The sequence below is a fragment of the Cervus elaphus genome, chromosome 7 (genome assembly GCF_910594005.1).
Source record: "Cervus elaphus chromosome 7, mCerEla1.1, whole genome shotgun sequence".
NCBI lineage: Eukaryota > Metazoa > Chordata > Mammalia > Artiodactyla > Cervidae > Cervus > Cervus elaphus.
The window spans coordinates 30,214,054-30,286,142 of record NC_057821.1 but is presented as its reverse complement, the minus strand read 5'-3'; the positions used below and the strand labels follow the sequence as shown (position 1 = coordinate 30,286,142).

The window sequence follows — 72,089 nt, the reverse complement described above, 5'->3', positions numbered from 1 at the left end:
ATGGCATGAAAATGCTGAAAAGAAAAAACTAAAGCTATTTGTTGAAAAAGATTATTGTTCCACAAGAATCTTCTTTTGTAGCTAAGTAAGGAATTTTTCAAGTTACTATTTACTGAGATGTCACCCTGGGGTGAGAGAGAATTCAACTGTTAAGAAGTTATTTTTCTGCAACAGGGAAAATATCTGGATGAAATATAAAAGTAAAAATACTTTGTATTTACTTTATAAATTTTTCATTTGATAAAATATCAAACAAAGAAATTCTGCAAAAGTGGTACAAATAACTACCATTAACCTTTTAACCAGATTGAGCAGTAGTTTACATTCTGCCTGGAATATTTGTCCCATCTATTATCTATCGATCATCTATGTGTCTCTGTATTTATCTAGCTATTTATCATTTATATATATGTATCAATCTGTCATCCATCTATCATCATCTATCATCTGTGTATATGATCTCTTTTTCTCGACCATTTGAGACTAATTTGAAAACATTCTGTCTTTTTAATGCTAAATACTTAAGTGCTTTCCCCTAAGAATAGAGACATTATTTTACATACCCACCATATAGTTAGCAAAAAAAGAAAATTTAATATGGATACAATATTATTATCAAACCCATAGTCCATATTCATATTTCTCCAATTGTCTCAATAATGTGGTTAATAGTTTCTTTCCCAGTTCAGAATCACACATTTAGGTATCATGTCTCTTTGACCTCCTTTTATCTGGACTATTTCATTAGCCTTTTCTTGTCTTCATTTAATTAGATATTTGAAGAATGCAGGCCAACTGTTTTGTCCAACTTGTCCTAGTGTGAGTTTGTCTCATATTTCTTCATTATTAAAGTCAGGCTGTGCATTTCTGGCAGGAATATGACTGAAGTGATACTATGTCCTGTTCAGAGCATCATAACAGTAGTCACATGATATTGGTTTGTCTCAACATTGGTGATGTTAACATTGATTGCTTGACTGTGGTGATGTCTACCAGGCTTTCCTGTTGTGAAGTCTACTTTTCACTTTGTAATTAAGAAGTAATTTGTGGGGAGATATTTTTAACTATGTAAATATCCTATTTCTCACTATATTTTCATTCACTAGTTTTTAGTACCCATTTGAGTTTTCCTAACTTCACTATTCCTTCTGTATTTTTTAGTTAGGATACTGATGTCAGGAGTAGCTTTTATTTATTTATTCTTTTAAATTTATCAGTATGAGTGTGGACTCTTATTTTCTCTGGTTCACTAGTATTATAGTTTTTCTTAATACCCAATTGTCTTAGAATTGGCCCTATAAGAGTCATAGGCCCTTAAAATTTGCTTCCATTTCTTTCTCATGTGTCCCTTTATTTCTTGGAGACTTTCCATTTTCTTTATTTAAGTATAGTTGATTTACAATGTTATGTTAGTTTCAGGCATATAGCATAGTGATTTATTATTATTGCAGATTATACTTCATTATGCTATGGAGTATATCCTTGTTGCTTATCTATTTTATAATGGGAGTTTTTTACTCTCATGCCCTTAATTTGTTCCTCTTCCCTCCCTTTTCCCTTTGGTAGCCACAGTTTGTTTCCTATACTTGTGAGTCTTTCTCTTTTTTGCAGTACATTAATTTGCATTAATTTTTAAATTTGACATCAGTGATATCATACAGTACTTGTCTTTTACTGACTTACCTCACTAAGCATAACATAATTTAGGGCCATCCATATTGCTGCAAATGGCAGTATTTTGTCCTTTTTAAGGGCTGAGTAATATTTCATTGTATTGTATTGTTGTTGTTCAGTTGCTCAGTCATACCTGAATCTGCAATCCCATTGACTGCAGCGTGTCAGACTCCTCTGTCCTCCATTATCTCCTGGAGCTTTCTCAAATTCATGTCTACTGAGTCAGTGATGCTATATATATATGTATATACACCATATCTTCTTAATCCAATCATCTGTTTATGGGCATGGGGATTGCTTCCATGTTTTGGCTATTGTAAATAGTGTTTCTATGAACACTGAGATGCGTTTTTTTGAATGATTGTTTTCACTTTTCTAGGTATATAACCAGGAGTGGAGTTGCTGGGTTGTATGGTAGGTTTAGTTTAGTTTTTGAGAAACCTCCCTACTGTTCTCCAACTTACATTCTACACTAACTTACATTCCCACCAACAGGAGTATTCCCCTTCCCCCACATCCTCAACATTTGTTTTTTGTAGACTTTTTGGTAATAAACATTCTGACAGATGTAGTATGCTATCTCATTGTTTTTTAATTTGTATTTCTCTAATAACTAGTGATATTGAGCATATTTTTATGTGCTTTTTAGCTATTTTGTATGTCTTGGGAAAAATGTCTCTTTAAGTCTTGTACTCATTTTTTTTTTTTTTTTTTTGATTGAATTGTTTGTTTGATGTGGAGTTGTATGAGCCGTTTGTATATTTTGGACATTAACCCCTTGTGAGTTGCATTATTTTCGAAAATTTTCTCCCATTCCATAGCTTGTATTTTCATTTTGTCAATGCTTTCCTTTGCTATACAAAACGTTTTAAGTTTAGTTAGTTCTCATTTATTTTTGCTTTTATTTCTTTTACCTTAGGGAATTGATCCAGGAAAATATTGCTGCAATTTATGTCAAAGAGCATTTGGCCTGTGTTCTCTTCTAGGATTTTTATGGTTTCCATAGTTTGTTTAGGTTTTTTATCCATTTTGAATTCATTTTTGTGTATGGTGTGATTAAGTGTTCTAATTTTATTGCTTTACATGTAACTGTCTAATTTTCTCAGCACCACTTGCTGAAGAGACTATATTTTTCCATTGTATATCTTGCCTCCTTAATTTACCATAGGTGTGGGTTTATTTCTGGGCTCTGTATTCTGTTCCATTGACCTATATGTCTTTGTGCCAATACCATGATATTTTGATTATTGTAGCTTTATAGTATAGTCTAGGGCCTGGGATGGTTATACATACAGTTCTGTTCTTTTCCCTCAAGATTGCTTTGGCAATTTATTTTCCTTTTATTTTGAATCTATATGGCTCTTTCATCAGGTAACAAGAAATGAATGATAATGGAAAAAATAAATGCAAGCTCTGAAGACTACTTTTTTCTACTGGGTTTTTCTAATTGGCCTCATCTGGAAGTAGTTCTCTTTGTGATTGTCTTGATATTCTACTTCATGACTTTGACAGGCAACCTGTTCATCATTATTTTGTCATACTTGGATTCCCATCTCCACACTCCCATGTACTTCTTCCTCTCAAATCTCTCTTTTCTGGATCTCTGCTACTCTACCAGCTTCATTCCTCAGTTGCTGGTCAACCTCTGGGGTCCAGAAAAAACCATCTCTTACACTGGTTGCATGATTCAACTTTATTTTTCCCTTGCACTGGGAACCACTGAATGTGTGCTGTTGGTAGTCATGTCCTATGACCGTTATGTAGCTGTGTGTAGACCCTTGCATTACACTGTCCTCATGCACCCTCGTTTCTGCCATCTGTTGGCTGTGGCTTGTTGGGTAAGTGGCTTCACCAACTCAGCACTTCATTCCTTTTTTACCTTTTGGGTACCTCTGTGTGGACATCGCCAAGTGGACCATTTCCTTTGTGAAGTTCCAGCACTGCTTCAACTGTCATGTGTTGATACTCATGCTAATGAGCTGACCCTCATGGTCATGAGCTCCATTTTTGTTCTCATACCTCTCATCCTCATTCTCAGCTCCTATGGGGCCATTGCCCGGGCAGTGCTGAGGATGCAGTCAACAATTGGACTCCAGAAAGTCTTTGGGACGTGTGGAGCCCATCTTATGGTCGTATCCCTTTTTTTCATTCCAGCCATGTGCATATACCTCCAGCCACCATCAGGAAATTCTCAAGATCAGGGCAAGTTCATTGCCCTCTTCTATACTGTTGTCACACCTAGTCTCAACCCTCTAATCTACACTCTCAGAAACAAAGATGTAAGAGGGGCAATAAAGAGACTAGTGGGGTGAGAGTGAGCCTGTATCCTTGTGACATTAATGGTACAATGGAGCATCTCTTCATCAATTATTCATCCATCCATCCATCCATCCATTGGCCACTCTTTCATTTACTCACTCTCTCAGCACTTATTGAGCATGTACTATCACAATGTCACAGAGTTCATTGTAGCAGATATGAATTAAACACAGACTGCCTGAATACCAATCACTCTCTGGTGGGGAAAACAATTATATAAAATCAAGATTGAACTCAATATTAGATTTTTTCCAATGGCACAAACCTAATAAAACAAAAGTGTCTTTTTCTCAATTGAAAATGAGATATGGAATTGTTTTAAAAATTGATTAAAGAGCAGATGTAGTTCCTGTGGAAAGATGATATTTGTAATCTTAAAATACCTAGAATATATCTTTTAAAAAGCATTTTATTTACTTACTTATTGTGGCTGAGCCAGGTCTTAGTTGCATCACATGGCATCTTTAGTTGAGGCATGTGAACTCTTAGTTGTGGTATGTGGATTCTTAGTTGCAGCGTGTGGAATTTAGTTCTGACTAGGAACTGAACCTGGATCCCCTGCACTGAGAGCATAGAGTCTTAACCATGGGAACCCCAGGGAAGTTCCTAGAACATACCTTTTAATTTCTTGTTTTTTAGGCATCATTCATCAAAAATTTGTTTTCTTTGGTTTAATTAAGCACATAATGAGATACTTTAAATCATTTCTCCAAAACTGTTATTCTTTTTTGAAAGTAGTTAATATTGAGAGGAATTTTGGTCTATTTTCTTCATTATACCGTTATCAATAGTAAGAAAATAAGTTTTATGAATCAGTTAAGAAGGTCTCTGAAATAATGCAGCCATAGTAAGCATCTTATATTTCTCATTTTTCAAAACAGTGAGAAGTATAAAGGAGATGAAAATAGTTGTAAAAATGCTATATAGCTCATAAGGTAGTGGTCATCATAGGCAAGGTATTGGTAGGTAAGAACATGGAACACCTGCTTAACCTAAGAAGCAATGAAGAATATCTGAAGCAACCAAGCAGGCTTTGCAGTTACTATGCTATGCACATTTGAGGACACCTCCAGTGTGAAGCAAATCATAGTTAAGCCTTTTTGATTTCTCCCTTAAAGCCTTTCTCAAATACATGTCTGCATTTTTTTTTTTTATTTTTTATTAGTTGGAGGCTAATTACTTCACAACATTTCAGTGGGTTTTGTCATACATTGATATGAATCAGCCACATGTCTGCATTTTTATAACTAGGGGTTACAATACTTTGCTGTCTTCCTTTTGTTCTTCAGGAAAGACTTGCTTGGCTGAGAAAAGAAGAAAAGTTTTTTGATTAGCTTCCTTGAAAAGGCAATCTTGAGATTGCTCATGCTTTTACATGAAGTATAGAGTACACTAACCTTCATATATAATGTGTTTCCTTCAACAGAACTTCTCTGTGGCTAATGAGAATATTCTTCATGCTGGAATATACTGGACATGTACGACTACTGTGAAGTAGTCTAGAGCATATATCTGTGGCTTTCCCACCACCACTATGCTCAATGTTCTTTATCTTTAAAATCTTTATGCATTTTCTTTAGGAAGTCCTGATATTTCAGAGCCTCAAAAACACCCACAATTCTGAAATGAGTCATGTTTACAGGCCTAGGAGGTAGTAGATAATTTAAGGAAGCAATCTGAACAGCTCTAAAACAGTCTCTAGAGCTAAGCTTATGACACAAAGCTGGGTTGCTGGGTTTTGCCCTCCAAACTAAATATTCCCACATTCCTATGTATTTAAGACTAAGTTAGACAAAGGATATATTTAATAAAAATGATCAGAGATATCATTTAGCATCACAAAATTTTAAATTTCATTGCTCTGTGTGTGTGTGTGTGTGTATGTGTAAAATTTAAAAACTTTTTTTTGCATTTAGCCATCAGTCAAATTTTAAAGTTATTTAGAATTTTTCCAAACTAGACATACCAAAAAATCTGTTTAGTTTAAGACCTCGATCAAGCACCAGAAGATCTGTTCTTTGTAAAAAAAATTAGATATGAGTTCCAATTGATTCTTGTTCAGGATAACATGCAATTTTCTATCCAATAGTTTGCTTAGATTTTGATCATACCAGAACACATGCCAGAAAAGTTCATATCACTGTTATTTTTCTTGCTTGTTAATTTCTTCATTACAAAGCTGTATTTCTCATCATATTAATTCTATACTGAATAATTACAAAAGCATTTAATTTGCTTTAAAATATGTAACTAATTTTGTGACAAAGTGTTAAGTTGGGTGTTAGTCCTGAAACTAAGTTTAGCACTTTTAACTTTTAATGATACAGATTCAGAGCATCAAAGAGATACTTATATTGTTTGAAGTAATCAAGCTGCTTTCCACTCTAGAAATACAAATTGTTTCTTTCTCATAATGATTCTTGCACAGTTTCAAAAGGCATTTCAGGCTACCCTGTATGTTTCCACCTTGTGGTTCATTATTATCAGTATCTTTTCCTCTCATTGATTCAGAAAGCTCATGCTTATGGTATTTAAAAGGAATGTTAAGAAACTTACCAATGCCTTTCCCATATATTTTATTTATTTTAATATTTAATGATACATTTTTTTAGGCAAAATAAAAACACTGTTCACTTGTTTGTTAAACAAGTCACAATGTGTTTTTAAAGAAGCAGTAGCATCTACCTAAGTTGAAGCTGATAAACTTGAGACTCATGGTTGATTTAGGTGTAGAGTGTCTCACAGTGGTGCCATGCTCCCATTTAGACATGGCCAATCTTGTAGAGAGTGTTGGGATGTTTCTTAGGTGACTCAGTCAAGGAAGTTCACTGGTGAATGCTTGCTGTGATGATTAGCTTGAACAAATGAGTTTATAATTTATGTTATTGCCTTCTTTTCTTTTACTACTTAGCACAGTTATGATTTCAGTATCTACCCACGAGAATAGAACTATTTTTAATAGATTGCACAAATAAAAGGGTGCTGTTACTGGTGCATATTAGCCAAGTATCACCCTTGCCTAACACCATTTTAGAAGAATATGAGGAATGTGACATATTTTGCAAAAAGGACATCTAACATGAACTGAGAAAGTAGGAGACAAGAATGAGTTATTAAAAAAACCTCTATATACCTAACCTAATGGTTAAATAATTTCATTTGATGTCTGCCAACTCTCACTTGGAAGTGAAAATGCTCCTCATGAGGTTGTCCAGTGCCCCTTTTACATCTTTATTCCTCAGACTGTAGATGAAAGGGTTGAGTGTAGGAGTCACTACTCCATAGAAGAGAGCCATGAACTTGGGTTGGTCCCTTGAGATGGAGGAGGGGGGCTGAAGGTACATACTAATGGCTGGACCATAAAACAAGACGACTACAATGAGATGGGAGGAACACGTCCCAAAGGCTTTTTTCCTTCCCCCCAAAGATTTAATCTTAAATACAGCATGTCCAATGCAAGCATAGGAAACAAGAATTAAGCATAGTGGTACAGCTAACAAAAAAAAGCACACCACAGAGAGTGTGAGCTCATTAGCACCCTTTTCGCCACAGGCAGTCTTTATCAGAACAGGAATCTCACACAGCAAGTGGTCCAGGGTATTTCGACCACACAGTGGTAACTGTAATGTAAGAGTGGCCTCTGAGACAGAAAAGATCATTCCACTCAGCCACACGGTGGCCGCTAATAAGATACAGACGCGCTGATTCATGATGAGGGTGTAGTGTAGAGGCTTGCAGATGGCCACGTAGCGATCAAAAGACATAACAGCCAAAAGCAGACATTCTGCGCCCCCCATTATGTGGAAGAAATAAAGCTGAACTGCACACCCCATATAGCTGATTGTCTTAGACATTCCCAGGTTAAAGAGCATCTGAGGGACAGTGCTTGTCATGTAGCACATGTCCAAAAAGGAGAGGTTGGTGAGGAAGAAATACATGGGGCTGTGCAGACGGGGTTCTAACTTGGACACCAGAATGATGGCTATGTTTCCCATCATGGCCATGGGGTATGTTATAAGCAGAATAATGAATACAGGAAGCTCTAGCCAAGGACGGTCAGCAAAGCCTAGTAGAAAAAATTCTTCGGGATGGCTTTTGTTTATCAGATCCATTATTTTCAGTTTGTTTCACCTATAGCAGGGAAGTGGCAGGAAAGGTAGAAAGGTTTTGAGAAATGATAAAACACAGTTATGCAGTGTGCACAGTTAAGCATCTGGTCACAGAAGATTGGCTACAGTAAACTGGGTAGAGGTGATAACTTAAAATATGTGACACCAGGTGACTTAATTGCTTTTCATGACATTACAAAACAAAGCAAGTAACACAGCCTTTCTGAAACTGAATTTCCTGCTCTGTATAATAAAGATGACAGTAACTGTATCCTTAGGATATAGTTGTTGTTGTTTAGTCACTCAGTCATGTCTGACTCCTTGCGACCCTATGGACTGTAGCCCACCAGAAGTGGGTTGCCATGCCCTCCTCCAGGGGATCTTCCCAACCCAGAGATCAAACCAAGGTCTCCTGCATTGTAGGCAGATTCTTTATCGCTGAGCCACTGGTAGGATTAAATGCCAAGAAGTGACTGTTTCAGATACTCCAAAGTAATGATTTTCATACTTTTTTTGCATAAATATTAGCTGAAGAGGCAATTAAAGTTTATTGGTTTCTATATCCAGGTGTCTGATAGAGTAGATATGGCTTGGGGCCTAGGAATCAGATGGTTGTTTTATGAAAACACTATGCTATTAATACAAGCCAGTACTGAAATATTAAGAAAAATAAAAATATTGAGGTAACAATAGCAAAAGGAGTCAGACAAAACCTAGTACTGTAAGACTTATCAAGATAGCCTTTCCAGATTCAAGTATATTATTATAGCTGAATAATTGTATCATCCCCATGGGGACTATGAAGGCTAGTTTTATTAAAATCCATCTTCGTAATTTAGAATTGAGCAAGAAATGTAAACACTTTCATGTTAGTTTCCTGAAGTATAAACTGAGAGAATTTAGCTATGACATATGTTTTCTCATACTCAAAAATTTGTTTTGGGATGTAAATTTTCTTGCATAATTACTTCGTTCAAACTGGGCATTTGACTTTTTATTTTAAATTTTAATTATCTGTCTTATAAGAATTTTTCTTTATCAAGTGAGCTTATCATGTTTTTATGAGACTTTGGACAGTTATCAATGATTTACTTAATTGTATTTAGTTACAAATGCAACCTTTATGTCCAGGAAACTGGATCAGGAGAAAATTCTCTATTATAATTTAGCATCAGGGACTTATTCATAACTATACATTATTTTACATCCTGAGGCTGTATTCCTTTAAAATTATTTTTTAAGATAAGAGGCATAGTGTAACAACAAAAATTAGCTAGCTGAGTAAAGCAATACTTTGAGAAAGTTAATAATGTAATGAGATTTTTAAATACTTTTCCTTTAGTTTCATGAAGTGTGTTTCATGAAGTCTGTAATCTGTCAAGTGAGAGATATTCAGATAGGAAGTTAGAGTCATGTATCCTGGTGACAAAATTCTAAGTTACCCTGACAGTTAATTATTGGTTTAGGGACAACAGATTACATTGTTGCAGGTTGCAAAGCAGTTTTCACATTTTCTATTTCATTGAATCCTCAAAGCCTTCCTGTGAGGTGTCACATGAAGCTACTCAGGGTTAAAATGTCATTATGACTCTTCGATTCCACACTATCCCTAGGTCAGATGTGTGCAATACAAAAATAAAATAATAGTTTCAAGTAATACTTAATGAGCCCTGTGTGCCAAACTCTACAGGAAGCATTTTATACCTATTAAATCATCTAATAACTATTCCCAAGTCCTCTGACAAAGGAAACTTTAGCACCCATATTTCAAGATATTATTAATCATTCATCACTAATGTCTACTAGTGACTAGGGAGATTCTAAAGATCAGAAAGTGAGAATTCCTTCAATGAGGTAGACAGATTATAAGACTATAAATTCAGGATTTCGAGTTTCCAAGATGTACAATTAAGCTCTGGGATTGTATACTAGATCTCTAATCTTTTCCATGCCATTCTCATATTTCATTACTGTTAACTCTTGGATTCCATGACTTTTTAATCCTACTTTTTGATCTACTTGCAGTGAGTTTTCATCACTATTTAACTGTATAGGGATCTATTTATCCATGAATGTTTAAAGTCACTTTAATAAAGCATCGGACTATTTCTTTTGATTTTTCCTTTGTATCTCCACTAACATTTTCATCCTAGTGTATCTTTTTGTATGTAATTTTCATCACAGAATATTTTATTATATTTACAGTGATTATTATGTATAGGAAAATACTAGAGAAGAAAGAAAAGTTCTTAATCTAACTTTAAAACATGTGGATGAAACTTGTGGATAAGTCAGCTCATCAAATTTTGACTATGTATTAAAAATATTCGCTTGATTGAATGAAAACTTCACATTTCACTCAGGTATTTAGTATCTGTCAGCTTTACTGTTTATTAAAATTTACATGCATTTAAGTTTGGTTTAAGTGAGAGAATGAGAAAGACTGATTACAAAGAGAAATCTAGTTGCTCTCTATAGGCCCCAAACTAGTTATTTCCAAAGTTTCGAGACGTCTTTCAGAAATGAAATGCTGTCTGTTTTCCCTACGTATGTTAAGTACTGTGATGTACACAGATTACAGTCCTTAAGAATGCATAGTTTAACAAATAAGTGTCTTTTTACTTACCTTATTTAGATAAATACTACTTAATAAAAAAGGATTTAGGAAGGAACATACTTGAATTTTTCAAATTTTCAAAGAGAGAAAGTGTAGTATGCAGTTGATTATTTAAGAATTAGCTTCAGAAGTTGTGAGTTTACAATTTGATACAATGCTGCCAGAAAGAAAAAAGCCAAGATTAGGAAGACAATGAGGCTAATATCAAGAATGCTTTGTGAGTGTGTAATTTTATTATATTTCTAAGACTCTTGAGTGATGTTTTTAAACAGTCCATTTATGCTTATCCCAGATGAGTTAGCAGAGGAATTTCCTTGGGACAGGGTTCTCTATGGAAATGCTTCTTGTGTATAATTAGTTACCTACTGAATTGAGGTTGGTAGCAAATCTCTTCTATTGTTCAGTTCAGTTCAGTTCAGTCACTCAGTCGTGTCCGACTCTTTGCGACCCCATGAATCGCACCATGCTAGGCCTCCCTGTCCATCACCAGCTCCTAGAGTTTACTCAAACTCATGTCCATCGAGTCGGTGATGCCACCCAGCCATCTCATCCTCTGTCGTCCCCTTCTCCTCCTGCCCCCAATCCCTCCCAGCATCAGGGTCTTTTCTAATGAGTCAACTCTTTGCATGAGGTGGCCAAAGTACTGGAGTTTCAGCTTCAGCATCAGTCCTTCCAATGAACACCCAGGACTGATCTCCTTTAGGATGGACTGGTTTGATCTCCTTGCAGTCCAAGGGACTCTCAAGGGTCTTCTCCAACACCACAGTTCAAAAGCATCAATTTTTCTGCTGTCAGCTTTCTTCACAGTCCGACTCTCACATCCTATTGTTAGGTTTGTTCTATTTTATTTTTTGTCGTAGATTTTTTTAAGTGAATTTTTATTGGAGTATAGTTGATTTACAATGTTGTGTTAGTTTCTGCTGTACAGCAAAGTGAATCAGTTATAATATACATATATCTGTTCTTTTTAAGATTCTTTTCCAATATTGCAGAGTAGCATTCTGTATGTTATCCAGTAGGTCCTTATTGGAGAAGGCAATGGCAACCCACTCCAGTACTCTTGCCTGGAAAATCCCGTGGACAGAGGAGACTGGTAGGCTGCAGTCCCTGGGGTTGCTGTGAGTCGGACACGACTGAGCGGCTTCGCTTTCACTTTTCACTTTCATGCGTTGGAGAAGGACATGGCAACCCACTCCAGTATTCTTGCCTGGAGAATCCCAAGGACAGGGTAGCCTGGTGGGCTGCTGTCTATGGGGTCGCACAGAGTCGGACGCGACTGAAGTGACTTATCAGCAGCAGGATATTTCAATTGGATTGTTTTTTTGTTATTCAGTTGCTTTATATTGAGTGTTCTTTGTATATTTTGGATATTATTTGGATAAACCATTGGGTATATGATTTACAAATATCTTTTCCCATTCTGTAGTTGCCTTTTTATTTTGTTGTGGTTTCCTTCACTGTGCAGAAACTTTTAAATTTGATGTAATCTCATTGGTTTATTTTTGCTTTTGTTGCCATTGCCTTTGGAGTTGATCCAAAAATTATTGTCAAGAGAGATGTCAGGGACCTTACTGCCTATGTTCTCTTCTAGGAGTTTTATGGTTTCTGGTCTTACATTTAGAACTTTAATCCACTGTAAGTTTATTTCTGCATATGGTGTGATTAGATGTAATGGTCTGATTCTTTTACATGTAAGTTGTCAAGTTTTTGATCTTTTCAAACTTATAAAACTTAACAAAATGTTAATGCCATATAGATTGCTATTAACTTGCTTTATTTATTTATTTTTTCCATTCTTTGTCACTTTTATTCAGTAGTAGTATTTTTTTTTTTTTCTTATTTTCAGTGCCAGACACGGCAAGGAGTGATTACAGCCAACTGTTATTAAAACATTTGTTCGCAACATGTACCCCCTTTACCACTGACCCCAAACTGACTCGTTTGTGTGCTTTCATTCTTTCCTTTTTATACCACCACCAAGACTGGGTGGAGGGGCAAGGGGAAGAGAGATGAAGGGGAAGAGTCCAGGAGGCCAGAGAGGAGGAATGCTACAAGCCACAGTAAGAATGAGCTGTATTTAATTTAAAAAAGGGGAGGAGGGGTGTACCCCACAAATGATACAGTAATGAGAATACACAATTAAATCCCATAAGCATGACTGAAGGCTTTCACTGTGTTTGACGTCATCACAATGGAAGGCATAAAAAGTGGAGTAAATCAATGTTGACACAGTCCAATCTAGTCCATTAGGCAAGATGGTGCAAGAAGTCATTTAAATTAAAAGTGCCCTACCCTTACCTAAATGGCTAGCAGACATGGAGAACACCACAGGGAGGGATCCACAGAGCTTTCTCCATGTAGCTATGGAAAATGTGTTGTCGAATGGCACATTGTCAAACACTGGAAAAGGGGTGCCACAATGGACCTCTCTCTTTTTTAAGTACGAATGCTAGATTCAACTATCTCAACTAAGCAGGAAGTGGGTTCTTCTGCTAGGAAGGCCAACCCTAATTCACTTTGTTTTGAAATATATACAGATTGTTTGTAGTAGCTACAGCAATGATATTTTCCTTGGGGTGCCAGGCTGTGTGAAGTATTTTCTTGTTGAAGTCTAGGCTGTCAACACTGATTTCATCTTTCTTTCGCTTGCCACTTGCACACACTTTGCGTGGCTTGAGAACCGTGCGAGGTTTATTGTTTTCTCGTGATGCTTCCAGGGTTATGTCTCGCTTTGTGTTCCGGTCAAACATCCTGAAGAAATTATTGTAAGATCCAATCATGACAACACTGTCAGATCCATTCCAACAACATTCAAATTTGTCAAATATGCAGTCATTTTCATACAGTGAACAAAGTTTACTTCTGAGGTATTCATGCACCTGGTATGTTTCCACAGGCCTGTTTTCCATATTTAAGTCCCAAATTTTGACTGACGAATAGTCTCTAGTCATCATATATCGACCACTATGGCTGAATTTTACATCAGAAATTGAAGAGATGATTTCAGAAAAAAAAGACCTGTTACTGGGATCTTCAGGTTCTTCAAACAGTTTTGAATGCCTATCACAGAGGGCGGATGCCCTCATGTCACATAACCGAGTTGTTCCTTTACTGCTGCTGTATACAAATGTGTTACAGCTGTTTGGATGGAATTCTGCAGCTGTAATCACCTCTGTCAGCTCTTCCATATTGGCAGGCTTGATATCCACAATATTAAAACTCCTGTCTGTTATTTCCAGATGCCAAAGATTAATCCACAAATCATCTGCAGATAAATACGTTTCATAATCACTATTAATAGAAATTGAGTTGATGTGATATGTATGAGCATTGGCAAATATTCTTCGTGGACTGGCCTCAACCATTAGATCCATGGGCCGAAAGACTGGCACACGTAGTGTAGTGACTGTAGTAGGATCTCTATACCTTTCATCTTCCTCTTTCAAGTTATACACTTCCGGTCTTTTGTCCCTTTCACTGATTTTCCATAACTTTATTGTTTTATCGTTGGTAGACAATAAAAACTGAGCAGCATTTTTCTGGGGCAACCACCTAATTTTGTTGATCTTTTCTTCTATTTCTAAACTTTTCAAGTAGTCAAACTCTGGTTCATGGCTCTGAAAGGTGCTGTAAACATTATATTCTCCTCTGCTATGAGACTGGCTTTTGTTCTCCTGCTCCTGCTGAAAGATGACAACTCTACCACCTTTATCTCTGGTTGCTAGTAACTCTCCAGAATGATTAAATTCTACTGTAGAAATTATATCTGCTTCTGCTACATCATCATCTACTGCTGCTTTCACCTGAGAAAAACACCACTGAATATCATTCCCTCCTCCAGCTCCCACAGTGGAAAGAAATACACTATGTCCCCATTGTATTTTAACTTGTAAAGCACTCTTCCTTCTTGGTGCAAAATAGATTTATTTGTAGAAACACCGGAGAAGGCTTGCAGAAGGGAGAAAAATAGGAATTACCGGAAGGAAGAGCCGCAAAAAAGCCCCCCCTATTAACTTGCTTTAATGCTTAATAAATCATTAATTTTTCTAGATTAATAAGCATACATTAAAATTTATACAGATTGCTATTAGCTTGCTTTAATGCTTAATAAATCATTAATTTTTTCTAGATTAATAAGTACACTTTAAAATAATAGTCTCTATTGCCTGCATATAATTCCTGCCTATTTCTATAGCATAATTGTTAAGTGGTTATTTTTGCACGTTCAGATTATTTCCATTCTTAATTATTGTACACACACATAAATAATAACCACAATGTATTATGTTTTGGTCAACAATGAATTGGATAGGTTTTGGTAAAATGCATATATCTGGTAAAACACATCTTTGTCATTAGTGAACATCACTGCTATACCCTGACTGTAGAATTTTTACAGTCTTTCTCCCCCTCAGCTTTTAGAGGTAAAACTGACAAATAAAATTGTATATAAAGTATATAACATGATTTGATATGTGTCCTTTGTGAAATGATTACCACAATCAAGTTAAGAAACATATCCCATCACCTCAAATAGTTATCATTTATGTATGTGTGTGGTAAGAACACTTAAGATCTACAGTACTCTTTTAGCAAATATCAAGTATACAATACAGTGTTATTAACTATAGTCACCATACCATACATCATTCTCCCAGAACTTATTCTTCTGATACTGTAAGTTAAGTCATAGTAGCAGCACAGTTCTCCACTTTCTGTCATATTATAGCTACTGTACGAGTAGTTATTCATCCCTCATAGATCATAGCACCTCCCTGAGGTCAAGATGTTCAAATCCAAGGAAATGCATCTAACAGATGCCTTGAGCTACTAGATTGTGTTGTAGCCATGTTCATTTCTCTTAAGAGCAAGTTTTTGGGTGATTTCCAAGTACATTCCGTTAGGATTCATTTGCACATATGTAAATTTTATAAATTACATAAAAACTTATTTATTTATATTAAATATTGTATTAAATACAATTATTTATATTAATTATTTTTAGTACAGCTTTCATCTTCCATCCTTGGATTTAAATGTGATTTCTCTTTATTTCTAAAAACATTTTGACCATGAGGGCTCTCCATAAAAATTTCTCATATTTTTCTTTTAATATTCTGCAACAAATACCTCTGACTTTAAGAGTTTACTTTTTCTGATATCTACATATTTTTATAGCACACACAACTTAAAATTTTTTTTAACTCTAGAGAATGTACAAACAATTAAGTAATACATGTCACAGAGTTACTAGGGAATTAGGAGTCTTATGGGACAGACCCTAGTGACCAGAGCAGAAGTCAGATGGGCCCTCAGGGGCTAGAAAATGCCTAAGAATATAGGGTGAGAATTTGCCAAGCTTCTGAGATATAATCTGGCAATCTAGACTCTAGACCTATACTTTTAAACTGAAATATTTTGGAAAACCTGTCTAGTGTTAGACTCTCCTATTAAATTCTTTAATAGCCAACTTCTTTCTAGAATTTGGCAGTCAGAACTTTAGCTATGGGAAGAGAACTGTTTCCAAAATTACAATCATTGTTACAATCACTGTTATTAAAGAATGTTCTTACAAAATAGTTTGAAAAGTACAATATTTTTTCCTCCCTCCTTCCTTTCTTCTTTCCTTTTAGGTTGAGTGTGCATCTTTTGCAAAGAAGAATTTGTATGTTCCTCTGGTATCTACTCATGAGTCAAAACTTTTTCTTGCCCAGAGTTCTCTGAAGAGCTGTCTTGACTTCCTTGTTCCGTAAGCTGTAGATGACAGGGTTGAGCATGGATGTCACCACAGTATAGAAAAGGGCCAGGAGTTTATCCACCCCTGGTGAATGGCTAGCCTTGGGCCTCAAGTAGGTGACAGATCCTGAGCCATAGAAGAGCGTTACTACCAGTAGGTGGGAAGAACAGGTGGAAAGAGCTTTTCGGCGGCCTTCAGGGGATGGCATGATCAGCACAGCAGCTAGAATTCTGCCATAAGAAGCAATGATTAATAAAAATGGACTGGAAATGCAAAGAATGGCCACAACAAAGACTGCAGCCTCATTATGGGATGTATCCCCACAGGCTAGTGCCAGAATAGGGGGGAGGTCACAGAAGAAGTGGTCTATTTCACAGGGGCCACAGAAGTCCAAAGAAAAAATATAGTTTGTTTGGCCCAAGCCTACTATGCAACCCACTCCCCATGAAACCATTGCTAAATGGCCACACAATCCACGACTCATTCGTGTTGCATAATGAAGTGGGGAGCATATGGCCATATAGCGATCAAAAGCCATGGCTGCCAAAAGACAGCACTCACTGATACCAAATAATGTAAAGAAAAACATCTGTGTAGCACATCCCTCCCGAGAGATTCCTCGGGCCTCACTCACAAGGCTCTGCAGCATCTTGGGTATGACAGAGCAAGTGTATCCAATCTCCAAGAGAGACAAGTTGGCCAGGAAGAAGTACATGGGGGTATGGAGGACTGGATTGGTCCAGATGGCAAGGGCTATGAGAGCATTGCCTGTCAGTGATGCTAAAAACATGAGTAGGATGAGGGTAAATAAAAGGAAACACTGTTCAGTGACCTCAGAGAATTTGGCAAATGCAAAGCGTTTCACAGACATGCTGTTGTCTTGCCACAAGGAACAATTGAGGTTCATGTCCTGAAGAAAAGAAAAGCAAAGTTATCAGGAAGATTCTTTCAGATAGAAATATAAATCTTTATATTACTCTTAAGAAGCTCCATAGATAATATACATGCTGTTCTTTCGCAACATCCCACCCTCACCTTCTCCCACAGAGTTCAAAAGTCTGTTCTGTACTTCTGTGTCTCTTTTTCTGTTTTGCATATAGGGTTGTCGTTACCATCTTTCTAAATTCCATATATATGTGTTAGTATGCTGTAATGTTCTTTATCTTTCTGTCTTACTTCACTCTGTATAATGGGCTCCAGTTTCATCCATCTCATTAGAACTGACCCAGAGGAATCGGGTGGAGAGGGAGGTGGGAAGGGGGATCGGGATGGGGAATACGTGTAAATCTATTGCTGATTCATGTCAATGTATGACAAAACCCACTGAAAAAATAAATAAATAAATTAAAAAAAAAAGAAAAAGAAAAAAAAAAAGAAGCTCCAGTGAGCCAAAGAGATAAATTTCTTACCTATAATTTAAAATTTTAAAAGTTTGGAAGTTATACTCATCCTGAAATCAGTACTATTCTATGTAACTATCCCAATTGATTTGTCCACAGTGTATCTAGTCAGCAGGCATAAAATGGAAAAAAAAAAGTCAGCACAAATCTCTTTCATTCCTTCTTTTTATCAAATGAAGTTCCTCAAATACCTATTACTTTCCTCTTCTTTTGCCACTGACTTACTTTCTTCACTCATTCACTCAAAAAGTATTTATTGAGCAGAATACTTTCAAAGTATTTTGCAGTTACTGTAGGTCCTGTTTTAAAACAATGAAAAAATACTACTTCTTTACAAAGGGAACTTACTTAGTTAAGGAGAGCAATAATTAAATGACTATTCAACAAACAATTGTTACAATGCAGAGAATTAAAACATGGGTATGTTCTGGTGACTGACCAAGTTAGATTGGCTGTTCAAGAAGGGTTCTTGAGGATGAGAAGCCTTAGCTGAGATGTGAATGAAGAAGAGGCAAACATGTGAAGACTGTCACAGCCATTCACATCATGTCTATATTGTACTGCTGAGATAATCCCATCATTGCAACAATTAAAAAAAAAAATCTCATCTGCCAAGCTCTCTCCATCAGATTGTTCTTTGCTAAATGAAAATTACCCTTGTTCCAAGTTAAAAATCAAATTTCTTAATATAATTGATGAAAATCTATAGATCAAGGTACTGACTATTGATAGAGACTTCTATCTCACCTTTTATCCAATGGACTGTGTGTTATAGTCACAGCAAACTACTTGCATCTTTTAGTATGTGCCTTGTATGCATATATTTCCTCTTCTTTGTGTTTATTTTCCCCAGGTGGAAGGGGCTGGATATTTGCCTCCCTATTGTCCATCTACTGAACAACCTATTATCGAGTTTCAGCATAGCTTCATCTCCTCTCTGGAACCTTCTTCCCCAGCTCCCTCTCTCCCTCGCCCTTGTACTAGTCAGTTACATGGCCCTTCCACTCCGTCTTCCCACCACTCTTTAACTGATATTTGAGCATTTACGCTACTCCAAGGATGACTGATTGTTCATTTCTTCCTGAAAATAGCCTCAGGAAGTTCAGGAGTGAAGAACTTTATACCATTATTTCCACCAACCATAACAGTGAATAAGTTCTCATGTAATGAAAAAATTAGAATATTAAGCTTTACTCTGGCTGCATATATATTCTGTCTAGTGGCGCTTACTCTATTTTCTGAAGGTAATTATGATAAATTTCATCTCCTTTAAATATCTCAAATGTGACAGCTATTTGTCTCTCAACCCGGTAGTTACTACCAATTCTTGACAAAAATATTCTTTGCTCTAAGTATGGATGTACTGCAGTTTAAATTTTTTTGGAAATGTCTTCAAGCAAAATCCTAAATAATGTTTGCTATGCAAAAGAATGAGGAGGTTTTTTTCCCTATTCATCTGAACTCTATGTTTTCATTAGTATAAACTGAGATCATGTTTATTCTATGTTTGTTTAAAACACATCACTGTTTATTCCACATTAATGTTTGATGCCAGTATATATAGAACAAAAGTATGCATTTTGAGGTTCCAAATTATTATGAACAGACAAAATTTAACAAGTGTGTTCACAAAAGCATATGTACAAAGATGTACATTTTTGCATATATACATATATCTTATACTGACAGAGACACACGTCAAATCCATGCTAAACAGCATAGTAAGCAAGAGTGCTGACAGTCTATGTGGGTTAAATTACTAGTGCGGCCATCTAACACTGAATCATGGCTAACATTTCCTTAAATATCTGTTCCTCAATTTTCCCATTTTTAAAGGAGGTGATAGAAGTACCTCCCTAATGCAGTTGTTATGAAGATTAAGTGAGTTAATTCTCATAGAAGCAAGCATGTAGAAAAGTACTTAAATATAGGCCATAGCAGTGCCTGTATACTTGCATACTCTTATAATAAATTTACTTTCATATATACTTCTTTTGCTGAATTTTATATCACAGTCCCTAAAGTCCCTAATCATTCCTCCTGTTCATTCTCTTCATTTCCATTTCATATTTTTTTAATCATCTGCTGTGATAGAGAAAAAGTAAAAGATACATATACAAACAGATTCTATATGTAATTATCTGTATATAATCTATACATATATAGATTCAAATATAAAAATGCCACATGGATGTTACGTCCTGGGAAAAATAGTTGTACATTAGGAATCATTTTAATCTACTAATTTGTATATCCACTGAGGTATGCAACATTTCCACAAAGTTAAGGACAGAAACAAGTAGACTGATTCAAAATTCTGTTAAATGTGAAATAAAAGCTGCACAGTTCAGGGACCCTCAGTGTATATGACTGTTGAAAAATTTGCTTACTTGTTGTAGTCTATTACAATGCATTTACACTTATGTTAAAGCATTTGTAAATATTTACCTTGCATTGTGGGCTTCTCTGGTGGCTCAGATGGTAAAGAATCTGCTTGTAATGCGGGAGACCTGGGTTCAATCCCTGGGTTGGGAAGATTCCCTGGAGAAGGGAACAGCTACCATCTCCAGTATTCTGGCCTGGAGAATTCCCTGGACAGAGGAGGCTGGCAGGCTATAGTCCTTAGGGTCGCAAGAGTTGGACATGACTGAGCTACTTTCACATCACTCACCTTGCATTGTATCTAATTAAATTAACTAATATAATTTAATATCTGTATTTCTCATGTAGCAACACAATTCAGTTAAGGTTGTGGCAAAGGAAACAAAGACAATAGTTGACTTTCATTTTTTTAAGCCTAAAAAATTTCTGAAATATCCTAACTTCTCAATAATAGACTATGCAGTTATATAGAATACTCTGGATGTAGACAAGTTGTCATTCATTTTGTCAGTTAAATAAGCAAATATGTTTCTTACTCGTTCTAACTTCCTGTGTCTGGGAGAAACTGAAGTTCCCTCAGTGACATGGATGGAGGAGCCAAGAAAGAAATCCCAACCAGAAAAGAATGCCTCACTCTTTCTTAAGGAGTGACATCATAAAGATTTCATTTCATAAATATTCTTGTCCATTTAGACTGTAGACAGCAAATACAAATACTGGTATTGGGGATGAGAGTTGGGAGATATGGGGAATGGGAGAAACCTACTGGTAGATGGCACACAGGAGGGCTGATTGCACAAAGGCTAATACATGCTGATAGTCATTCAATATTCCTAGATCCACAGGATGAATAAAAAGTCATCCTGTGATAAGTACTTTTTAAAACCTCGTAAAGTTCAGAGACAGCTGAAAAAAATTAAGATATCCAAGATAGTGAAGGTCTGTGAGCGCATCTAAATATTTAAACTAATAAAGAATGGTAGTTTGTCTAGAAATAAATATTAAATATATATAAATAAATGTATGAGTCCACTGGAAGTGAGAATATAAACAAACATAGTCAAACTCCCTTCTCCCTCCCTGTCATTGAGACTAACACAACACCAAGTAAAATCTAATTTTTTTCATTACTCTTTCTATTGTTTTCAGAATTTGCTCTCTGTTGATCTTTGTGCAGGGACCCTCAGATCCATGTAGTAGAAGTCAGCTTTATGTACATACCAAGGATGTTTAATTTTAATCACTGCCTACAGAAAGAGAGTGAGATACTCAAGGCAGGTGTCTGAAGTCTGCAGATAAGGAGCATCATAGGAAGTACAACAATTTGGCACATTCTTCTGTCTCTCACCTGACACATTTTCTTGATTTAAAGTTTCTGATCCATCATTTCTGTGTAAGGGAAGGATGATGAAGCCCTTCCCACCTTTCTTGCTGAGTTGTTTTGAGTTAAAATGGAAACAGTATAGAGATAAACCATGAGTGAAAAATAAGGAATTAAAATGCACTTTATCAGTGTCAAAACCTCTTGCCCTTTAAAAACCTCACGTTAAGAAACTCATAGGATGTTGCCTGCGATATTCCCTAGTATTACCAGACTATTAAAATAACCTATATTCAGAGTCAGTCATTAAGCAAATATGCACTGTGATATTAGTCTAAAAATATAGGAATTTCAGGCTCAATGATAAGTTGTATTTGTCTATTCCAACTCAGTATAATAGAAGATTAAGTGGCCATTGAACATTGACAAGATTCTGAGTTTGAGTCTTGAGGTAGAGTTTCAGTGATAGTTGGATGTATGAAAGCATAGAGGAAGGAGACAAGATAATTTAAAAAATTAATTTGTTATAAGTGGAGGCTAATTACTTTCCAATATTGTGGTGGTTTTTTGCCATACATTGACATGAATCAGCCATGGGTGTACATATGCACCCCCTGTCCTGAACCCCCTTCCCACCACGTTCCCCATTCCATCCCTCTGGGTTGTCCCAGTGCATCCGGTTTGAGTGCCCTGTTTCATGTATCAAACTTGGACTGTTCATCTGTTTCACATATGGCAATATACATGTTTCAATGCTATTCTCTCAAATCAACCCACCCTTGCCTTCTCCCACGGAGTTCAAAAGTCTGTTCTTTATATCTGTGTCTCTTTTGCTTTCTCTCATATAGGGTCATCGTTATCATCTTTCTAAATTCCATATATATGTGTTAATATACTGTATCGGTGTTTTTGTTTCTAACTTACTTCACTCTATATAATAGGCTCCAATTTCATCCACCTCACTAAAACTGACTCAGTTGTGTTCTTTTTAATAGCTGATTCCATTGTGTATATGTACCACAACTTTCTTATCCATTCATCTGCCAATGGACATCTAGGTTGCTTCTGTGTCCTAGCTATTGTAAACAGTGCTGTGATGAACATTGGGGTACATAGAGATAAGATAATTTTAATAGCTTAATGGCTTGGCTTTATGTGCCAACTCACCCAGCCCCAAGATCCAATGCAAGTACTTTCTATATGGTTCTACTTTGGAAATCATCCAGCATAAGTAATTCAGTTTGGGTCAATGCCACATAAATGATCCTTGACTGACTCAGTCCCTTATTAATCTCTGTTCTCATAATGAAATGTTTCTTTGTTTCCTCTCAGCCAAAGGAAAACATAAGAGATATTGTTAGATATTTTTACCTAAAATAAAACAGTGCCTCTCAAACAAGAAAAACTAAATAAATATTAACTTTCATTATTCTGAAATTGTCCTTTCTAAAATGCTTGGAGAGTATATACAATTTATGTAAATTAGTTATTAAAGATTGTTGAAATTGCTTTCCACAATTCACCCATAATCATCTCATTGAGGACCTAATATTTAGCTGGGTGATGCCTCAACATAACCCAGCATGAACTACTTTATCCTTTGGTTGGACTAACATGAACAGGATAATCTAGGCATCTCTGTTATCAAACAATAAGAGATTTATCTATTTCCTGTGAAATGATTAGTTTAGAGCAATTAATGGCAATTTTATAACAGAGATACTGGCAAACTGAGTAAATTTTATACTCTTCAGAGAAAGGGAAAATAACTGATTAATGTCTAGAATTGAATAATGCTTTGTATGTTTTCTATCCATTTTCACATTTTAAATCACTGTCTTCCACAATCCTCTTTTAAAAAGACATCAGTTATATCACGTACCTTTAATCCTAATATTTGAGGGACAAAAGTAGATGGTTATCGATTCTGATGAGCCACTCCTTAATTTTTTCTGCACACTCTCCTTATAACTTCCCCAAATTCAGAGAATGTAAATCTCCTCAATCCTCACTCCCAAGACCACACACTGAGAAGCTTTTGTTGTAATCAAGGCCATGTCTGTTCCCAGAAAGACTGTGTGTCTCTTCAGAGAGCATCATGTCCCTCCTAGCAGTGTCCTCAACTGCACGCATGCACATGCATGTGCGCGCGTGTGCGTGCGCACACACACACACAGAAGAATGCAAAACTGTGCTAGTTACATGATGATGTATTTGAGCTTTCTTTTGTCCTGAAAAAAAGGAATATGAATACATATGCTTCATTTCTTCTTCTGGTTCTGAATACTTATCCTGCCTCCCCTTTCCCAGGAGACATTTTCTTCTCACTAGAGTGTTAGAAAGTAGTTTGATTCTGTCTCTCGGGGATTGCCATGGATAAACCTCTCTCTATTTGTTGGTATAGTAAATGCCAATATTTAGGAAGAAGACAAGTAAGATGTAAAATAGCCTGTAAAAACAAAAATAAATCAATGGTAAAATACAGTGAATAATCTGTTTTATATGTAACTGCTATCATAGACTATGTACATAATATGGTATGAATTCAAGTGATGTACTACTGGAACTAAATATTTGACCACTCTGAACTATTAATGTGAAATACTAAGATTTTAATTTTTTGTCTGAATTAAGATAGTCTTCAAAAATAATTATGAAAATGACATAAGTAACTTTCATATCATTATATTGATGAGTTAGTATTTTTTCTAATTGTTATAAATAAATCATAAAATAATAATAAGTAAATCTTAAAAATCTCCTAGTTACACATGAATTTGGCCAAGTGCCAACTGATTCCTATCAAAAGTAGTGAAGAGAATCAAGATTCTATTCTGGCTGGTTCCTATAAAGGGAACAAGTTCTGTCAGGAACCAGATAAAGTGATGGAGGGCAGGAGAGTTAGCTGTTATTCTGAATCTCATTTTCTGTCCCATTGACTTCCATCTTTTTTTAACATTAGAATCCCTTTGTGCTTTTCAAAACAATATCATCATAATCACTATACTCTTAGTACACATTGAAAGAGGCAAGAGCTACTACAAATTTAATAATGTTTATAAACAAGTTTGTATCTTATTCCTTACAATAAAATCCATAAACATTAAAAAAAAAGAAAAAAAATAGAGTCAGAAGTACTTATTAAGATGATTAAAAAAATGTAAGCTACTGAATTATGTCAATGATATAAAATTATGTAAATGTAATAAGAAGTGGGTAAGGTACTGAATATTCATTATTGACATGATATAATGGCAAAGGAGACAGACTAGGGAAGAGGAAGTTGTCATTTGGATAGAAAATCCCCCTTATTTTTTCCATGTTAAATAAATTATGCCCAGGAGGAGGTCAAGGTGGAGGAGTAGGAGGTCGAGGAACTCACTTCCCACAGTGATCTCATCAGCAGTACAGAGGAACTCACTTCCCGCAGTGATCTCATCAGCAGTACATCTACAGTAAGTCCCTGACATCTGAAATGAGTTCCATTCTGACAGTATGTTCATAAGTCCAATTTGTTCGTAAGTCCAACAAAGTTAGCCTAGATACCCAATTAACACAATCAGCTATATAGTACTGTACTGTAATAGGTTTATAATACTTTTCACATAAATAATACATAAAAAACAAACAAAAAGTAAACTTTTTTTTCCCTTTATTTTTTATTAGTTGGAGACTAATTACTTTACAATATTGTAGTGGTTTTTGCCATACATTGACATGAATCAGCCATGGATTTACATGTGTTCCCCAACCTGAACCCCCCTCCATCCTCCCTCCCCATCCCATCCCTCTGGGTCATCCCAGTGAACCAGCCCTGAGCACTTGTCTCATGCATCCAACCTGGACTGGCGATCTGTTTCACACTTGATAATGTGAGGCTGTCACGGCTAACGCCATGACAGGCAGCCTAGATTAGGAGTAGGCCTGGTTTCCCCGGGTAACATAATTATCAGGCCACCTGGAGCCAGCCAATCAACATGTGCCTAGCAAGAAAAAGGGAACCTATCAGGGGAAAGCTGAAAGCCCACAAGGATTGGGCCAACAAAAATTGCCTTGCAACTGTGTAACCAATCCGCTTGCGCCAACTACCTACTGTGTAACCAATCCGCTTGTGCCAACTACCTGCTGCTTACATTTGAATAATTGTATCCAATAAATACCAGAGAGAACTGGGGCTCAGGGCCTTTTCGTCCTCACATCCTTGGTGAGGGCGGGAGGCCCTGGCTCGAATCAGTAATAAATTCCCCTATTGCAAGTTGCATTGTCTCGAGGAGTCTTCTTTTCTGATCGGGGATTCAGACTATGGGCAGAACATTTGGGGGCTCGTCCGGGATCCCTTGACTGGGGAAGAACGCTCTTTGGAACAAAGGGGAAAAAGGACAGGTAATAGCACCGGTGCTCAGGCAGGTCTGGAAAAGTCCAGTGTAAATCCGAGGCCCTGCTAAAAGGCAGGAAGGTGTCTGGCGTGAGGGAAAGCTTTCCATGAGGGAACGGATTGGCCGTTCCGGCCGGCGTGAGGCCGAGGCCAGCGAGAACGTTGGAAGGCAGCCGGCTCTGCGGGAAGGAGACCTCCTCTCCTAAGCCCGAATCTGGGGAACAGTGGACGCCATTCAGTAAGGTGACCCTTGTTCCAGAGGATAGGGAGACTCAGGGGGTCCCGCCCCCCAGTTCTGTGTTGTCGGCCGATGTGTGTCTGTCTGTGTGTTTTTCTATGCCCTTTCGCGTCTGTATAACTGCCGGCATTGTCTCCTGTCTCGTTGTTCTCTGGTGTGTCTTTGTCTACTTCCTCCTATAAAGCCTTAGAGCCTCATTTCTGTTTCTGAGAGTTTCAGTGAACAGGCAGACAGTTGTTGGGGCAACTGACGAGTCCCGGCCAGGGTTACTCTCTGGTGGATTCTGAAGGCCTCCCAACAAGTCAGCCCCAGTAATGGGAGCCCGAGAGGCTGAAACTCTTTTCTTTTTTCTCGTATTCTAAACCGAGAATCTGGCCAAATAAAAACCTGTCTGTGTGGGCACGGGACAGGCACTTAAGAGCCGATAGGGTGCCTGCCACTGGAAGACTCCTGTGAAAGGATAAGGGGGTCATGGAATGGGCTAGAAACCCTTAGGGTGCCCGCCCCCAACAAGAAAACTTCCGTGCAATGACTAAGGCACTCAAATAGTTCCACAAAGCATACCACAAGCCCAACCTCCTGGCCGCCACCACTCCTGATAGGATTTTTTTGGTGGTAATTCTCGGTGACCTTCTTCTGACTCTCGCTATGGGGCAAGGAGAATCTACCCCACTCTCTCTCATAACTGATCATTTCTCGGATGTCAGGGCTAGAGCGTATGACCTGTCGCTACTGGTTACAAAGAGTAAATTAATAACCTTTTGCTCTGCAGAGTGGCCCGCCTTCCAAGTTGGTTGGCCTCCAGAGGGAACTTTTCAACCTTCTATTATTTGGGCGGTGAAAGAGAAAATTATGGCTCCTGATCCCTGGGGCCACCCGGGCCAAGTCCCATATGTTATGGTCTGGCAAGATCTAGTAGAAGATCCACCCGAATGGTTAAAACCTTTTGTTCACAAACTCCCTGATTCTCCTAATGTACAGGCCCTGGTTATGGGAACCCCCACTCCCCCAGAGGAAGCCAAGAAGAATAAGGGCCCAAAACCAGTTTTGCAGGAATCCTCGTACCCGAACCTGATTGACTTGGAGATGGAAATTAGGCCCCCGCCATATGCCCCTCCTCCATTGCAGGTTCCCCCTGGGGGAAGAGCCCCCCCATGAATCAGAAGGGATAAGGGAACCCCGACCCCGGAGAAGAAATAGAGGAAATAGGGGTGAGCAGGATCATGGGGACCCAGAGTTACCTTCATCTACTGTACAGGCACTCCCCGTCCGAGTGGGACCAGCTAACTCGGACGGAGAACGAACTTATCAGTACTGGCCCTTTTCCACGAGTGATCTGTATAATTGGAAAACCCCAAATCCTCCTTTGTCGGAGAAACCCCAAGGCCTCATTGACCTCTTAGATTCCATTTTGTTCACTCATAACCCCACCTGGGATGATTGCCAGCAGCTGTTGCAGGTGCTCTTCACCACGGAAGAACGGGAGCGAATCCTGGCAGAGGTGCGGAAACGGGTCCTGGGGGTCGCCGGGAGACCAATCGCCCAGCCTCATCTCGTGGACGAGGGGTTTCCTCTGTTGCGGCCTAACTGGGATTTTGAGCAAGTGGGAGGTAGGGAGCGTCTCCGAGTGTACCGCCAGACTCTAATGGCTGGCCTGCGGGCCACAGCTAGGAAGCTGACAAATTTGGCAAAGGTAAATTTAGTAAGGCAAGAGCCCACTGAGAGCCCGTCAGCCTTCCTAGAGAGGCTAATGGAAGCCTTTAGGCAATATACACCTATGGACCCCCAGACTGAGGAATCACGTGCTGCAGTTCTACTAGCGTTTGTGAATCAGGCAGCCCCAGATATTAGGAGGAAATTACAAAAGATAGAGGGATTAAGAGAACAGACAATACAAGACTTACTGAAAGCAGCTGAAAAGGTATTTAATAATAGGGAGACCCCAGAAGAAAGGGAGGAACGACTTCGTCGGGAGGAAAGGGAACTAGCTGAGAAGATCAGGAAAGAAGATAGGGAACATAGGGCAAAGGAAAACTGGAAGAACCAGAGAGAGCTAGCCAAGATTCTTTTTGCGGGGATGAAGGCTGGAACAGAATTGAGGGAACCTCGAGGCCCCCAGACGGGAGAAAAAGAGAGACCAAAAAGGCAGGCCCTAAAGAAAGATCAGTGCACTTACTGCAAAGAATGGGGGCACCGAAAAAATGAGTGCCCTAAGAGGGACCCGAAGAGAAGAACAACCCAGAGAGAGAGAATTTCCCCTGGAACTCGAGTTCTATGTGTGGGGGAAGACAGTGACTAGGGGAGTCAAGACTTGGAACCCCTCCCCGAGTCCTGGGTAACCATACATGTGGAGGGGAAACCCGTTGGCTTCATGGTGGACACTGGTGCCCAACACTGTTTTAAATCAAAAACTGGAACCAATGTCTAAGAAAACCAGCTTGGTGCAGGGAGCCACGGGGACAAAAAGATATTGTTGGACCATGGAACGGAAAGTAAATCTGGGGACCCACCAGGTGTCCCATTTGTTTTTGGTGATACCAGAATGCCCAGCCCCTCTACTTGGACAGGACTTGTTGACTAAAGTTAATGCTCAGATCCATTTTGACCCTGGGGGAATGTCAGTCACGGATGGACTTGGACAGCTGATACATGTCTTGTCTCTAGCTTTAAGAGATGAATACAGACTTTTTGTGCCTAAGCCCTCAGAGGTTATAGCACCAGATATGCAACTGTGGGTCCACAAATACCCATTGGCATGGGCAGAAACAGCAGGAATGGGACTGGCTAAACAGAGACATCCGGTCGTCATCGAACTAAAAGCCGAGGTGACTCCTGTGAGTGTGAGGCAATACCCTATGAGCCAGGAGGCTCGGCGGGGGATCACTCCCCACATTCGATGGCTCATGGATGCCGGAATTCTCAAGCGGTGCCAATCCCCTTGGAACACCCCCTTACTACCGGTGAAGAAGCCAAGGAGTATGGATTACAGACCTGTCCAAGACCTAAGAGAAGTCAACAAGCAGGTGAGTGACATACACCCTACTGTCCCCAACCCGTATACCCTCCTGAGCAGTCTGCTGCCTGAGTACACTTGGTACACTGTGTTGGACTTGAAAGATGCTTTTTTCAGCCTACCCCTGGCGGCCCAGAGCCAGGAAATATTTGCCTTTGAGTGGACTGAGGGGGAAGACCAACTGGTAGTACAACTAACTTGGACCCGCCTCCCACAAGGGTTCAAAAACTCCCCTACCTTGTTTAATGAGGCTTTGAGTGAGGACCTCTATGAATATCAGACTCGCCACCCAGAGATCATCCTGCTGCAATATGTAGATGACCTTATGTTGGCTGGAACCACAGAGGAGGCATGCAGCCGTGCCACCGGTGACCTCTTACAGACTCTAGGCACCTTGGGGTATCGTGCTAGCGCAAAGAAGGTGCAAATATCCCGGCAAGAGGTCACCTATTTGGGGTATAAGATCAGGCAGGGGCAAAGGTGGCTAACTCAGGTCATGAAGGAAATGATATTGCAGATACCAGAGCCCAAGACCCCCCGCCAGGTGAGAGAGTTTTTGGGGACTGTTGGATATTGTAGACTGTGGATCATGGGGTTTGCTGAGAAGGCCCAGCCCTTGTATGAGGGAAGTAAAGAGACCCCAAACTGGACTTGGACTGAGCCAATGAAACAGGCTTTCCAGACACTCAGACGGGCCCAACTAGAAGCCCCAGCCCTTGCCCTGCCTAAACCAAATAAGCTATTCCAGCTGTTTGTAGATGAAAAGCAAGGAATAGGAAAGGGGGTCTTGACGCAACAATGGGGACCATGGAAGCGGCCGGTGGCATACCTTTCAAAGCGATTAGACCCGGTGGCCTCTGGGTGGCCCCCTTGCCTCCGCATCATTGCAGCCACTGCCCTCCTCATCCGCGACGCCGACAAGTTAACGTATGGACAGCAACTCTGGGTTTACACCCCCCACACCATCGAAGGGGTTTTAAAGCAGCCACCGGGTAAGTGGATCTCCAATGCCCGTTTGACACATTACCAGGCCCTGCTGCTTGATGCCCCACGGGTGCGTTTTCAGACCCCTTGCTTCCTGAATCCAGCCACGCTTCTACCTAACCCAGAGAAGGACCGCCCTCTCCATGATTGCAGTGAGATACTGGCTGAGGCCCTGGCGGCTTGAAAAGACTTAACTGATGTGCCGCTAAACAACAGTGAGCTAGTATGGTTCACTGATGGGAGCAGCTATGTAAAAGATGGACAAAGGAAGGCGGGAGCCACTATAGTTGATGATTCAGGACAGACAATATGGGCTGAGACACTTCCCCCAAACACGTCTGCGCAAAAAGCAGAATTGATTGCCCTAATACAGGCTCTGGAACAAGCAAAAGGGAAGAGAGTCACCATTTTTACGGACAGCCGATATGCTTTTAGCACTGTCCATATTCAAGGTCCGATATACCAGGAAAGGGGATTTAGAACAGCGGAGGGAAAAGAAGTCAAGAATTTGCCCGAGATCCGCAGGCTCCTGAAAGCTGCTACTGCCCCGGGCAGTAGCAATTGTACATGTCCCCGGTCACCAGAAAGGAGAAGACCCTAGGGCACGGGGCAATCGGGCTGCTGATGCGGCTGCTCGAGAAGCAGCCAGCCGGGACTACACCGCCCCCATATTAGCCATGGGACTTCCATCTCCTGGTATGGGAACTCTGCCACCAGTCCCTGACTATTCCCTCCCTGACCTCGTTTGGATCAACGAGGATACCACCCTCCAGAAGGATGACAAAGATGGATGGTACCGAGATCAAAACAACAACCTGATATTGCCTGCCATCCTGGGTCGTCACCTATGTGAACACCTGCACACAACTACACACTTGGGGGAGAAAAAGACCTTGACACTTCCCCAGACGGCCTGCCTGAGGTTCCCTCGACAAAATGCAACTGTACGAGAGATAATCCAGGCTTGCAAAGCATGCCAGCTGATGAGGACAGGGAAAAGGCAGCACACTGGAACGAGGTACCGAGGGGAAGAGCCAGGGCAACACTGGGAGATAGATTTCACTGAGGTAAGGCCAGGCAAGTACGGGTATCGCTATCTGTTGGTTCTGGTAGATACCTTCTCGGGGTGGGTAGAAGCCTTCCCCACTAAGGGAGAGACAGCAACAGTGGTTGCTAAAAAGATTTTAGAGGAGATAGTGCCTAGGTACGGGCTGCCAGTGACTATGGGCTCTGATAACGGACCTGCCTTTGTGAGCCAGATTGTACAAGGGCTGGCCCAAGCTCTGGGGACAAAATGGAAGTTACATTGTGAATATAATCCCCAGAGCTCAGGACAGGTTGAGAGAATGAATTGGACCCAACTTTGACAAAGTTGGCAGTAGAGACTAGGGGGGACTGGGTGACCCTCCTTCCCTTCGCGCTCCTTCGAGCACATAACACCCCTTATAAGCTGAATCTTACCTCTTTTGAGATTCTGTATGGAAGACCCCCTCCTGTGTGTCCTATATTCGAGGGAAAATGCCTACCACCCCCTACCTTGGGACAATTCCAGCAAACACTGATGGCATTAAGTAAGGTGCATAGCCATGTTTGGAAATTAATTTGAGAGATACACGAGGGTCCAAGCAAGGGGACCATCCCCTCACATAATATTGGCCCGGGTGATTGGGTTTTGGTAAAACGACACCAATCTAAAGCATTAGAACCTAGATGGAAAGGCCCTTATGTTGTTCTCCTTACCACTCCTACTGCTGTTAAGGTCGACAGGATCGGGCCCTGGGTTCACTGCAATCACGTGCAGCAAGCCACCCCGGGAGAACAGGAGAAGGCTCAAGCAGAATGGGAGGCAAGACCTCACCCGTCAAATCCTTTGAAACTGAAACTCATACGATGGGAGCCCTCTTAACTCTCCTGCTGATAACAGTTTTCATCGGCCCAGGAGCAACCAGCCACAACCCCCATCAGCCAGCTAACCTGACTTGGGTGATCTACAATCCTGAGACTGGAGAAGTGCTTAATTCGAGCTCCAACATGGCCCCCAAAGGGACATGGTGGCCAGTACTGACCTTTGATTTGTGCGTGCTGGTGGCTGATGGTAATGGGTTTGGTCCCCACCAACTGACCAAGTTCTTTGCCCATGGCTCTTTCGGTCTGTTCACCCGTAACTGTGAGTGAAAAGGCCCACAGTACTATGAACAGGTGCCTGTCTATGTCTGCCCGGAGGGAGGAAGGGATCGGAACCAAATTGAAAAATGTGGGGGAATTGACTCTTTTTATTGTGCCGCTTGGGATTACGAAACCACGGAAACAGTCCATTGGCTCACTAACTCCGACAAGGACCTCATTCAGGTAAAATCACCCCCGAATTCCCAGAAATGTCCAACTAAGGGAGTATCATCCAGACCCGGGCAATGTTTCCCATTACAGATCAAATTCACAGACAAAGGAAAGAAATTTACCATGTGGGATGTAGGCCGAGCTTGGGGCCTCCGTCTTTACAAGACTGGCTATGACACAGGATTTCGGCTTGAGCTTAAATTAAAACAGGGACCGCTCTATTTGGCACCCAAAGTAGCCTTAGGACCAAACCAGGTGATAGCCCCGAAGCCCACCCCCCAGGGAACAACCCCAAAGCCTCCCGCCCAGAACCAAAGTCAGGCTAATAGATCGACGCCACACACCGTGGGACCCCCCCCCTCCCCAGGGTTGACATGTCCCCACCAACAGACCCCCTTATGAAAATGATCTCCTCAGCTTATCTCACCCTAAATGCCTCTCGTCCGGACTTAACAAATGGTTGCTGGCTTTGCTATAATATTAGGCCTCCCTATTATGAGGCGGTTACCTTTTCTTCAAGATTCAATGTGACCTCTGATGTCTCGGCCTGCAGATGGCAGCAACAACCTGGGTCAGGCCGGTTGACAGTAGGCTCCATTATGGGTATAGGCACCTGTATAAGAACTATCCCTAAGACTTATCAACACCTATGTAATAATAATTCAGTCCCTAGGACTAGCCTCCCCAATTCTACTCACCAGTGGGTACTTCCGCCAGAAAACGGGTGGTGGGCTTGCTCCGCTGGACTAACCCCGTGTGTCCATAAGGCAGCACTTAATGCCTCCCAAGATTTCTGTGTCCTAGTCCACCTGATCCCCTGGCTAAACTATTACTCAAAGGAAGAGCTGCAACCAAGGTTAGACCCATCGGGTCAATATAGGGTAAAACGAGAACCAGTCACTGCCCTGACTTTAGCAGCCCTATTGGGTGCTATAGGAATGGGAAGTGGGATCGCAGCCTTAACGTTGCAAGATAAACAGTATAATCAACTAAGGGCTGCAATAGATGAAGATATTGAGCAACTCGAGAAGTCCATTTCACACCTCCAAGAATCCTTGAGCTTCTTGGCTGAAGTAGTGTTACAGAATAGGAGAGGTTTAGATTTGTTGTTTCTGCAACAAGGAGGATTATGTGCAGCACTGGGAGAAGAATGCTGTTTCTATATCGACCATTCAGGGGTGGTACAAAAATCTCTCCAGAAAGTAAGAGAGGGACTAGCCCAGCGGAAGAGAGAACGAGAAGCCCAACAAGGCTGGTTTGAATCTTGGTTTCAGCGCTCCCCCTGGTTGACCACTTTGATTTCCACCCTCCTGGGTCCACTCATAATATTAATATTGTTACTGACCTTTGGTCCATGCATTTTAAACCGTCTGCTCTCATTTATTAGGGAGCGCCTAAATACCATCCAAATTATGGTATTGAGATAACAATATCAGCCAATTTCACAGGGTGGAGAGAAAGATTCCTCTACAAAAGTACAAAGACGGGGGAAATATGAGGCTGTCACGGCTAACGCCATGACAGGCAGCCTAGATTAGGAGTAGGCCTGGTTTCCCCGGGTAACATAATTATCAGGCCACCTGGAGCCAGCCAATCAACATGTGCCTAGCAAGAAAAAGGGAACCTATCAGGGGAAAGCTGAAAGCCCACAAGGATTGGGCCAACAAAAATTGCCTTGCAACTGTGTAACCAATCCGCTTGCGCCAACTACCTACTGTGTAACCAATCCGCTTGTGCCAACTACCTGCTGCTTACATTTGAATAATTGTATCCAATAAATACCAGAGAGAACTGGGGCTCAGGGCCTTTTCGTCCTCACACCCTTGGTGAGGGCGGGAGGCCCTGGCTCGAATCAGTAATAAATTCCCCTATTGCAAGTTGCATTGTCTCGAGGAGTCTTCTTTTCTGATCGGGGATTCAGACTACCGGCAGAACAGATAATATACATGTTTCAATGCTATTCTCTCAGATCATCCCACCCTCGCCTTTTCCCATACAGTCCAAAAGTCTGTTCTATACATCTGTGTCTCTTTTTCTGTCTTGCATATAGGTTTATCATTACCATCTTTCTAGATTCCATATATATGCATTAGTATACTGTATTGGTGTTTATCTTTCTGGCTTACTTCACTCTGTATATTGGGCTCTGGTTTCATCCATCTCATTAGAACTGATTCAAATGTATTCTTTTTAATGGCTGAGTAATATTCCACTGTGTATATGTACCATAACTTTCTTATCCATTCGTCTGCTGATGGGCATCTAGGTTGCTTCCATGTCCTGGCTATTATAAACAATTCTGCAATGAACATTGGGGTACATGTGTCTCTTTCAATTCTGGTCTCCTCGGTGTGTATGCCCAGCAGTGGGATTGCTGGGTGTATGGCAGTTCTATTTCCAGTTTTTTAAGGAATGTCCACACTGTTTTCCATAGTGGCTGTACTAGTTTGCATTCCCACCAACAGTGTAAGAGGGTTCCCTTTTCTCCACACCCTCTCCAGCATTTATTGCTTCTCGACTTTTGGATAGCAGCCATTCTGACTGGTGTGTAATGGTACCTCATTGTGGTTTTGATTTGCATTTAAAGAAAACATTTTAAATCTTATAGCACAGTACCTTGAAAAGTACAATAGTACAGTACAATCGCTGGCATACAGAGGCTGGCATTGAGTGAAGAGGCAAGAAGAGCTACTGACTGGAGGAGGGAGAAAAGGTAGAAAATGGTAGAGCTGAAGGATCGTCAGTGATAGGAGATGGAGGGCAAGCTTCAATTTCACTCACACTTGACGCTGATAGAATGCACGTTCACATCATTGAAAGTTCACAACTTGAAGTTTGTATGTAGAGCACTTATTGTACCTGTGGAACAGTTCTCACTGCAAACTAATTGGAGACTTGGAGAGAGACTCCTGCAACCAAGGCTGTAAGAAATATCCATATGGAATTGGGTAGGAAGAGAAGCCATCTGGTTGGGACCTGTGTCCTGGGTGGAGACTCAGAGGAAAAGAGAGATTACGTGGGCAGAGATCCTCCCCAGAGAATGAGTGGTTCCAGACAGATGTTGGCTCCCTCCCACCCTGGGATCCTGCACAGGGAAGGTGAGCCCCCTTGACTGGTTGGAGAGCCAGTGGGACTACTAGAAAGGCTGTGGAAAGCTTGGACTCCACTCTTCAGGAACACACGCATACTTGCTTGCTCCTGAATCAGTGAGAAGAAGGAGGGCTGAAAGCTGCATAAGCGGCTGGCCAGTTTCCCAAGACTGCACCCCAGGCTCGTGTTCCAGCCTGAGCCTGGGGAACACTCTAGCTCTGCTTGCTTCAAGATGCAGCTGCACATTTATGTTTTCCACACTTTTCTCTCTCTTTTCTCCTTTTGGGATCACTATAATGTGAATGCTAGTGCCTTGATATTGACCTACAGAGCCTTTAAATTGTTCTCAGTTTTAAAAATTTAGTTTTCTTTTTGCTATTCTCATTTAGTGATTTCCATTAAGCTATCTTTTAGTTGATTTATACATTCTTCTGTATTACTTAGTCTGGCTATTCTTTTCTTGTGTTTTCATTTTAGTTATTGTATTCTTCAGTTGTGACTGATCTTTCTTATAATTTTAGTCCCTTGTTAAAATTCTTACTGTGTTCAGCTATTCTTTTCCCCAATTCAGTTACTATTATTATTACTAATGCTTTCAATTCTTTGTCTAGTAAAATTGATTTCCATCTCAGTAGCTGTTTCTTTTTCAGGATTTTTCTCTTGCCATTTCAATTGAGACAAATTACTCTGTCTTCTTATTTTGCTTAACTTCCTCTGCCTCTATGAAATTAGGTGAAAAAGTTATCCATGGTGGCCTTGAAGAGGTGTTCTTATATGGGAGTGTCCCTGTACAGTCTCCGTGGGACCAGTGGCTTTGATGGCAGAACTGGGTTTGACCTGAACACAAGTAATGTCTTTCCTTGGGGTGCACTGAGATCTGTCACCTTGTTAGGGGATGGGGTTAGAACTGAAGGGGTTGGGGCCGGAGCCAGGTGTGAGCCAGTGCTTCTTCCTCTTTGCTCAGTGGCCATCACATTCCTTTTGGGGGTCTGGTGGGTCTCAAGTTCCTGAAGTCCCAGAGGAGAGCAGTGCTGGAGCAAGAGGGTCTGGTGTGTTTATTTGGCAAAAGTCAGTGTGTTGTGTATGGTGGTCTGGCCACTCTCAGACATATGGTCTCCTTGTGATGTGCTGTCTGTGCAAATTCCAGTAATGGTTGCCCTCTTCCTGCTCAGGCTTGGAGCTACCTTTAGCATCTCACAGTGAGCTTTCCCCTTTGTCATGGCAGCTGTTGCTCAAGAGTGGAGCTGCAATGAGAAACTAGCTGTGCTGGAGTGTTAGCTCAGCTCAGGGTAGGACATTCACTGGGGCATTTGTGTGTGAAGCCAGTCAACCTCATGGTTTTGTTCTGCCCTTTCCACCCTGCTTCAGGAAGATAGAAGCATTTTTGCACTATTCCCAAACTGAGTTGAAGTTTCCCATAGCCCATTTCTTAGTCCCTCTGAGCCTCCAAAGCAGCCAACGGAGCTCCTCTTCCCTTAGTCAGACCCCAGGACTGGGGTGTCCAAGATGTAACTTGAGCTGCTCACCCCTCATGGTGGGTCTTCTTTGTAATCTTCCTTTTCCTCTGAGTCCCCTCCTCGGGGCATAGGACCTGACCTAATTGCCTGTCTTCATTCCTGAGTTGATTCTGCTTTTACCTTTCTTGTAGACTTGCTTGTACAGGAGTCTCTCTGGTCATCTCCAGTTAGTTTTCAGTGAGAATTTTTCCATATAAATATGTGAGGGGAGATGAATTCCACATCCTTGTACTCTGCCATCTTGATTTGAATCCAATCTATTTCTCAAAGTTGTATGTTTCCTCTTGATCTTACAATGCACTAGACTGGTTGTAGATAGCCTCTAAAAAATGATTGTAATAAATACAACAAAAGTAATAGTTGACGATTCTAGCTGTAGGAATATAGGTGTTTTACTGTAACATTTTAAATATCTAAAATAAAGAATAACAAAGAAATAGAGGTGTTTGTTAAAATATCTATTCAAATATGTATTGAATAATTATGTACTAAGCACTGGGGGAAAACATTTATATATTTTTCTTATTAATTTTCACAACAATTAAGACCACTGAAACATAAAAACTATTTTCTGATATTTCTGTTAAATAGAAAGAGAAACACCCAATTGTTCTCCTAAAGATTACAGTTTTTAAAATGTAATTTTATTACAATATATGATTTCTACACCAAAATTTTCTTTCTACAGATGAACTATGTTAGCTAGAAACAATGTAACAATTAAAAATGTTAATTAATTTATCAACTCGTGGTGTACTTTAATAGTAGCAAGTAAATTACTGGATGTAGATTAGTAATCTAAGGTAATTTCAGTTGTTTATATATTATTGCAGAACTCTTGACAAGACATCAAGGGAAATTACTGAGAAAAAAGTTTTGGAAATATTAAATAATTTTGTTATGTTTCTGAGTTTTGGTAGTTACCATCTTAGTTACAGTTTAAATGGTCTTCAAAGATTTTTTTCAATACTTTTGCAATACTAAACTTGGCCTTGAAGCTTAAAAATGTTGGCAGGTAGAATTAAATTAATAAGGCAAAGTTTAGTCTTTATGTATTCCATTAAAAATTTATTTATTTAGTTTTGACTGTGCTGAGTCTTCATTGCTGCCTGGGCTTTTCTTTAGTTGCAGTGAGCTGGGGCTACTCTCCAGTTGCAGTGGGCAGTCTTCTCATTGCAGTGGCCTCTCTTGTTGTGGAGCACTGGCTCTAGGATGCACAGGCTTCAGTAGCTACAGCACGTGAGCTCAGTAGTTGTGACTCCTGGCCTCTAGAGAACAGGCTCAATAGTTGTGACTCTCAGTTTCTTCAAGGCATGTGGGATCTTCCTGAATCAGGGATTGAACCAGTGTCTCCTGCAATGGCAGAAGGGGTCTTTACCATTGAGCCACCAGGGAAGCCTATGGATTCTGTTTTTAGAAATGTTTCATGCTTCCCTTTCCACCTCCCCATTAGAAAACCTTTGACAAGTATTCCTTTAACTTTGGCCCTTAGGATGATGAAGAAATCAGGAAGAAGCTTCAGGACAACTCACTCCCTTCCCTGAACACCAGGCTTAAAACATGTTTATTAGTGATATTGTTATCTTAGTACAACTGTATGGTATCATGTTGAAGGTACTCCTTAGAAACTGTTCTAACTAGGACAACTCCTTAAAGGGCGTTAATTGCTGCTTTGGGACTTAACCTCCCACTGACCCCAGTTAAGGGAAGCAGGTGTTTATTCTTTTGTTTCCATAAAGGCACCATTTGCTCTAGGAAAGGGCGGTCCATCCCCTGACACAGTGAATGCTCTAATGAGTTCCTCCTTACAGGTAAAACCAGATCTTTTTGGTAGACTCAGGACTCTGTCTTATGTAGCAATGATAATCACAGTAATTTTCAGACTCTGCTTTTCTATATTGACGTAGTAGATTAGAATATATGGAACACACAGCCATTTATGCTGGTGATTTCCAAGAGACGAAAACTAGAGATCAGATCAGTCCACACATAGGACTGATAGAGGGCATAGATTGTGTAGACAAATATAGGGAATGAGGACAGACACGAGAAGGACAGAAGTGGACAGAGTTCTTTGAGTATTACTTAAGCACTAGTTGAGAGTATTAATGGACTAATATAAGAAAAAACAACCTCGCCAGGGATATGGGAATGGGAAAAAGAGACTTGTGTCCACCACTGTTTCTTCCGTCTATCTTAGTTAAAAAAAGAGAAGAGATATTTCATTCCACAAACCATGAAAGCAACCTTCGATGAGGTCTTTATTTCTGTCTTCTCTGGTAAGAAGTAAAGTAAACCATAAAGTTCTTACCTTTTCTCTACTTACATCTGTTTTTTTTGTCTCTTATCTCATATCCCTCTCTAACATTTATTAGTATGTTGAAAGATGGATCATGCAACAGATTAAGATATGACTGTTACTTTGTTTTAATCAATATACTAAGATTTTTAGGCAATTGAACAAGGAAGAAGAAAGTTATATCCACAATAGAAGAAGCAATGACTGAATTTGGGTTTGTATTTCTCATGATGTACTATTTCCCTTCTAGGGCAATTGAAAAATAATCTCTAGATTTTTCTATCATCTCTCAAGAGGCAGTGATCTCTACGTGATGTAATCTTTGTAATTCACTATTTGACCATTGCTACTTTTTGATTCAGCCATGGTGGACTTCATCATCCAGTGGGCTCAACAACACCTTCTATGGTGAGGTCTGACCTGTAGCCTTAAGCAGGAAGTGCCTCTTTCCAAGCTTGTCCTTTCTTAGATACTGTCTCGTCGTCCAAGATTCATTTAGAGTTCTAGTTGCATCTTTATAGTTATTCTCCTTCCATAACTTAAAGTTCTTTATGTTAATCTTCTGTTTGATTACAAAATTTTCTTTTTAAGTAATGTAATATCTGACTCTCCTGCATGGTTTCTGAGCTACAGGAAGTAGTCTAGGTTAGTGTAACTAGTGAATGATTAAGAGTTTAAAGGCCTGAATCAGTCTTACTGTTGTGGGGTTAAACTATGTCTAACTTTCATGCCGAAACTCAACAAGTTAGCTACTGCTCACAGCTTTTTGAGGAATTGCACTTACAAAACATGAGTAATTAAAAGACCCCAGTAAGAGATAACTGGGGGCTTCCCAAGTGGTGTGATAGTAAAGAATCTGCCTGCCAATGTAGGAGGTGCAAAAGATGTGGGCTTGACCCCTGAGTCGAAAGGATCCCCTGGAGTAGGAAATGGCAACCCACTCCAGTATTCTTGCCTGGAGAACCCCATGGACAGAGGAACATGGTGGGATATAGTCCATGGGATCACAAAAAGTCAGATATGGCTGAGCACACACACAGGCAATAGAGGCAACCATGGATGGCTCTGCTGTGATTTTTTACTTATTTTGGCCAATAGCTTATTAGAAAGTGGGGGAGAAAAAATTGGCTATGGAAGAAGGGAAGGAGATATGATGTGTCAATGTTGAGTAAGGCAAAGCATTCACAGAGAGAAGGAGGGATATTTAAATAGTGGTTATTATGCCTTGTCATAGAAACTATATAACAAAAGACGGTATTGATCTTTCCTATGAAATACTGAAAACTCACAGGAGAAAAAAAATCAGTTAGGAGTCATAACTTTATGAAATGTACTTTATTATTATTTTTAACAAAAAGAAACCTAAGGTTCTCTAGGTTCAATATATAAAATGACAGAGTCATTTAATGGTTTCAGTAAACATTCAGAATTCTTCTCTAAGTTGGAGAATAAAAATTCATGTAGACATTATAAACTATGAGCAGAATTTGAATATGGTCTCAGTTACTGTCCTAGAGGAAAGAAATAATGTGAAAACTTCCTTGAGGCCCTGTGTTCAAGTGTCTCAACCCTATGATACACAGGAGCACACTTTTAACTTTCAGCACCAGTAGTCAAATTCCTCTCCATCTTCCCCCAACCTCACATTCTTCCTTGCTTCTTTGTTCTCTGAATGACTTTATGTCTTCCTTTTTCTAAAAATACCTCTTTTCAAATCAGTTATGTTTTATGTCCTTTAAAAGACATTTTATTGCTGTTTCCCCTATCTATTTAACAGAACTAGTCATGTGAACAAAGATTTTCAGCTTTGTTTGTATTATGAGTAACCATAAGTTGACGTCCATGTGTTTCTGTCTCTATTTTGTACCTCTATTTAGCTTTAAGTTTAGAAATAAATTGCGAGTGCAAGTAAAAAATAGGGAGATAAAGTTTTTCTTAAGAATATTTACTTGAAGCTCAATATTTTCACCCTATATAAGCATTTTGAAATCACAAATAAATTTGATGTTATTCATATCTTTTCATCTATGTGTAAGATTATTGGGATTGCAATTATTCTGTTTTCTATAATCACATAAATAGAAATTGCCTGAAAATGCTGAAAAGAAAACTAAAGCTATTTGTTTTAAAAAAAGATTGTTTCCTGGAAATTTTCTTCTGTTGGTATATTAGGATTTTTTTCAAGTTACTTTTAACAGGGTGTTGTCCTTAGATGAGTAAGAATAACTCAACAGTTAAGAAGTTACTTTTCTATAACAACACAAATGTCTGGGTGAAGCATAAAAGTAAAAAATACTTTGTAGCTCTTTTGTTACTTTTTATTCTAGATTGAATTTATAGAAAATGTGCTAAAGTGGTATAAAGAACTACCATTAACCTTTTAAGTAGATTAAGCAATAGTTTACATTCTGCCTGAAAGATTTATTCTATAATCTCTTTCTTTCTCTCTCATCTATCTGTATCTATCTATCACATATGAATCTATGTATCTATCATCTATGTATATATCTATTATCTATGTATAAATATATTAATTTCTATCTATTTACCTATCACTATTTATCTATCTATGGTATCTTTTTTTTTCTGGACTGTAATAGTGTAATTTGGAGATACCATGTTCTTTTCTGCTAAATTCTATTGTTTATTTCCTAAGAATAGGAATGCTATTTTACATAATCATTGTGTAGTTAACAAAATAAGAAAATTTAACATGGATACTATATTATTATCTAACCTATAGTTCATACTCATATTTCTCCAAATGTCTCAAAATGTAGTTAATGTTTATTTTTTTCCTAGTACAGACTTATACATTTAGATATCATGCCTTTTTGTCCTCCTTTAAGCCGAACAAGTTCCTTAGCCTTTGTCTCTCTTAAATTTGATACTTTTGAAGAGTGCAGGCCAGTTATTTTGTCCATCTTGTCTCAACATGAGTTTGTCTCATGTTTCTTCATTTTTAGCATCAAGCTGTACATTTTTGGTAGAAATATGACTGAAGCAACGTTATGTCATAGTCAGAGCATCACATTAATAGTCACATGATGTTGGTTTGTCTCAACACTGGTGATATTAGCATGATTACCTGACTATGGTGATGTCCACCACGTTTTCCTATTGTAAAGTCTACTACTTTTCACTTTGTAATTAACGTGTAATTTGTGAAGGGATATTTTAGACTATCCTATTTCTCATCATATTTTGATTTACTAGTTATTAGTATCCATTTATGTTTTTCTAGCTCTGCTATTCCTTCTATAGTTATTAATTAGGATCCTGCTGGGAGGAATAGCTTTCTCTTCTCCACTATTTCTTTATCCTTTTAAAAATTTATCAGTATTAGTTTGTGGAGTCTTATTTCTTTCAATTCATTAGTATCATAATTTCGCTTAATGCACAAATTGTCTTAGAATTGAATAGTGGTATTCAATTCTTTGATCTGGCTTCTGTTTCTTTTCTAAGTGTTTCTATGGTTCTTGGAGAATTTCCATACTTTTTTTTGAGTCTATGTAGTTCTTTCCTTGGACTTCCCAGGTGGTGCTAGAGGTAAAGAACCCACCTGACAACAGATGAAAGTGACACAGGTTTTGATCCCTGAATTGGTAAGATCCCCTGGAGCAGGAAATGGCAACCCACTCCGATATTCTTGTCTGGAGAATCCCATGGACAGAGGAGCCTGGTGGGCTGCTGTCCACAGGGTCACAAGGAGTCAGACACAGCTGAAGCGACTTAGCACAGCGCAATACACTTCTTTCCTCAGGTAACAAGAAATGCATGATGATGGAAAGAATCAACGCAAGTTCTGAAGACTACTTTGTTCTACTGGGTTTTTCTAATTGGCCTCAGCTTGAGTTAGTTCTCTTTGTGGTTATCTTGATGTTCTACTTGATGACATTAATAGGCAATCTGTTCATCATTATCTTGTCATGCCTGGATTCCCATCTCCACACTCCCATGTACTTCTTCCTCTCAAATCTCTCTTTTCTGGATCTCTGTTATACCACAAGCTCCATCCCTCAGTTGCTGATCAACCTCTGGGGCCCAGTAAAAACCATCTCTTACAATGGCTGTATGATTCAACTTTATTTTTTCCTTGCGTTGGGAACCACAGAATGTGTGCTACTGATGGTGATGTCCTATGACCGTTATGCAGCTGTGTGTAGACCCTTGCATTATACTGTCCTCATGCACCCTTGTTTCTGCCATCTGTTGGCTGTGGCTTGTTGGGTAAGTGGCTTTACCAACTCAGCACTTCACTTCTTGTTTACCTTCTGGGTACCTCTGTGTGGACATCGCCAAGTGGACCATTTCTTCTGTGAAGTTCCAGCACTGCTTCGACTGTCATGCATTGATACCCGTGCTAATGAGCTGACCCTCATGGTCACGAGCTCCATTTTTGTTCTCATACCTCTCATGCTCATTCTCAGCTCCTATGGTGCCATTGCCCGGGCAGTGCTGAGGATGCAGTCAACAACTGGACTCCAGAAAGTCTTTGGGATGTGTGGAGCCCATCTTATGGTCGTATCCCTTTTTTTCATTCCAGCCATGTGCATGTACCTCCAGCCACCATCAGGAAATTCTCAAGATCAGGGCAAGTTCATTGCCCTGTTTTATACTGTTGTCACACCTAGTCTCAACCCTCTAATCTACACCCTCAGAAACAGAGATGTAAGAGGGGCAGTAAAGAGACTAGTGGGGTGAGAATGATCTAGTATACTTGTGACAGTAATGGTATAATGGAGCATCTTTTTCACCAATAGTTCATCTATCCATCCACACATCAATCCTTCTTTCATTCACTCACTCTATTAGCACTTATTGTGTACTCTCACAAGGTCACAGAGTTCATGGTAGCAGATAGGAATTAAACACAGTCTACCTAAATAGTAATCACTCTTCAGTGGATATAACAGCCATGTAAAATATGAATCAAACATCAATATTAATTTTTTCAGTGCAGAAATCTAATAAAAGTATCCTTTACTTAACTGAAGATGGAGCATAGAATTTGTTGTAAAACTTGATAAAATTCAGATGTAAAATTCCTATGGAGAGATGATATTCTTAATTTCAAATGACCTAGAATATGTCTTTCAGTTTCTCACTTTATAGGCAAAATTTGTCATAATATTTTTCTTCTGTCTTTGGTTTAATGAAAGATAAATCTTTTCTCCAACACTGTTATTCTTTTTTGAATACTAGTTAATATTGAAAAAAATTTTGGTCTGTATTCTTTAATATAGTTCATTATGATTAGTAAGAAAATAATTTTGATGTATTGTACCAAAAAGGGCTTTCCAATAATGCCCCTCATATTTTCCTTTTTCTCAAGTTGGTGAGACGTGTAAAGGAGGCGAAAATCAGTTGCAAAGCTGTGCTGTCTAGCACATAAAGTAATGGTCATCCAAGGCTAGGTTTTGTTAGGTGAGGTTAGAGCGTGCTGCAGCTGCTTAACTTAAGAAGCAATCAAGAATGTCTGAGTTGACTGAGTACTAGGCTCTTGAAAAATGAGTTGATGAATCCAATGGGTATTTGAAAGAACTATGTGAAAATATATTAGAAAATATTTGTGATAAAAGCTGTGTGAAAATGCTGGTTGTTTTTTCCTTTTTAAACTCAATCTGATTTGAATATTTATGGTTAGAAAGTTCATTATAAAAAATCAACCAACACATTTTCCAAATAAAGAAATGTATTTTTATCAAAGTATCATTTTATTACCTATATTATTGCCACCATCTCCATCTGAAATGTATGCTATGTATATAACACTTTAAACTGAACCCACATTGAGCTGAAGAATAATTAAATTTAAAGTAAAATCTTGGCAAAACCTGAATTTTGAATGGTAACTCAAATGCCAGTTATAGTTTTTGAGGCCTTTAAAGTTTAGGTATGATTGGTTCAAACCCTATTTCCTAAAGTATTAAAATGAAAAACACATCCCAAATCTTCCCCTCAATTTCCTGTGTGGCTTGCAGTTATATTGATTCTGATGTCTTTGTCTTCTCCTTTGTTTATCTGTGATTCATTCTTTGTCTCCAACTAGGTGTATATGGGGTATATTCAATTATGCTTAAGCTACTTTCCAGAAAATGAAGAGCCAAGAATCATATCTATAAAAGAACTTTTAGTAAATAACTGGGGCCACATAGAGTGAGGCATCACAGAGGAAAACAAAAACTTTAAAAAACTTAAAAGACATAACTGAATTCTTTGAACCATCTTGCATTTTTGGAAATACCACTATTTGGGATACCACATGCAGTACCCTAGTGTCTCACTGCCTAAATTTCCAGATACACATGAAGAAGACTTTTTCTAAGTAATCACATAAAGAAAGTGCACAAAATTGTTTCCAACTTTGAGAGAATAAAACAACATGAACTAAGTGAAAAAAAATTTTTTTTCAGATACAAATCCACCATATTCCAATTACAATTCACAAACAAAAATACTTAAAAGAAAAATTTCATAGACTTATCAGATCTATCTCGCAAGAATGTTCTATGTACACTTGAAGAGAATGTGTATCCTTGTGCTGATAGATGGGATGTATATGAAAATCTGTTAGGTCCAATTGGTATAAAGTATAAAGTATGGTTCAAGTCCAGTTTTTTAAATTGATTTTCTTTCTGGGTAATGTACCCATTGCTGGAAATGTGATATTGAAGTCCCCTACTATTACTGTATTGTAGTGTTGTCTACTTCTCCCTTCAGATCTGTTAGTATTTGCTTAATTTATTTAGCTGCATCAGGGTTGGGTATATAAATATTTGCAATTGTTATAGTTTCTTGATGAATGGATCCCTTTATCATTATTCAATGTCTCTCATTGCAGTTTTGGATAAAGTTTATCTTGTGATGTAAATATAGCTACCCCCACTTTCCTTTGGTTTCTGCTTGCATGGAATATCTTTTTCTATTCCTTCACCTTAAGCCTATGTGTGTCTCTAGTCTAAGTCCTGATAGTCATCCTTTCTTTATCTTTTGTGAATCTACATTAATTTTTTGCTTTGTGGTTACCATGAGGATTACATAAAACATTGTTTAGATTAAAAAGTCCCTATCAATCAGAAAGCAACTTAACTTTGATCAGTTAAATTAGCTCTACCATTTTATTCTCTTTTATATTTCTGGTGTCATAATTTCTTTCTATATTGTGTATTAACTGACAAATTATAGTAGCTATAGTTATTTTGAATATCTTTTCTTTTGACTTTTTTTTCTATATTTAAGTGTATTTAACACACCATCTCCTTACAGTTTTAGAATTTTCCACATCTGTGTGTGTTTAATTTTTACCAATGTGTCCCATGATTTAATGTCAGTTTTTATCATAAATTTATTTCAGCTTGAAGAACTCTTTGCCTCATTTCTTGAAAGTCAGGTCTAGTGGCGAAGAACTCCTTCCATTTTTTTTAAAATCTAGAAAAAGGTTTATCTCTTTTTCTTATTTACTTTGTCAGATAGAGTATTCATTGTAGACATTTTTTTTTCTTTCATCACCTTGAATATATCTTTCTACTCTCTCCTGGCCTGTAGGGTTTCTGCTAGGAAACTGTATAATGGCCTAATGGGAATTCATTTGTAGACTACATTATTTTTTCTCTGGCCAGTTTTAAGATTCTCTGTCTTTCATTTTGGACAGTTTCATTAAAGTGTGTCTTAAAGAAGGCCTTTTGCATTGAGATAAGGAGGCGATCTATTAATTTCTGAACTTAGACTAGTCTCTCCACAGGTTTGAGAAGGTCTCAGATATTCCTTTAAACAAACTTTCTGCTTCCTCTTTCCTCCTTGTGAAATTCTGATTAATATTTTCTCTCTAGAAGAAATCCCATAAATCATGCAGCCTTTCTTTTCTCTTTTTCATTCTTTTTATTTTGTTCTTCTCTGATTCAGTTATTTCAAAGCCTTGTCTGCTAGCTTTCTTATTCTGTGTCTCACTTGTTCTATCTGTAGATGCTCTCTTTAGCATTTTCGTTTTGTTCATTGAATTTTTCAGCTCCAGAATTTCTGTTTAGTTTTCTTTATGTGATCTTTCTCTTTGCTAAATTTCTCATTTTGTTCATGTATTTTTCTGATTTAGTTGAATTATCTTTTTGTTTTCCTGAGGCTCATTGGGTTACCTCAAAATAGTTTTGAATTCTTTATCAGTTAGATAGCTATATTCCTTACCTTGGAGCTAGGTTGTTGAGGATTATTTCTACTTTTTGGTGATGATACGTTTTCTTCATTCTTCATGTTTCCTGTAGTTTTGCATTGATGCTTTTAGCAGACACTTTCTCAAATCTTTCCTAGTTGGCTTCATATGGGGTATACTTTTTCTGAGTTCTGTTATATCTGGGGTTTTATCTGCCTTTATATTGGATATACCCTTAACACACCCTGTTCCATCTTGTGGCAGCATTTGTAAATATGTATGCCCTCTTTGGTTCTTTCAATTCACCAGGCTGGCTGCTGGAAACATTTGTTTTCCAGAGGGGGCATTATAGCTCAATTTTGAGGTTTCTCCTTTGCCCACAGGTCCTTGTCTGTTTTTCTGATGGCATTCCCTTTAAAAGATATGCTCTCACTTTGAGATTTGGCAGTGTACAAAGAGGCAGCTGAAGCATTGGAAGAGGAATGGGTTTAGCACTTGAGGCAGTGGGGGTCCTTACATACCTGCTGGAGATTTTGGAATGAATTCCTCTCAGGGGTTCATGGGCAGACTTCCTATTGAAGTCCTGAGCCCAGTCAACTGAAACCATGCCTCTTTTCATTCTTATCTGCTTCTTTCCAAATATCTCCCTTCCCCATGGACATAGAGGTCCTACTTAGTACTCTTGGTGCTGCTGGAGAGAAATAGGTTTCTCTAACAGCATCCTGCACAACTGGAGAAGCTGAGCACTGACAACTGCCCTTCTATTCCACCATGGGATAGATCACTGTGGGATATAGTTCAGCTGTGACACCTTGGGGGATGAGTAGTCCGTCAAACCTCTTTGTCTTCACTCCACTATGTTCAAACTCTCTTTCCCTCTCTTTTGCTTCATGGTATGTTGGATTCTCCCCGTGAGAAGGTTGAGCTGCAGCAAACTTTCTCTCACCTGTTGGCATCTGCCCTGGTCAGCAGTCTAACACTGTTGAAGGGATTGAGGTAGATTCACTGGCTCTGCTGGTCCCACAGACCATACAGAGGTCTGTCTGCCTATTACTGGATGCACTCATGGGTGAAACTTCTCCCAGGTCCCTTGGTGTTTAGTGCTGGATCCCACAGAGGAACTTTTGCTCATGGTTGGAAGTCCAATTAGTTTTTTCGAAGGGGGGCGAAAAACAACATCTTACATGGTCATGATGCTGAAATCACTCCTAATCACTTATTTTTAATTATTATACATACTATAATATGTAATATTTGGACCAATAATTATTCTTATGCAAATGGAATGTGTTAAATAGAAAGTAATCAACATTAACATATTTATTAATTTATAAACAAACAACACAAGAACTATATACTAAGAGATATATTGATGTATTTAGACCAGCAGTGAAAACAATTTATTAATCGTCCTATTAAAGTCCTTTCTCCAAAGTGTCGTTTATAAATTCAGATTCAGTCAGTAGTTTGTACTGTCTCTTTCAAGGTAGTTTCCTGTGAAATTCATAGACATATGCCTAGATTATTTGTTTTACTCAAGAATTTCCAATCTGAGATAATGAATCCTCTGAGATTAGAAAGAGCTGAAGTCTCCATGGTGCACTTAACTCTACTGTTTACTAAATGGGAGGATATTGGGATAAGGGCAAGAAATTTCAGAAGCTAATTTTAGAGTAGTTTCCTTGCCAAAGCTTTTTATACTCCTTCTTCCCATTGCCAACTTGGCCTCTAACCTTTCCTCACTATGCCAAAATAGGTGACACATTGCATCTGCATAAAGAACCTTAAATCTGAGACTTAAAGTTGTTTCCCATTAGTACTATTATTTTACTGTAGAGTGCTTTCCTTGAAGAGAATCAGAAACTCTGAGTTAGAAGCATGTGCAAAATCTACTATTGTCCAACTGTTGCTTCCCAGTATTAATTCTTATTAAAATATTTATCATATAATATACCAATATATTAATGCTTAAAATTTTTATCCTAAAATGTTATAATAATATGTTAAGTTGGGATGGATTGAATTTTTAAAGTTGCTCCAGAAAAGGAAATCTTACAAAATTAAAAACTCTTCATCCCCTTAGTCAAGGTCTCTTTCATAAGCACGTTTATACTGTCTTGTAGCAATTGAAGTCCATTTCTTCTTGTAGATGATAAAATATTTACTTATATCTTAGAATTTGACTTTAGTTTTTCTAGAATTTTTTTAAACCTCTATTCCAAAAGTTACTTTTCTTGATATTAAATTTCATAAAATCAATACCTCCTACTTAGTCCTCTAGACTTAAAACATCATCATTTTCTTTGGCTTATCTCCTCCCAAGAGAAACCACATTCAAGAAATTTCTAAGTCAGCCTCCTACAGCAATATTTCATACTTTTTTCTTCTTTAATGTTTTAATACTCTTATTCTACTCAAGGAACTTGTCATTTGTTGCATAAATTGATACAATATCTTAATTAGTCAAGTTTCTAGTGTCTCCTATTCTAAACCATTGTTTGCTTTGCTAAATGTAATCTTATTAAATGGAGAAGGCGATGGCACCCCTCTCCAGTACTCTTGCCTGGAAAATCCCATGGATGGAGGAATCTGGTAGGCTGCAGTCCAGGGGATCATTGGACACGACTGAGTGACTTCACTTTCACTTTCATGCATTGGAGAAGGAAATGGCAACCCACTCCAGTGTTCTTGCCTGGAGAATCCCAGGGATGGGGGAGCCTGGTGGGCTGCTGTCTATGGGGTTGCACAGAGTTGGACACAACTGAAGTGACTTAGCAGCAGCAGCAGCATCAGTCTTCTTAAATAGAGGTCTGATATAACGAAAGGGCTTAAAGTCTTTGTTACTTCACACACAGAAATACACATTCTTTATTTTTTTTCTTTTTTAGTATTAATGAACTTTATTCACATTTTTCCAAGTAACTGCAATATTAAGTACAAGCTAAAAGCAACATACAGTTCTTAGAAAACACAGCCCCGAGTTCCCACCGCCTGAGCGCTGTGACTGTGGGTGCCCAGCCTTAGTACCTTTAGAATGTTAAAGTGAGTGCAGTGCTCAAAATACACACACAGCACAGGGGGACAGCTCTTAAAAACAGTTCTGCTAATTATAAAGAAATCCAAAAAGAGCCCTCTAGTGTATCACGCAGGTGTCCTGACTTTCAAAATGGAAATGAATAATGAAGGAGCAGCTTTCCAGGCTGGGAAGAAGCCTGGGCCTCAGCCCTGGACATGGCTCCTCTCACAGAATTTGGTACTAAGTGGACAGCTCCCTATTCAGCCTATTGCACAAAATCCATTTCAAATATTATACATGGTCACACTTTTCGGATCACTTTTTAAATACTATTTAACTGAACACAAGACTATGGTAAGGAACCATGAGTCAGGCTTTCGCAGTTTGATCCCAAACCAACTACAGAATCAGACTGTATAAATATTAGCACCATTTTTTAACTAGTCCAGTGAAATGTAAAACTGCCCACTGAGCTATTTTTCACTGAAGCAGTCAACAAGACAGTTGTTTTCACTTCTAACATATGCTTGGCCCGTCTTCCTCTTTGCCAGTAATACATTTGAACACTTTGATGAGCAAGTACTAACATTCCCACTGACAAAGTACATGTTCAGCACAGCCTCAGCACTCAAAAGCCACCCCCGTGCTATTCCAGCTGGGTCATGCAAACTTAGCTAAAATGCACAACAGAAAGGGGGCTTCTGGGTGCTGAGGCTATGCCGGACACAAACTCTATCAGCGGAAATGTTAGCACTTGCCCACCAAAGTGTTCAAAGCTTTCAAATTACTAGTAATCTACATCTGATGAATCAATGACAAAGCTATTTCATAAAAAGCACCACAAATGTGTGCTTACTACATTACAAGCAATTCAGATAAACTATACCCTATTTTACTTTTAGTAGACTTTAAAAGAAATGTATATAGGTACTTGGGAATTTTCTGGCAGTGGGGGAGTACAAGCATTTTGAAACCTCATAAATAGAGCAGTCTTTTAGGTTTTAAAAGGAAGAAAAAGGACAGATTCCTAGTCTCATTCACCTCAGCCCAGCAGAAGTATTCCGGTGTTACTTAATATTCTATTATTGCTTTTAGTAAACACAGGAAATATGTTACAAGTTGTTTTAATTAAGAACTTAAAAGGTAAAATTTTAAAAAGAGACTCTTATGCAGCAGTTATTTCAATCTATATTTTAAGTATCAGTGGATTCTCAGTTTCAAACTTTTCAACATGAAAGGCGATTTTAAATTACCTCACTATTTCATAAGTTGTCTCAAGGAATAAGAACATGATCACAATGACATTAGTGAGAAGGAAAAAGTAGGACATCAAGTTGTTACAACTTAAAAATTTTGTAGGTTCAAAAGGTCATCTTTACCCCTAAAGAGAAAGAACAAAACGAAACCCTAACCAACTAATGGCTTGGGCACAGGAAGGGGACTCCTAGTCACTTCATATTGACTCATTCATTGTTCACGCACATTAAAAACACTTAAAAAAATCTTGTTCATTGGTCCTCTACTTAAAAGGGGGAAAATACTGGCCAATATCACCTTCTAGGTTCTTCCAGATCTGCATGTGGAGTTTGCAGTAGTAATTAAGCATATTAAATACAAGTCTGTGTTTTAAAGGAGAGAGTCTGGCTTGCTCAGGACCTTGAGGGGTCGGGTTTCTAAGGCAGTCCATCAGCATGGACCTGAGCTACTCCCCACTTCCTAAGACTGTCAGCTACAACAGGAACAGAGTACTGGAGCTGGTGGTTGAAACTATACATGCAGGAAGTGGTTTTAAAGGAACAGTTTCCACCACCACATTACCACAGAAATTTCATCTTTAGGTGCCTGCAGTGTTTAAGGACTATAATAACAGCAAGATTCACCAGAATACCTAGCAAGGACATTTTGGACAACACACAGACCTTTCTCTTACTAAACATACATCATAGTGACTAGGAGAGCTCTCTATATATTCATCTCAAAATAACGCACACATTTTAAGTTTTTTTAAAAAGCTCATGATTCTTCAAAATGAATTTGCAAAGCTTAATATGATTATGTAAGATGATACTGTGTGAAGATTTTATATGGAATGAAACATCTTTGTAGAAATCAACCATAATACTTCAAAGACCCAGAGTAAAAATATCAAGGAAATGCTCAAATGCACATCAAACACCAAATTTTCATTCATACATCTCTACATTGTAAGCTGGCAAAGTACTTTTTTCTCTCTTATCAGGAATTTAGCATTCATCCTTACTGTAGATTCCTACCTCTGCTAAATGGAAAAAATGTTTCTCAAAACCACTTTCTACCCCAGAAGCAAATGTCCTGGAGAGAAGGAAACACTTCATTGAAATGCTCACATCTACGCCCATACACAGAGCAGCATCCCCTCACATTAGCGTCTACACAAAATCTACCAGCTAGGAACCTATGAGGAATGTATTTCAACCAAAAGTCTGAACAATGTACATCATCAAGGCTTTATTATTGGTAAGTTCCATGGAGGAGAAAAGTAGGGGTGATCCACATCTCTAATAGGTAGCTTAAAATCTGTCCCCCATCCCCAGTAAGTAAGACAATGTCAATTTACTAAGTGAAATTTTAGATTTTAAATTCTAAGTATCATTGCTAAACTCTTCTAGCAGAGGCAAAACTCCACAGTGGGTGAGTGCCAAAAGGCCAGATTGCAGCAAGTGACTGGTACCCCATTAAGTGTCCTTTAAAAATCTCAATAAAAAGTGACAGTCTTTGACTCAAAAGAAACTTCAGTACTACGTCTAAACATTTCATTTGGAATGCACTTGAACTAAACTATTAATAAGTGCCTAGATGACAATTTAAAGAGAAAGGATGACCCTCATCCAGTCCAGATAGTTCTTAAATATCACAGTCCACATGAAGTGGTGCTTGAACTGAAACACAAAAAAACATTTAATTGTTTAGGAACTACCAATGTTCTACAATGCTTTCACTATACATGGTATCAACAATAGTGCTGAAATTCACTTTTAGCTTGATATTCTTTCCCAAAGCAAACTACACATAAGGAAAAGGAATCTTCTGTGGCAAGCTGGCGTGAGCTTGCCAGCTCTGGAATCTGAGGAGCTGTTCAGAACAGGAGGAAAACGGGCTTCACCTAACCTGAACCTAGAAACTGAAGTTAAGCATCTGTCAGCCATTTAAAGGCATGTGGTGTCAGTATCTTAAAAGATTAAGATGCTTTAAAACAAACCCCTTAGAAGAATATCAAAGATTTAGGGAATTCTCCTCATAAATAACCGAATGTCTATGGCTTCAGTTGTCACCCTACTCCTGAGGCGGGTGACCAGGATTCATCAAAAGAGACAATCTTTTGGAAATTCCCCAAGAAAAACCTTGCATAATCAGTTGGTTTCTTAAACCTGTGTCCAGTTTCTTTTGGTAGTTTTTGTTTTGTTCTTTTCTTTCATTTACACTTTTAAAAAGAGGTTGTCCAAGCAACTGTTCCTTCCCTCAAGCTCTGGCAGAGTAGCATCTCATATACTCCGTCATCCATGGGTTCTCTGAGGAGGCAGGCTTGACCCGCCTATTTTTCTCCACATCAGCAGAGTGAGCCCGCTGCCTCTGAGCCGCCAGCCGCCTCTTCTCCACCTGCCTTCTGCTCTTGGCTCGCAGTGCCGATTCATGGATCTCCCGCACGGGGGCAGAAGCGCAGACGTTGTGAGTTTTCTGGCTTCCTGTGTCCGTCTGTTTCTCTCCCCACCCATAGAGGGCTAACGGGTGCTTCTGTTCTTTTATCTTAGTGGATGACCTCTGAGGACTCTTGATGGCTCTCCTGCTTCCTCGGGCAGCTAAGGCACTTGGTGGTTGCTGAGGGTCAGGACCGCTGGCTGATTTTTCAGGGTCTCTCATCCTGATCTGTCGTTCAGGTTTCTCTTTTACATCTTTCACTGGCAGTGCTGGCGGCGCCGCGTCCCCCGCGGCCTCCATGCCCCGTTCCTCCGGCCCTCCACGCGCCTCAGGCTCCGCGGGCTGCGGCGGCGAGGCCGGGACGCACTGGGGCGTGGGGCCCCCGGTGCCCGACGACGCCGACGACGCCGAGTCGTCCGAGGCGCCGGCCTGGCCCCAGTCGTCCCAGAGCCAGGGCGCGTGCGCCTGCTCCAGCAGCCGGCGACCCAGGCGGTAGTGGCGCAGCGCACGGTAGCAAGGCCCGTACTCGTCCCAGCGCGGCTCCTGGTAGCGCTTCATGTACTCGCTCTTCACGCCGCTCCCCGGGGACAAGGTGCCCCGCGCCGGCCCCGAACGCCCGCTTTCCGCGCCGCGCGGTCGCCTACGGAACCCACGACACGACGCAGAAGCACGCCACACCCCCCACATTCTTTAATATTACCTTCATTTCTGGTCCCTGGTTCTCATTCAATGTATATCCCTTTTTCAATTTTATATGCATACTGCCCCATGAAATCTTCAGCTTGAGACAAATGAGTTATTCATCATATGAATGCATAATCTTAAATGTCTGTCATCTTTACAAATACCTTGTTATATGGTAGAAAAAAAACCATAATTTGGTAACTGAAAGACTTTCAAATTCCAATATAGACGTAAAGTATTGAAGCCTAAGAGTTAATGAGCACAATTAAATTATGTACCAAATTTGGAAAATTATAGCCTTTTAGGATTATTGATGGAGGACAGAGGATGAGATGGCTGGATGGCATCACCGACTCGATGGGCATGAGTTTGAGTAAACTCCTAGAGTTGGTGATGGACAGGGAGGCCTGGCGTGCTACGATTCATGGGGTCGCAAAGAGTCGGACACGACTGAGTGACTGAATTGAACTGAATTGAGGATTATTGAAGATTAGTTCAGTTCAATTCAGTTGCTCAGTTGTGTCTGACTCTTTGCGACCCCATGGACTGCAGCACGCTAGGCCTTCCTGTCCTTCACCAATTCCTGGAGTTTACCCAAACTCATGTCCATTGAGTTGGTGATGCCATCCAACCATCTCATCCTCTGAAGTCCTCTTCTCCTCCTGCCTTCAATCTTGCCCAGCATCAGGGCCTTTTCAAATGAGTCAGCTCTTTGCATCACGTGGGCAAAGTATTGGAGTTTCAGCTTCAACATCAGTTCTTCCATTGAACACTTGGGACTGATCTCCTTTAGGATGGACTGGTTGGATCTCCTTCCAGTCCAAGGGACTCTCAAGAGTCTTCTCCAACACCACGGTTCAAAAGCATCAATTCTCTGGCACTCAGCTTTCTTTATAGTCCAACTCTTACATCCATACATGACTACTGGAAAAACCATAGCCTTGACTAGATGGACCTTTGTTGGCAAAGTAATGTCTCTGCTTTTTAATATGCTGTCTAAGTTGGTCATAAATTTCTTTCCAAGGAATAAGTGTCTTTTAATTTCATGGCTGCAATCACCATTTGCAGTGATTTTGGAGCCCCCCAAAATAGTCAGCCACTGTTTCCTCTGTTTCCCCATCTATTTCCAATGAAGTGATGGGACCAGATGCCATGATCTTAGTTTTCTGAATGTTAAGCTTTAAGCCAACTTTTTCACTCTCCTCTTTCACTTTCATCAAGAGGCTCTTTAGTTCTTCTTCGCTTTCTGCCATAAGGGTGGTGTCATCTGCATATCTGAGGTTATTGATATTTCTCCTGGCAGTCTTGATTCCAACTTGTGTTTCATCCAGCCCAGCGTTTCTCATGATGTACTCTGCATATAAGTTAAATAAGCAGGGTGACAGTATACAACCTTGACGTACTCCTTTCCCAAATTGGAACCAGTCTGTTGTTCCATGTCCAGTTCTAACTGTTGTTTGCTGACCTGCATACAGATTTCTCAAGAGGCAGGTCAGGTGGTCTGGTATTCCCATCTCTTTCAGAATTTTCCACAGTTTGTTGTGGTTCCCTGGTGGCTCAGAGGTTAAAGCGTCTTCCTACACTGAGGGAGACCTGGGTTTGATCCCTGGGTTGGGAAGATCCCCTGGAGAAGGAAATGGCAACCCACTCCAGTATTCTTGCCTGGAGAATCTCATGGACAGAGGAACCTGGTGGGCTACAGTCCATGGGGTTGCAAAGAGCCGGACACGACTGAGCGACTTCAGTTCAGTTCAGTTCATTTCAGTTCAGTTCATTGTGGTCCACACAGTCAAAGGCTTTGGCATAGTCAATAAAGCAGAAATAGATGTTTTTCTGTAACTCTTTTGCTTTTTCAATGATCCAGTGGATGTTGGCAATTTGATCTCTGGTTCTTCTTTTCTAAAACCAGCTTGAACATCTGGAAGTTCACGGTTCATGTATTGCTGAAGCCTGGCTTGAAGAATTTTGAGCATTACTTTACTAGCATGTGAGATGATTGCAATTGTGCGGTAGTTTGAGCATTCTTTGGCATTGCCTTTCATTGGGATTGGAATGAAAACTGACCTTTTCCAGTCCTGTGGCCACTGCTGAGATTTTCATATTTGCTGGCGTATTGAGTGCAGCACTTTCACAGCATCGTCTTTTAGGATTTGAAATAGTTCAACTAGAATTCCATCACCTCCACTAGCTTTGTTAGATAAGATTTTAAACACAAAGTATCTAACACATTTACTAAACAATGGCAGCTTCTGAATAGTTGTGTTTTTTTCCCCTCATATCTTATGTTCAATTCTTTATTTTTTATATTGGAGTATATTTGATATACAGTGTGTTAGTTTCAGATGTATAACAAAGTGATTTAGTCATACATGTACTTATACTCCCTGGTGGCTCAGATGGTAAAGAATATGCCTGCAATGTGGGAGATCTGGGTTCGATCCCTGGGTTAGGAAGATCCCTGGAGGAGGGCATGACAACCCAGTCTAGTGTTCTTGCCTGGAGAACCCCCATGGACAGAGGAGCCTGGTGGGCTACAGTCCATGGGGTCGCAAAGAGTTGGACATGACTAAGTGATAAGCACTGCACAGCACATACTTATTTCTATTCTTTTTCACATTCTTTTCCCATATAAATTATTAAATAGTATAGATTAGAGTTCCCTGTGCTATACAGGTTGATTATCTACTTTATACATAGTAGTGTGTAAATCCTGGAGGTGGGCATAGAAGCCCACTCCAGTATTCTTTCCTGGAGAATTCCCATGGACAGAGAAGCCTGGCAGGCTACAATACATGGGGTCGCAAAGAGTCTAATATGACTGAACGACTAAGCACAGCACAGCACAGCACAATGTGCATATGTTAATCCCAACCTCCTAATTTATCCCTCGCCTCCCCACCTCTCTTCTTTTTTTTTTTTAATTGAATAATCACAATTTAATTAATAGTTTAATTTATTTGAATAGCCAGAGGTTATAATTTCATGATCCTGTAGAAAAAGTACACACACATTTGCTTATTCTTCCTTGTCTTATTTGTATTCATATCACAAATGTGACTGACTATTTCAGCTTTTACATAGAATGTTTTAACCTAATGTCTCTGAAAGGGTAACTACAAAAGACAATTTCTCCTCAAATACTGATATTTATACATTAGCCAGCATATATTAAAGAGAGGAGTCCTTTCCAAGCAGGATAATTTTCTGTGTAGCTGTGTTACATGGCTTCATTGTCTCCAGGGAAGGATATACAGGAAATGACTGGGTGATTATGCTGAAATAAATCCCATCATTCAGTACAGTCTATGAGGCCACAGTTACTATGGTAACTGCTTTCTTACAAGACCCCTTATACATAGGAATTTCCATGCTTTTTTCCATTCCAATCAATGCAGCACCCGTGTGTCCTTGTTGAATGACATGCTTTCTCCCTTGGTGTTCTCCGAAAGGGAAAGATCCACTGTTTGCAAGTAACTGTAGATCCTAGATTTCCTTTTTGTAAATTCCCTGATGCAAGTTCTTAATGAGCAGCCACCTTGAGACTAATGAAGAAGAGGAAACAACTTAGAAGTGATCTTCTTTATCAAGCAGGGTAAAACACCTCAGTGAAGCCTTAACATTTTTGCCATACATTTTATACACAACGTTTTTTGTTTAGTGATTCTTTTTTTTTTTTTTTATTAGTTGGAGGCTAATTACTTCACAACATTTCAGTGGGTTTTGTCATACATTGATATGAATCAGCCATAGATTTACACTTATTCCCCATCCCGATCCCCCCTCCCATCTCCCTCTCCACCCGATTCCTCTGGGTCTTCCCAGTGCACCAGGCCTGAGCACTTGTCTCATGCATCCCACCTGGGCTCCCACCTCTCTTCTTTGATCACCATAGCTTTGTTTTTTAAAGCCTGTGAGTCTGTTTCTGTTTTGTAGATAAGTTTATTGGCATAATTTTTTTAGATTGCACATATAAGTGATTTCATAAGATATTTGTCATACATTTGTATTTTCCTGTCATACTTCACTTAGTATGATAATCTCTAGGTCCATCCATATTGCTGCAAATGGCATTATTTCATTCTTTTTTAATGGCTGAGTAATTCTGTTATATATATGTACCACATCTTCTTTATCCATTCATCTGTTGATGGACATTTAGGTTGCTTCCATGTCTTGGCTATTTAATAGTGCTGCAGTGAACATTAGGGTACATGAGTCTCTTTGAATTAAGGCTTTCTCAGGGAGAAGGAAATGGCAACCCACTCCAGTATTCTTGCCTAGAGAATCCTGTGGACAGAGGAGCCTGGTGGGCTGCTGTCCATAGGGTCGCATGGAGTCGGACCTGACTGAAGCGACTTAGCATGCATTCATGCATTGGAGAAGGAAATGGCAACCCACTCCAGTATTCTTTCCTGGAGAATCCCAGGGACGGAGGAGCCTGGTGGACTGCTGTCTATGGGGTCGCACAGAGTTGGACACGACTGAAGCGACTTAGCAGCAGCAGCAGGGTATATGCCCAGGAGTGGAATTTCTGAATGATTAAGTAGTTCTCTTTTTAGTTTAATGAACCTCTGTACTGTTCTCCACAGTGTCTGTACCAATTTGCATTCCCATCAAGAGTGTAGGAGAGTTCCCTTTTCACCACAACTTCTCCAGCATTTATTGTTTGTAGACTTTTTGATGATGACCATTCTGACTGGTGTGAGGTGATATCACTTGTAGTTTTGATTTCCATTTTTCTAGTGTTTAGTATGGTGAGCATCTTGTCATGTGCTTTTGGTCATCTGTTTGTCTTCTTTGGAGAAATGTCTATTTAAATCTTCTGTCCATTTTTTTTATTGGGTTGTTTTTTTTTGATATTGAATTGATATTGAACAAGATTAATCTCTTCTCAGTCATAACATTTGCAAATATTTTCTCCCCTTCTGTGAATTGTCTTTTCATTTTGTTTATGGTTTCCGTTGCTGTGCAAAAGATTTTTAAGTTTAATTAGGTCCCATTTGTTAATTTCTGTTTTTATTTTCATTGATCTAGGAGATAGATCCCCCAAAAATATTGCTGTAATTTATGTCAAAGGGTGTTCTGCCTATGTTTTTCTCTAAGAGTTTTATAGTATCTGGCCTTAGATTTTAGGTCTTTAATCCATTTTGAGTTTATTTTTGTGTATAATGTTAGAGAATGTTCTGATTTCATTCCTTTACATGTAACTGTCCAGTTTTCCTAGCACCACTTATTGAAGAGACTGTCTTTTCTCCATTGTATACTTTTGCCTCCTTTGTTGTAGATTAATTGATCATAGATACATGAGCTTATTTCTGGACTTTCTGTTCTGTTCCATTGATCTACATGTCCGTCTTTGTGCCAGTACCATATTATTTTGATGACTATAGCTTTATACTATGGGCTTCCCTGGTGGCTCTGACAGTAAGAATCTGCCTGCAAGAGTCTAAAGTAAGGGAGCCAGATTCATCCAGCTCCACTTTTCTTTCTTAAGACTGTTTTGGCTGTTTGGGTGTCTGTTGTGTTTCCATACAAATTTTAAGATTTTTTCCATAGATCTGCAAAGAAAATAGTTGTGAGCTCTTAAACATTTTTTGATTATGAAGTTCCCTCAGTCAGTGATATATCCATACATATTTCTACTAAATATTCAATTTTTTTGTCATCTGTTCCTAGAAAAACTCTCTAATTCTTCCTCTTTGTTTGGAATTAGATTAGTATTCTTCCTTTGTTCCAGATTCACATGTATTTTAAAGAAATTTATTAAGGTATACTTAGTATGCAAAAAGCTGTATATATTTAAGGATACATTGTGGTGAGTTTAGACGTGTCTGTACCCATGATACTCTTTCCACAAACAATATAGTAAAATATTCGTTACCTCTGCAAGACTTCTTGTGCTCCTTGCTGTTTTTGGATTAGATTATGAGTCATGAGATTGTGCAGTTTAAAGAGGGTAAGAATCCCATTCCTGAAGGTATATTTTAGCACTATTGAATTTTGTGTGGAAGACATTCACAGTTCTGAAATGTGTTATCTTATAGGCCTGGAAAGTAGCAGATTATTTAAGGAAGCAGTCTTAACAGCTCTATAAGCTTTCAACATAACTCTTGTTGGGTTTTGCCCTTCACTCTAAAAACTACCATTTTTATGTAAGTAAGACTGTTAGACAAAATATATCTTTAATAAGAATGATCAGAGATGTTATTTGATATCACAGAATTTTTGTTTTCATTGCTGTGTGTGTGTGTGAACCTTAGAAACATTTTTTGGCAATCAGCCACCCATCAGCCAAATTTTATAGTTATTTAGAACTTTTTCCAAACTAAACATACCAAAGTTTATTTGTCTCAAGAACTGGACTAAGCACCAGATGATCTGCTCTATTTAAAAATATAGGTCTGGGGTTCAGTGTGGCTAAGACTCCACACTCTTAATGCAAGGGGCCCAGGTTTGATCTCTGGTCAGGGAACTAGATCCTACATTATGCAACGAAGATCAAATATCCTGTGTGCCACAACTAAGACCAAGCACAGCTAAATAAATAAGTAAAATATAAATATTTTTAAAAAGTGCATCTGGTTTGCAGTTGATTCTTGTTCAGGATAACATATGAATTCTCCTCCAGTAATTTCCATAAATCTTGATTACATCAGAAGACATTCCAGACAAGTCCAAATGACTCTTGTTTGTACCCGTTAATTTTTCACTATACAACATTATGTTGATTTCTCACCATATTAATTCAATACCAGATAACTATAAAATCTTTAATTTGCTTTCAGAAATGTAACTTTTTGACAAAGTTTTCTGTTGAGTGTGGATTCTTGCACTAAGTTTAACACTTTCAACATTTGATGATACATATTCTAAGCATTAAAAATATACTAATATAGTTGAAGTAATCAAGTTGTTTTTCATTCTAGAAATACAAATTATTTCTTTTTCATACTGATTCTTGCAGTTTCAAAAGGCATTCATGACTGTTACCATTATGCATGAATATGTTTTCACATTGTGGTTCAACAGTAATATCATTACATTTTTCTCTCACTAACGTGGAAGCCTCATGCTTATGACATTTAAAAGGAACATTAAGAAACTTATCCACATGTCTTGTCCATATATTTTATTTAATATTTAATGACACATTCTTTAGTTAAAAATACAGAATACTGCACACTTTTATTAAATAAGAGTGATAAAAGTATTTTTTAATTTGAAATATTGAGATATAGTTGATGTACAATATTATATAAGTTATAGGTATTCAACACAGTGATTCACAATTTTTAAAGGGTATACTCTATTTATACTTATTATAAAATATTGGTATATTTCTTGTGTTGTACAATAGACAATATGTTTTTAATTAACTAGTAACATCTAAATAGGGCTTCCCAGGTGGTGCAGTTGGTAAAGAATCCACCTGCCAATGCAGGAGACACTGGGAGGTGGGTTCGATCCCTGGGTCAGGAGGATCCCTGGAGTAGGAGATGGCAACTCACTCTAGTATTCTTGCCTAGAAAATCCCATGGACAGAGGAGCGTGTTGTTCTACAGTCCATAGGCTCGCAAAAAGTCAGACATGACTAAGCATATACAACAAGAAAAAAAGAAAAAAAGCAACAAAGCATCTAGATAAATGGAGGTTGATAAACTTATGAGACTAATTAATGGTTGGCCTAGGTGTAGAGTGCCTCACCCTGAATCCACAATGGCACCATGCTGCCTGCTTATTCTGGCCAATCTTTTGGAGAGGATAAAATGTTTCTTAGGTGAAATGGTCATAGGAAGTCCACTGATGGTTGTCATCAAGATTAGCTTGAACTAATGCTTTTATGTTATAATTTATATCATTATTAGTATCTTTTATTTTTGCTACTTAAAAGTTATAATTTCAGTATGGAATGAAACTATTTTTTATATTTTCCACAAACAAGGTGCAAATGCTGTGCTGTACTTAGTTGCTCAGTTGTGTCCAACTCTTTATGATCCCATGGACTGTAGCCATTACTGGTACATACTAGCCAAGTATCACCATTGCCTAACACCATAGAGAATATGAGAGACATAATGTTCTTTGCAAGAATATTTGACATGATCTGGTGAAACAGGAGATAAGAATGAGTTATTAAAGAAACCTCTATAAACGTATTAAATGATTAAATAATTTCATTTGATGTCTGCCAACTATCACTTGGAAATGAAAATGCTCCTCATCAGATTGCCCAGTGCCCCCTTTACATCCTTATTCCTCAGAGTGTAGATGAAAGGGTTGAGTGCAGGAGTCACCACTCCATAGAACAGAGCCATGAACTTGGGCTGGTCTCTTGAGATGGAGGAGGAGGGCTGAAGGTACATGCTGATACCTGGGCCATAAAATAAGAAAACTACAATGAGATGGGAAGAACATGTCCCAAAGGCTTTTTTCCTTCCCTCTGAAGATTTAATCTTAAATACAGCATGTCCAATACAAGCATAGGAAACAAGAATTAAGCATAGTGGTACAGCTAACATAAAAGTACATACCACAGAGAGTGTGAGCTCATTAGCACCCTTTTCACCACAGGCAGTCTTTATCAGAACAGGAATCTCACACAGCAAGTGGTCCAGGGTATTGTGACCACACAGTGGTAACTGTAATGTGACAGTGGCCTCTGAGATAGCATAGGTCATTCCACTCAGCCACATGGTGGCCGCTAATAAGATACAGACGCGCTGATTCATGATGAGGGTGTAGTGTAGAGGCTTGCAGATGGCCATGTAGCGATCAAAAGACATAACAGCCAAAAGCAGACATTCTGTGCCCCCCATTATGTGGAAGAAATAAAGCTGAACTGCACACCCCATATAGCTGATAGTCTTCTTAGACGTTCCCAGGTTAAAGAGCATCTGAGGGACAATGCTTGTGGTGTAGCACATGTCCAAAAAGGAGAGGTTGGTGAGGAAGAAATACATGGGGCTGTGCAGACGGGGTTCTAATTTGGACACCAGAATGATGGCTATGTTTCCCATCATGGCCATGGGGTATGTTATAAGCAGAATAATGAATACAGGAAGCTCTAGCCAAGGACGGTCAGCAAAACCTAGTAGAATAAACTCTTCAGGATGGCTTTTGTTAATTAGTTCCATTATCTTCAATTTGTTTCACCTATAACAGGGAAATGGCAAGAAAGGTAGAAATATTGTGAGAAATGACAAAACACAATTATGCAGTGTGTGCAATTAGGCATCCAGTCATAAAAGATTGGGTATAGTAACTGGGTGGGGGAGGGAGGGAGGAAGATAATGAAAAGAAAGTGACACCATGTGATTTAAATTCCTTTTCATGAGTTTACAAAATAAAGGTAACTACTTTAAGTAATCTAACATTTTTGAAATTGAATTCTGTTTTATGTATAATAAAGATGGGGCTTCTCAGTGGCATAGTGGTAAAGAATCTGCCTGCAACGCAGGAGACGTGGGTTCAGTCTCTGGGTCAGGAAGATCCCCTGGAGAAGGAAACAGCAACCCACTCCAGTATTCTTTCCTGGGAAATCCCATGGACAGAAGAGCTTGGTGGGCTTCAGTCCATGGGGTCGGAAAAGAGTTGGACATGACTTAGAGACTCAACAACAACAAAATGATAAAGATGACAATAACTATGTCCTTGGGCTATGGTGAGGATTAAATGTCAAATAGAAGTGACTCTGTTTTGGATACTCCAAAATAATGCTTTTTATACTTTGCTTGTGTACATATCAGATGAGGAGACAGTTAAAATGATGTTTATTTGTTCCTATCTTCAGGTGCCTAGTACAGTAAATGTGGCATGGGAACTAGGAATCAAATGGGTCTTTTTCAGAATCACTGCTGCAAGATATTACTGAAACATTAAGACTAAAAGTGTTAGGGTAGCTGTAGCCCAAGAAGGACATGGTTAAAACCCTGCACTTAAGCATCATCAAGGTAGCCTTGTTCAGATACAAGTATATTATTATAGTTGAAGAGTTACATCATTGTCTTAGGAACTGATAAGGTAGGTTTTATTCAAATCCATCTTTGTAATTTAGAATTGAGCAAGAAATTTAAACATTTTCCTGTCAGTTTTGTGAAGCATAAACTGAGAGAGTTTAACTATGACATATGTTTTCCTTTATTCAAAATTTTGTTTGCAGTGTAAATTTTCTTGCATAACTACTTCGTTTAAACTGAGCTATTGATTTTTCATGTTAAATTTTATTTATCTATCTCATAGGAATTTTTCTTTATTGAGTGGACTTATCCTGTTTGCATATAAGAATTTAGGCAGTTATCAATGATTTACTTAATTCTTTGTAGCTACAAATTCAATCTTAATGTCCAGGGAAGTGGACCAGGAGGAAAATCTTTAATCCAGTTTAGGATCAGAGGCTTATTGGTTTAGGGGCAATAGATTACATTTGTCGGGTTGCAAAGCACAGTTTTCACATTCTCTATTTCATTAAATGCTCAAAGCCATCGTGGGAAGTGTCACATAAAGTTACTCAGGGTGAAGATGTCACTATATGACCCTTTGATTCCACACTACCCCTAGGTCAGATGTGTGTAATATAATAATAAAATAATAATTCCAGCTAATCCTGAATGAGCCCTTATGTCAAACACTACAGGAAGCATTTTACACCCATTAAATCATTTAGTACCAATCCCAAACCCTTTGACAAAGGGGATTTTAGTATCCATATTTTAAGATATTGTTATTCATCTATCCCAATTGTTTGCTAATAACTAGGGAGGTTCTAAATATCAAAAAGCAATCAATTCCTTCAATCAGGTAGTGAGATAGAGTATAAATTCAGATTTCAAGTTTCCAAAGATGTGTATTTAAGTTGTATAATTCTATCCTAGATTTTTAATCTTTCCCATCTCGTTCTCATGATATTTCATTGCTTTTAGCTCTCAAGTACCATGACATTTTAATAAAATTTTTAATCTACTTCCAGTGATTTTTCCATCACTGTTTGACCACATAGGGATCTCTTTATCTGTGAAGATTTAAAATCATTTGTGTTTCTACTAACATTTTCATTCTAGTGTATCTTTTTGTAAATAATTTTCATTATACAGTATTTTATTTATATTTACAGTGATTTAAAGTTTTTTGTGGAAAAGATTAGAGAAGAAAGAAAATCTTTTTATCTGATTTCAAAATCTAGATGAAACATGTGGACATCAATCCATCAGAATTTTACTACATATTAAAAATGTTCACATGATTGAATGAAAGTTACATACTTCATCCAGGTATTTAATATCTGTCAGATATAGTGTTTATTAAAATTTACATGCTTTTAAGGTAGGTTCAAGTGAGAGACTTAGTTGACTTACAAAGAAAACTCTAGTTGCTTTCTGTAGGCACCAAGCTAGTTATTCCCAATGTTTAAAGAAGTCTCCCAGAAATAAAATACTTTCAGATTTTCCTTCAAATATTTGGTGTTATGATATACACACATTCCAACCTTCCCCAAGAATGGATAGCTTTTAAAAAAGTTTTTTTACTTACCCTTATTTAGATAAATATCTCTTAAGAAAAAGGAAGTGTGAAGAAACACACTTGAATTTGTCAAATTTTCAGAGAAAGATAGAGAAACTAGAGTATGCAGTTGAGTACATAAGAATTATCTTCAGAAGTGTGAGTTAGCCATTTGATAAAATGCTACCACAAAGAAAAAGCCCAGATTAGGAAGAACTTAGTAGATAGTATCAAGAGTGCCTTGTGGGTGTGCAATTTTATTATATTTCTCAGACTCTTGGGCATTATTTTCAAATAGGCCCATTTATGGTTATCCCAGATGAGTTAGTAGACAAAGTTCCTTGGGACAGAGTTCTCCATGGGAATACTCCTTATGTACAATTAGTTACCTATTGAATTGAAGTTGGTAAACCTCCTCTATTGCTGGATTTGTTTTAAAATAAACTCATTTGATTTCCCAACATCCTGGAAATTAATTTTGTGCTATTCATTTATATTCCTTTCTAACATGCTTTTATTGTCATAATTTTTAAAATTGAAGTATAATTGACATACATTACATTATTTTCAGGTGTAAAACATAATTTGACATTTGTATGCATTTTGAAATGATCATGATAAATCTAGTCATTGTAGCTCATTATATAAAAGTTACAATTTTTTCTTTGTAATGAGATCTTTTAATATTTCTTTTCTTAGTAATATGCAAATTTGCAATGTAATATTATTGAGTATATTCCCCATGCTGTACATTATACCCCCGTGAGTAACTTATTTTATATCTGGACACTTTTCAACTCTCCTTCCTTCTGGAAAACATTAATCTTTTCTCTATAAATTGTGTTTTGTTTTTTCAGTTCTTTTTTAAATAAAGTGTCCATATATAGAGAAATTATATATGTCTTCATCTGTATGACTTATTTCCTTAGCATAATATCCTCAAGGTCCAACTATGTTGTTGCAAATGACAAGATTTCATTCTTTTCTTTTGTTGAGTAGAATTGCATTGTGTGTATAATACCACATTTTTATCCATTCATCCATCAATGGACAATTAGGCTGTTTCCATATCTAGGCTATTGTAAGTAATGCCACAATGAACATATAGCTGTACAATCTTTTTGAGCTAGTGTTTTTGTCATCTCCAGATAAATATCAAAAATTGGAATGGCTCAATCATATGATAGTTCTATTTTTAATCTTTTGGAGGAAACTACATGTTATTTTCCATAGTGTCTCCCCCAATTTTAATTCCTATGACTCATGAAAATGTTCTTTTCTCCACATTCTTACCAACACTTGTTATTTCTTGTCTTTTTGATATTAACCACTCTGACATGTGTAAGTGACTTTTTAAAATTTTGATTTGCATTTCTCTAATAATTAGCCATGTTGAACAGCTTTTCATGTACCTGTGGGCCATGTGAGTGTCTTCTTCAAAAAATTGTTTATTTGGAACTTCTACCTGTTTTCAGTTAGCTTTTTGTTGTTTTAATATTGGGGTGTATATTTTGGATATTGTTTTGATAAATTTTTGCCTATATGATTTGTAAGTGTCTTTTCCCATTCTCTAGGTTGTCTTTTTATTTTGTTCATGATTTTCTTCACTATGAAGAAGTTTTTTTGTTTGATGTAGACTCGGTTAATTTTTGCTTTTCTTGCCATTGCTTTTCAGGTTAGATACAAAAAACCTATCACAAAGAGTGATTCCAAGGAGCTTACACTTTACTGTTTCTTCTGGAAGTTTTTTGATCTTGCATTGGAGTCTTAAATTCATTTTGAGTTAATTGTGTGTATGGTGTCAGATAGTGGTCCAGTTTCAATCTTTTGTATGTAGCTTTTCAATTTTTACAAAGTCATTTATTAAAAAGATTGTTTTTTTCCCACATTATTCTTGCTTCCTTTTGTGCTAACCATGTTTTACTGCTTTCTCAGAAATGTCTCCTGGAATTTAATCTTATTCATTCTCTCTTCCTTGCTTGCTCTTTCCCACTGTCCTTAAGCTAGAAATTCTGGCTGATGAGTCAGCGTTAGTTAGATGCTGTTCTGAACACAGGGCAAACCCCCTCATCTTCAAAGATTTTTCTTTACCACTCTCATGTAATTACCTCTGGACCTCTTGGAGGAAGCCTCCTTAATTCCAGTATTCTGGTCTCTGTCTTGTTTTAACTGCTCTTAGTTAAAGATTGCAAGATAAGTTACCAATAAATATGCGCTCAGCATTTTCTTGGGGAGTTGCTTCTCTGCAAGCTCTACCTGCACTGTCTCTCATAATCCTGTGTGTTTGTGAGAATTATTTAGTGTGAAACAACCACATACTTTGCCATAAATTAATCAACAATCAACTGTATGTGGATGGGTTTATATCTGGGCTCTCTGTTTTGATTCATTGATCTGTCTGTTTTTATGCTGGTACCACACTGTTTTGTTTACTACTGCTTCTTTTATTAAAAAAATAATTTATTTGTTTTAATTGGAGGATAATTTCTTTTACAATATTGTGGTGTTTTTTTTTTTTTTTTTTGCCATACATCTACATGAATCACCCATGGGAGCACATGTGTCTTACTTAGGATAGTTTGAAACCAAGGAACATGATGCCTCTGGATTTGGTCTTCTTTCTTAAGAATTTTCAGTTTATTCAGGAACTTTTGTAGTTCCCCCAGTATTCTTGCCAAGAAAGTTTCATGGACAGAGGAGTCTGGCAAGCTACAGTCCATGGGATTTCTAAAGAAATGGACACAACTTAGTGACTAAACAACAACAAGAAAGATTTAAAATTAATGCCATTGGGATTTAACAGGAAATTCATTGAATCTGTATATTGTTTTGGGTAATATGGACATTTATATTAACTCATTCAACCATGAGTGTGGAATATATTTCCATTTATTAGTGTGTTCTTAAGTTTCTTTCATCTGTTTCTTATAGTTTTCAGTGTTCTAGTTTTTTACTTCATTGGTTAAATTCATTTCTAGGTATTTTATTCTTTTTGATGCAAATGTATATGAGATTGTTTTCTTAATTTCTATTTCAGGGAGTTGTTGGACAATAATTTTTAATAGGATACCATTAGAGCAAAGCTAATCTGAGTAAATGATTCTGGAGGGTTTAAAATGTGAGTTCCCTAAATGTTTTTTATTATTTGTACACTGTCTCACGCAAGATTTAATATTCCTGACCATACAATGAAGGGTGTACAAAAATGAGTTGAAGAGAAAAGAAAAGAAAAACCCATAAGTGGTTTTTCCAGCAAGGAGGAATAAAGTGACATTAAAAAGTTTTTCAGAACATTTAATGATTTTTAACATAAAGATTAGTTGAGTTGCTCTCTTAACCTCTGACTCTCTTTTGCTTAGTCTCTCTTTCTCTTACACATAAACATTCCACATAATAATAATCAGATTAGTATATAGTTACACACAAAATCCATGTTGTTGTTCAGTCACTAAGTTATGTCCAGCTCTTTGTGACCCATGGACTGCAGCATACCAGGATCCCCTGTCCTTCACAGTCTTCTGGAGTTTGCTCAAATTCATGTCCATTTAGCCAGTGATGCTGTCTAATCATCTCATCCTCTGTCACTCCCTCTCATTTTGCCTTCAATCTTTCCCAGCATGAGGGTCTTTCCCAGTGAGTTGGTCCTTCACATCAGGTGACCAATGTATTGCAGCTTCAGCTTCAGCATCAGTCCTTTCAATGAATATTCAAGGTTAATTTCCTGTAGGATTGACTGGTTTGATCTCCTTGCCATCCAAGGACTCTCAAGAGTCTTTTACAGCACTACAATTCAAAAGTATCAACTCTTCGGTGCTCAGTTTTCTTTCTTTCTTTATTTTAATTGGAGGCTAATTACTTTACAATATTGTGGTGGTTTTTGCCATACATTCACATGAATCAGCCATGGGTGTACATGTGTTCCCCATCCTGAACTTCCCTCCCACCTCCCTCTCCATTGCATCCCTCAGGGTCATCCCAGTGCACCAGCCCTGAGCACCCTGTCTCATGCGTCGAACCTGGACTGGTGATCTATTTCACATATGGTAATACACATCTTTCAATGCTATTCTCTCAAATACTCCCACTCTTGCCTTCTCCTACAGAGTCCAAAAGTTTGTTCTTTACATCTGTGTCTCTTTTGCTGTCTCGCATATAGAGCCATCTTTACCATCTTTCTAAATTCCATATATATGTGTTAATATACTGCATTGGTGTTTTTCTTTCTGACTTACTTTGCTCTGTATAATAGGTTCCAGTTTCATCCACATCATTAGAACTGATTCAAATGCATTCTTTTTAATAGCTGAATAATATTCCATTGTGTATATGTGCCATGGCTTTCTAATCCATCCATCTGCTGATGAGCATCTAGGTTGCTTCCATGTCCTGGCTATTGTAAACAGTGCTGTGGTGAACATTGGGGTATACATGTCTCTTTCAGTTCTGGTTTCCTTGGTGTGTATGCCCAGCAGTGAGATTCCTGGGGCTTATGGCAGTTCTATTTCCAGGTTTTAAGGAATTTCCACATGGTTCTCCATAGTGGCTGTACTAGTTTGCATTCCCACCAACAGTGTATGAGGATTCCCTTTTCTACACACCCTCTCCAGCATTTATTGTTTATAGACTTTTTGATAGCAGCTATTCTGACCAGCATGAGATGGTACCTCGTTGTGGTTTTGATTTGCATTTCTCTGATAATGAGTGATGTTGAGCATGTTTTCATGTGTTTGTTAGCCATCTGTATGTCTTCTTCAGAGAAATGTCTGTTTAGTTCTTTGGTCCATTTTTTGATAGGGTCATTTATTTTTCTGGTATTTAGCTACATGAACTGCTTGTATATTTTTGAGATTAATTCTTTGTCAGTTGTTTCATTTGCTATTACTTTCTCCCATTCTGAAGGCTATCTTTCCACCTTGCTTTTAGTTTCCTTCATTGTGCAAAAGCTTTTAAGTTTCATTAGGTCCCATTTGTTTATTTTTGCTTTTATTTCCATTACTCTGGGAGGTGGGTCCTAGAGGATCCTGCTGTGATTTATGTCAGAGAGTGTTTTGCCTATGTTTTCCTCTAAGATTTTTATAGTTTCTGGTCTTACGTTTAGATCTTTAATCCATTTTGAGTTTATTCTTATGTATGGTGTTAGAAAGTGTTCTAGTTTCATTCTTTTACAAGTGGTTGACTAGTTTCCTCAGCACCACTTGTTAAAGAGACTGTCTTTTCTCCATTGTATATTCTTGCCTCCTTTGTAGAAGATAATGTGTCCATAGGTGCGTGGATTTATTTCTGGGCTTTCTATTTTGTCCCATTGATCTATATTTCTGTCTTTGTGCTGGTACCATACTGTCTTGATGACTGTAGCTTTGTAGTATAGTCTGAAGTCAGGCATTTATGTTGATTCTTCCAGTTCCATTCTTCTTTCTCAAGACTGCTTTGGCTATTCGAGGTTTTTTTGTATTTCCATACAAATTATTAAATTATTTGTTGTAGTTCTCTGAAAAATACCATCGGTAGCTTGATAGGGATTGCATTGAATCTATAGATTGCTTTGTCTAGTATCCTCATTTTCACTATATTGATTCTTCTGATCCATGCACGTTGTATATTTACCCATCTATTTGTGTCATCTTTGATTTCTTTTATCAGTGCTTTATCATTTTCTATTT

General features: G+C 38.5%; 6 protein-coding genes and 1 pseudogene across 6 annotated transcripts; 2 read left to right on the top strand and 5 right to left on the bottom strand.

Moving 5' to 3' along the window:
* The first annotated feature begins 3,055 nt into the window (after window positions 1–3,055).
* On the top strand, window positions 3,056–3,986 carry LOC122697434 (olfactory receptor 2J3-like). The gene is given in 2 exon segments (XM_043908255.1): window positions 3,056–3,070; window positions 3,072–3,986. Coding segments are annotated over 2 exon segments (930 nt in total).
* A 3,183-nt stretch (window positions 3,987–7,169) lies between these two features.
* On the bottom strand, window positions 7,170–8,105 carry LOC122697429 (olfactory receptor 2B11-like). The gene has a single exon (XM_043908252.1). The coding sequence runs from the start codon at window positions 8,103–8,105 to the stop codon at window positions 7,170–7,172; it is 936 nt and encodes a 311-aa protein (XP_043764187.1).
* Window positions 8,106–12,504: 4,399 nt separating this feature from the next.
* LOC122696815 (serine/threonine-protein phosphatase 2A 55 kDa regulatory subunit B alpha isoform-like) lies at window positions 12,505–15,369 on the bottom strand. The gene is made up of 2 exons (XM_043906945.1): window positions 15,365–15,369; window positions 12,505–14,625 (listed from the first exon to the last, which is right to left on the bottom strand). Exons 1-2 carry the CDS (start codon window positions 15,367–15,369, stop codon window positions 13,227–13,229), a joined length of 1,404 nt encoding a protein of 467 aa, XP_043762880.1. The 3' UTR covers window positions 12,505–13,226.
* A 1,043-nt stretch (window positions 15,370–16,412) lies between these two features.
* LOC122697469 (olfactory receptor 10C1-like) lies at window positions 16,413–17,372 on the bottom strand. Its single transcript, XM_043908298.1, has one exon. It carries the CDS (start codon window positions 17,361–17,363, stop codon window positions 16,413–16,415), a length of 951 nt encoding a protein of 316 aa, XP_043764233.1. The 5' UTR covers window positions 17,364–17,372.
* Window positions 17,373–43,185: 25,813 nt separating this feature from the next.
* On the top strand, window positions 43,186–44,116 carry LOC122697431 (annotated as a pseudogene).
* Window positions 44,117–53,155: 9,039 nt separating this feature from the next.
* Window positions 53,156–54,936, bottom strand: LOC122696814 (centriole, cilia and spindle-associated protein-like). The gene has a single exon (XM_043906944.1). It carries the CDS (start codon window positions 54,934–54,936, stop codon window positions 54,073–54,075), a length of 864 nt encoding a protein of 287 aa, XP_043762879.1. The 3' UTR covers window positions 53,156–54,072.
* Window positions 54,937–63,128: 8,192 nt separating this feature from the next.
* On the bottom strand, window positions 63,129–64,067 carry LOC122697418 (olfactory receptor 2B6-like). The gene has a single exon (XM_043908241.1). The coding sequence runs from the start codon at window positions 64,065–64,067 to the stop codon at window positions 63,129–63,131; it is 939 nt and encodes a 312-aa protein (XP_043764176.1).
* Window positions 64,068–72,089: the final 8,022 nt, after the last annotated feature.

Excerpts from the sequence above, each read along its gene's own strand:
- LOC122696814 (XM_043906944.1), bottom strand. The coding sequence starts at position 54,936 with ATGTGGGGGGTGTGGCGTGCTTCTGCGTCGTGTCGTGGGTTCCGTAGG.
- LOC122697418 (XM_043908241.1), bottom strand. The coding sequence starts at position 64,067 with ATGGAACTAATTAACAAAAGCCATCCTGAAGAGTTTATTCTACTAGGT.
- LOC122697429 (XM_043908252.1), bottom strand. The coding sequence starts at position 8,105 with ATGGATCTGATAAACAAAAGCCATCCCGAAGAATTTTTTCTACTAGGC.
- LOC122697469 (XM_043908298.1), bottom strand. The coding sequence starts at position 17,363 with ATGAACCTCAATTGTTCCTTGTGGCAAGACAACAGCATGTCTGTGAAA.